Source organism: Microtus oregoni, unplaced genomic scaffold (assembly GCF_018167655.1).
Source record: "Microtus oregoni isolate MIOR12 unplaced genomic scaffold, Mior012 000001F_ref0000356, whole genome shotgun sequence".
Classification (NCBI taxonomy): domain Eukaryota; kingdom Metazoa; phylum Chordata; class Mammalia; order Rodentia; family Cricetidae; genus Microtus; species Microtus oregoni.
This window is the reverse complement of record NW_024543060.1, coordinates 31323361-31395449: the sequence shown is the minus strand read 5'-3', so window position 1 is coordinate 31395449 and position 72089 is coordinate 31323361. Positions and strand designations below refer to the sequence as shown.

General features: G+C 35.4%; 2 protein-coding genes and 1 non-coding gene across 3 annotated transcripts; 2 read left to right on the top strand and 1 right to left on the bottom strand.

Annotated features, from left to right (window-relative positions):
- Nucleotides 1-34007: 34007 nt before the first annotated feature.
- LOC121464924 lies at nucleotides 34008-34111 on the top strand. Its single transcript, XR_005976587.1, has one exon. It is a non-coding gene; the product is annotated as a U6 spliceosomal RNA (small nuclear RNA).
- A 14329-nt stretch (nucleotides 34112-48440) lies between these two features.
- Nucleotides 48441-52048, bottom strand: LOC121463365 (growth factor receptor-bound protein 2-like). The gene is made up of 2 exons (XM_041675551.1): nucleotides 51923-52048; nucleotides 48441-48920 (listed from the first exon to the last, which is right to left on the bottom strand). The coding sequence occupies exons 1-2, from the start codon at nucleotides 52046-52048 to the stop codon at nucleotides 48441-48443; spliced, it is 606 nt and encodes a 201-aa protein (XP_041531485.1).
- On the top strand, nucleotides 52020-52504 carry LOC121461790 (60S ribosomal protein L32-like). The gene has a single exon (XM_041673073.1). The coding sequence runs from the start codon at nucleotides 52064-52066 to the stop codon at nucleotides 52469-52471; it is 408 nt and encodes a 135-aa protein (XP_041529007.1). The 5' UTR covers nucleotides 52020-52063; the 3' UTR covers nucleotides 52472-52504.
- Nucleotides 52505-72089: the final 19585 nt, after the last annotated feature.

Sequence of the window (72089 nt, the reverse complement as noted above, 5' to 3'; positions counted from 1 at the left end):
TAATAAAACATGATGTACAGTCATGCCTAATTTTCACAGTATTTTTAACCTAAACATCAAAGAAAAAGAAGGCTTCAGTTGCAGAGGGAAATGCAAAAAAAGAGAGATTTATATGCTTAAGTAATGTGCATGTAAATACATAGACCTGTGCACAGGGGATCTGTAAGTAGACACATTTTCAATGATGAATAGTAACATAATCTTTTAAAGAATTTTTTACCTGTTCTTATGATGTTTGCTGCGGCACATGGTGTATCATATTTACATTTCCTTTTTTTATTAAATGACATAAAACAGAGGTCCCAGAATTATATAATCATATATATATAGAATATATATATTAAATAATAATAATATTATTTCCTGCACTGCTCTTTTTATAACTGGATGAAGGAATTGTTTTCTGACAATGGAATATGAAATTCTATAAGCAATAGAAAAAAGAGGTAAGAACAATTTTATTGAAATGATATTTAGTTGTTCAAAAATGAATTTACAATCAACATTTATAAAAGAAAAGCCATTTAAGTGTGCAGGTTGCTGTTATACATTTAGAAATATACACATTAAGTATATGTACATGTATATATGTCACAATAATTAAGGAGAAGAAGGCCAGGAATTAGAGAGTGCAAGTTGGCATTTGAAGGAGTTGGAAAGATACAAGAGTGATGAAATTATGTAATTATATAATCCTTCCAAGAGCTAAAAATATTACAATAACAATATCAATAAATGAAAAACTTTACTAAATAAAATATATCACTTCATTTTAATCAATGTACTAAACAGAATTTTCTCTGAGAAAAATTAAAGCATTATCACATTTTGAGAGCCTAGTGTATATATGTTGATTCATATTTTCTTTTCATTTTGTACCTATGGCAACTGGTCATGCATCTACTCTGAGGTTTTAATGTATATTGTTTACATTGCTATCTATTTTTGTGCAGATAAAAATCTCTCCACACTGTCACTTCCTTAATAGACACACTGACAATTCCTTAAAGTAAAACAGACACTCTTCATGAAGATAAGACTGATGATGTGGATTCCCCTCTGTATGCTGTGAATATGTTTGTTATCACTGATTGATAAAGAAGCCTATTTTGACATATGGCAGGGCAGAATATAACCAGGCAGAAAATCTGAACACAGATATATAGAGAGAGTAAGCAGAGTCAAGAAGATATCATGTAGCTACAAAAAAAGACAGACTCCAGAAAATTACTGGTAGGTAACAGCCTCATGGTGATATATAGAATAACAGAAATGTATTGATTTATGATATAAGAGTTAACTAGAAATATGCCTGAGCCATCAGCTAAACAGTGTTGTAATTAATGTAGTTTCTGAATGATTATTCAGGTCTGGGTGGCTGAGAAACAAAAAACAGCCTACATTTACAGACTGGGTGGCTGAACTTTGTGCATTGCATGGAAATAAGAAACCATAATGAGTAAGTAGCAAAGCACTGACAACTTCCCAGAAAAATTAAAGAATTTTTGGAACATACATTTGTATATTATTTAAAATCACATACATGAATACAACATATTTTGAGCATATTCACCTATAACTACCTCTGTTCAACTATTCTATTGTGCCATTAATCCATTTTTATTCCCAAATCCATGTCTTCTTTTTGGTTGTTGTTACTATTAACACCGTAAGTCCAGTTGATGCTGTCCTTATGTACCAGAATAAGGGACTGTCCACCAGGACATGGGCAACCTAACAAATGACTTATCCCCAAATGAATGTGACTATTCCTCCCTCAGAAGCCATCAGCTGATAGTAACTTCTCTGCTCAGTGTGAGGTCTATGATGTTGCTTCCCCATTTTTCTGAAATTTTTGACTAGTTTAATCTTGTACCTGTCTTCAATATGTAACCATGGGATTTGTGAGTTGATATGTACAAGAATCATGTCATATTCAGAAGTCAAGAATTCAAAAATTATTTATGTTTTTGGGATAAAATAAAACCAAGCATTTTATTGATGATAAGCCAGGTTTGAAGCATCTAGGGCTTGAAGAAAGCTATTTCTGTCTAAGGACCTAATAGGGGATACAGCAGATACACAATGTTGATGTCACCCATACAAATGAAATGGTCTTATCCTTAAGAAAGGAGATTTCCAATCCAAAAAATTGTCAATACCATCTCTCCTGATTAATAACATCCTAAAAAGAAGAACTGTGTTTGTATGATCCTGAAAATAGAAATAACTATGTGCTTTCCTGGCTTTCATATAAACACTTGATCTTAACCCTAGAGAGTCAGTGCTGTCTAACTTCAACCCAGTACTGATAGAGAACATACTGGGTATTAGGTAATAGCAGCCTAACAAGAGCCACAGTTCCATTTACTTATGCTCTCAAGAATATGATAGAGACAAAAACACTGTTTAATTCGCTCCATTTTGATATAATTATACCGTTTTCCTTCACTTCTGTCTATATGTTACTTTCATTGGTCAAATAAAGAAACTGCCTTGGCCTTTGGATAGGATAGCAGCTTAAGAAGCCAGAGTACACCTAACAGAATGTTTGGAGAAAGAAAGCAGAGTAAGGAAGACACCATTATTCTTGGGCCCAAGACAGACGTATGTTAGAATCATGCTGGTAAGCCACAGTCTCGTGGTGCTACACAGATTATTAAAAATGGGTTAATCAAGATGTGAGAGTTAGCCTATAAGAGGCTAGAACTAATGGGCCAGGCAGTGTTTAAATGAATACAGTTTCTGTGTTATTATTTCTGGGGTTAAGCTAGCTGTGCAGGAGTTGGGCAGGACGAAAAGCAGGCCTTCTCACCTCATCACTACATTTCACTTTTATATTCATTTGATGCTTTATGTTTAGACATCATGTACTAATTTTCCATTGTAAATTTTGAGACAAACACAAAACAAAAAGCAAATACAAAACTATTTTCACTCATTCTACCAAGTCATATATTATATGACCAAAATTTACCTCTTACGTTTTATCTCTGTCTTGTTTGTTCAAAAATTTTGAAAGCAAAAGATTTTTCACATGAAACAAAAATATTTTTGAGAATTTTCACAAGAATATTAATTGGTTGATTAATCAAAGCATTAGTAGTAAACCAAAATATATTTTTATTTCAGTGGTTAATAGCTCAAGAATATTTCATAAAACAATGTTTAAGTTTTACTTTCCTGCCCACTGCTGTTGTCACTAATATCAGTGAGATGTATTTTCTCTAAATCATTCTACTATCTTAGATGTATTAAAGTAGACACATTTCCTTTCACACCTATTTTTAGTGACTGTGGTTCAGTAGGAAAAAAATCAATTAAGTTATACTTAAATACTCTAATTTAGTATCAAAATTACAATGAGTAGGACTAACATTTTCTTGATTATATTTCTAAAGGAAAAGTGAAATGTGGATATATATTGGCACTTTTAACTGAATAAATCAATACCATTCCAAATCATTCTGCTTTATTTTAAAGTGCCTTTGTTTAAAAAAATCTATAGAGATTAATTTATGAACTCCTAGAGCCATTTAATACCATTGTCTAACCTTCGAAATGTTTCATAACTTTAAAAGCTTGAAGAGTGCTATAATCTCAGAATTAGTAACTTCCGTTCAAGCTGTGGAGCATGTTCAATAGATCCCAGGTTATTTTTTTTTTGTTATTTCTCCTACTATATTTCCTCATAGGTCCCTTTCTATATGTCTGTATTTCTGTGATCAGAAGGTAAAATATAAAACACTTACAGATGTGAAATAAAAGACTTGCTTTGTGAGCTGTTTGCCGAAAGTTAGAGACATATGTAGTTTCTGCAGTGAGGAAAGTTTTAAAAGTAATGCCTGGAGGAAGAACTTCATTATTTTCAACAAAAACAAAAAAAATATCTGATCTAATTGACTAGCAATTTTGTATTTACAGAATATTAAAAATAGAGTACATAACTTATTTTACAAGCACTGGCTTAGATCTGCACACTTGTATATAGTATACAGGCGCAAACAAATATGTTTAGGAAATTAAAGTATTTGTTAACTACATATAAACTTTGTTACTTCAACATAGAATGGTATGTATAAAGCTTGTTTTCTAGTAACAAGCTCATTGAGCCAAAGATGACAAATAAATAAGAGAACATAAATAATTTAAAACTTGTATACATTAATCTGTATGTGCTCCCAATTGTGTATATGCAGGTTAGAGTCCAGAGATCAACTTTGAGTGTCTTCCCCAATTGCTCCCTACATTGTATGTATATTTATTTTAGAATTTTTTAATCAGTTTTTAGGTAGTATACAAATCAAACCCTTGTACAGATTTGACTCATTGGTATTTAGGGTTCAATCTCTTTGGGATGAACTTTAATAGCATGCCACTGAAAATTTATAAAGGGATATTAATCCACTAACCGCATAGTTAAACACATTGTCTATATGTAACTTTTTGGGAGCAATCTTAAGACTTTTTGACTTTCCCCTTTTTATTTTTTCCATCATGTAACTACAGTGTCCTATTTTTCTAGTCAGGCATATTTGGAGATCATATTATTTCACTGAGGATGATCCAAGTTACAAATTCTGCCTAATAGGTCTGGAAAACAGCAATAATTTAATATAAAGGTAACTAGAAAGCCAGTTGAGAACAGCAAGGAAAGAACCTCTTTTCTCTTTGATCATCCTAAAGTAGAGTGGATATCTGATTTAATCCATTTTTTGAGCCCTGAACACAACACCTCAGAGATTATGAGTCTTCTTATTTAGATTTAATAGTTTTCACTTCTGAATATTAACACATTTACTGAATACCCTCAAACATTTTCAAGACAGTTTAAAGTATATAAGCCTGCTTAGTTACAGAAATGTTTTTGCTAATGGGATAATCTGTGGTTCTCTTTTATTTGAGTTACAGCCATATCTGCCATGCAGAGCACTGTGAAGCCTGGAAACTTCTCTCTGTATGGCGGCAGAAATCCGCCATGCTCTCCTGCTTGTGCAGGCCTAGTAAACCTGATAGAGCTGCCTGCCGAGGCAGGAAGCGCTGAGTCACAGGCATGGTCTCAGGTACTTTGTTCCTGACCCCAAGTGGACACACAAACATCCGAACCCACAAATGCCACATAGCCAGAGTTTACACCTATGGCAGGGCCCAGGAAGCCTTGTTTTAAAACGGCTGCTTTGAGTGTGTGTGTGTGTGTGTGTGTGTGTGTGTGTGTGTGTGTGTGTGCTGAGTTAGGAAAATCTCTCTGTAGCACGCCACCTGCAAATAGCAAAAAGCTGTGTTAAACTCTGTATTTGTGTCTAGAATTCCCTTTAAAGTCCTCTTAGGTTTCACGTGGAGTTAGTCAAACACATTGAGGCACCAATCTGTAGTGCGAGAGGTTCTGCTTTTGGTCCAGTCTGCCCGCCTGGCTAGCTTAGCCCCAAATTAACCAAACAAAAACTGTATTCATTTAAATCACTGTCTGGCTCTAGCCTCCTATTGGCTAACTCTCACATCTTGATCTAACCCATCTCCATTAATGTATATTGCCACATGACTGTGGCTTACTGGCAAGATGTTAACTGGCGTCCGTCCCAGGCAGGAGATCATGGCATCTGCCACACTGCCTTTTTTCTCCCCGATTTCAGTTCTCTTTTCCATGCCCACTATTCTGCTATGAAATCCAATTATACAATATCTTCTCCTCTCTCTCTCTCTCTCTCTCTCTCTCTCTCTCTTTCTTTCTCTGGTTATTGACTCTAACATACAAATTAGTGTTCTTAAAAAGAGTTCTATGATCCAAAGTTGAATTTTTCCAATGTTAATAAGTTTTTAGAAAATAATGCACTACATAGAGCCTCTGCTATAGCATTAAAAGTGTGAGTGTAAGCTGGAGTGAGGAAGAAGGAGTGGGTTGGAACGATGCTATATGAAGAAGATTTCATATAAATAAATTAACAGCCCAGAACAGAAAAGGACAGAATCAAGGAAAGTATAAAAATGTTATCAATTACTACTTAAAATACTTACATAACTTGCATTATTAAAACTATAAGTAAGATTAGCCAGGTGGTGGGCGCACATGTCTTTAATCCCAGGCCTTGGTAGGCACAGGCAGGTTGGATCTCTGTGCATTCAAGGCTAGCCTGATCTACAAGACCTAGTTCTAGGACAGGCCATAAAGCTACAGAGAAATGCTGTATCAAAAAAAAAACTGTAAGTAAAATATATATGTAATATAACACATATATTATACTAATATATAATATATAGTATGTATTAATATATAGATTATATAAGTGTACTTCTATTAGAATAGTCACCAATATTTCTGGTACAGTGACTGTTAAAGTATTTATAAAATTTAGGCAAGTGGTACTTTAAATATCAAGATATCTTGTGTTTGAAAATGTATTTCCCTTAGCTTCAGAGATATATAAATTTCCTCTGGCTTTGCTCATTGTGCATATTAAACACTGGCTGAGAAAATTCCTTAGTTGATAGTTTGTTCTTCCTGAAATGTTGCCCCTAGAGAAATTCCTAATGACAACCAATCCTCAAAGCACTTTATTACAACTGCTTATCAATTAATTAATGAACAGAGGGATATCTTTAATGAAGCTTCTCACCTTTTTGGGAAGGCCAAATTAAAATCAGAAATCCCCTCTAGTGTGAAATAACAATTTTCCACTTTAAGCTAAATGATGTTATCAAAACCAAAGTACCAACTGATGTGTTCCCATTTGACTTTCCACTTTCCCAGTGTCCATCATTTCCAGAATGACAGCACCAGATGCATATCATTGGTCTAAATCATTTCCTTGTACCTCGCTAGGCATGAAGGACAAAGTGTAGTATGCTTTGCCTTATGTCAGCCACTGCTTCGCAGAGATACATAATTAAACACTTGATAGAAAAATATAAACAATATTAAAAAGCTCATTATGAATGAAATAAAAAATTTAGGTTCACTACCCAGAATTATTGAACACTTAGAACTTTGTCAAGATGAAAATACCAAAAAAACAAACAAACAAACAAACAAAAAACCATGGAGGAATTTCTGTTCAAATGTTGACAACCTTTCGATTAAAATGTATCTTCTTGCTTTACATACCTTTGGTTTTATTGTTGATGAAATACATTTTCTCTACAGGATACCAAACAATAAAAGGATTAGTTTGTTTAAATTCAGGATAATTTAGGACTCCAACACATTCCTTAAATATGGGCAAGGAGTAGAAACAAAGTTAAGTGCCGCTCATCGTGGCCCTGGTTTGTATTCTATGCGCTAGACCCCAGTTCGCGAGCTTTGGGCAAGGGGCTGGAGGTTAAGAATACAGACACTAAGAGAATGGGGATGTTCTATCGGGAACTCACCAAGGCCAGCTGGCCCGGGTCTGAAAAAGCCTGGGATAAAACCGGACTCGCTGAACATAGCGGACAATGAGGACTACTGAGAACTCAAGATCAATGGCAATGGGTTTTTGATCCTACTGCACGTACTGGCTTTGTGGGAGCCTAGGCAGTTTGGATGCTCACCTTACTAGACCTGGAAGGAGGTGGATGGTCCTTGGACTTCCCACAGGGCAGGGAACCCTGATTGCTCTTTGGGCTGATGAGGAAGGGGGACTTGATTGGGGGAGGGGGAGGGGGAGGGAACTAGGAGGCGGTGGCGGGGAAGAGACAGAAATCTTTAATAAATAAATTAATAAATAAATAAAAAGAATACATACGCAGAGACAGACCTACACCCAGACCTTTAAACACTGATACCAAAAGCCCCAAGAATGCCCTCTTTATTGTGTTCAGGGGCAGATTATATAGAGATAGCCACGCCCCAGCCAAACCCACCAGAAACCACTCTCCTGCCATCAGGAACTCCTGAGGATCTCGTGCTCAAAGCAGCTGTAGGCACTCAGATCAGGGGAAAACAAGTTGTTTACAAGAAATTCAGGATCTGGGGTCTCACAGCTCCCAACAGTTTAAGAATAAATTTTCAAGTATCTTATTTAAATGGATAAGTCCATATTTGTCTAGTTGTTATGGTTTTGAATGACAAGCAAACATGATTTGCTTTCACATAAAATTAAACTTGTTTAAAATAATTCTTCTCCATCTTTGGTTTTCTGTGTTTTATATACTTACCGAATAGTTATTCCAGAAGGTGCTACTATGAGAATGTTGTGGTTCAGCAATCTCCAACATGCCTTGTTAGTAGAAAAGGCAGTTCAGAGCTAAGTTACAGAGATAGGATGCAACCACGCTGAAGCTACCTGTGATCTTACTGTGCTTCATACATATGTTTTTGAAGAGGTATTTAAAGATCCATTTAATTTCTGTTCATTCGCATATTTTGTTACCACCATAATTACAGCATCAATACGCTGAAAATTGTTGTTGGGTGTGGTGCCTACAAAGTTGGTGTTATGATCTTTTTTTCTTTTCTTTTTGTTTGTTTGTTTGTTTGAGACCGGGATTCTCTGTGTAACAGTCCTGGCTGTCATGGAACTCATTTTGCAAATCAGGCTGTCCTCAAACTCACTGAGATTCGTCTTTCTCTGCCTCCCAAGTACTTGGATTAAAGGCATGTAGTACCACTGCCGGTGACATGATCTTTCTGGATAATTTGGCTGTTGATTATCTAGTACAATAGATATAATGACCCTCATTATATTAATTTCAAGAAATGTATGTCTATGCAATAATCCACTGGTTTACTAGTAAGATAAAAATTATTGTCGTTACAGATATTATTAAATTTGCTTCGCATTTCTGTAAATAAAATCAACTGCCACTTTTTATACTTTCTTTTCTATATATGTGTAATCTACATGCTCTCTGTGGTTAATGAAGGATTGCGTGGTCCTAGACGTTAAGCAGGAAAGTTAAGATATTATATAGTAAAAATAAGAAATCAAATATTTTTAATCACAAGAAAGTGAAAACCATAACTAAATCTGTCCTTTGCCATTTTCCTACCCATTTCTATGCAATGCACTCTGAGTATTCATGCTCCTTCCCTTTCCTTATTTTGCTTCCACCCCATCCATGCTCTAACCTTCCTACAAGTCTCCTTTACAACTCACAAGTTTTTCCTTTGTAAAGCCCAATGAGTTTAGCCAGAATCTTATTTTACCCTTGGGTTAGAAACTCTCTGGTGGAGCATGATGGATGTGTCTGTGGTTACTCAACTAATGGCAATCTTTAATCTCCTACAATGGAAGTACTCAAGAGCCACAGATTGAGACATCGTTCTGTCAGAACTCTCTTGTTTTCCATACCGTGGAAATTTGAAATATTCAGACAAATGGCAATACACAATCACAGAAAACCCAGGGATAACTAGAAATGGGAAGGTAAAGGAACAGAAGCAGAACAAAAGATACAATAAATATTCCCATAAAGATCATTTCAGAGTAAATTTATCATCACCATCATTATCTTTATCATTACTGATGTTAATACAGAGCCTCAGTTTCCCTGCAAAGACCAGGAGACCTTTTACTTATTCTCCTCCTGACTCGGCCTCTTGAATGTGAAGATTAGGAATGACTAAACCCAGATGGAAAAAAAATACCCAAGAATTCACTTATCTCCTTTTAAAGAGTTTTTTCGTTGTTTGCTTTCTAAAGTCCATGTCAGTTACATATTTATGAATCAAGTATATTTTCATTAAAACTTAAGTTTTATTTCCTGACATACAGCAGGCACACATTAAATACTGATTTTTTGTGTGAAAACATCTATTTGAATGTTTGCTTTAAATTAGTGACATTCATATAATATTTGCATTGTTTTCATGATAATAGCTGAAACATTTCTACTAAGTTCTAAATTGCAAATAATTCTCCATTAAAATATATTGGCATTAGTAGACTGATTTCTATTGGAATAAGTAGAATGCATACATAGAATATGTACTTGGAAGTTTTTTTAATCAGTAAATCTAAGCTGCTTGCTTCATTGGAATATAGTCCTCAAATAGAGGACAAAGCATTTGATCTTAGCCAAAAGGCCACGAACAAAAGCTATTTTAATTTATTGCAATTAAAATGAATGGGATTCAATCTAACACATTTATGAGGATGTGATAACTATCAAGTCACATTCATTTCAGTGGGGTGTGTTAGTCATCCAATTCTATTCATTTCCATGGGGATCCATTATTTATTGAATCACATTTATTTAAATGGGGATTCATTAGCTAAAAAATCTAATTAGTTTCCATGTGCATACATTAGCTATCATGTCATCCTTCCTTTCAAAGACAATTCTCTAGTTATCAAATCCCATGCATTTATGTTTGGATTGGATTCTAGAGTTTGAAAAAGCTGTTATTCTTAATTAAATGGTTGCAATAAACTGTTATCGCTACTATGCTATTGCATATTTAAGGGTGTTTTCTAAATATCCAAATACTGAGTCATCTCAATTTTAATAGCTAAATTAAATATGTAAAACTTATAAAATATTTTATTTAAAAGGTGTCCAGGTAACAAGCATTATTTTAAAGCACAAACACGGGATTATACCACGATTTCACTAAAGCGTATTGTTAGGGTCTTAAAATGATAAGAAATAAATTCAGCCTGCTGAGAAAGTCTTACACAAGGCTCTTAGATTTATGAGTTATGGACACTAAACTAATGTAACATAACATTATGTATGTCATTAGAATTAAAACGACATATTCCATTATTCTATTTTGGACATTCATCCAAATTCTTGGCGATCTAAAAAGTCCCTGCTATGGAGAAACCAGAACATTTTTGTGCCATACCTCATAATACATATCAAATGGATCACCAACCGGTATACCTTTTTCTAATATCTAAAGCAAAATTCAAATTACCTGAGGCCACATACATGCATTTCTTATATAATCTTGATTCCCCTCTAATATAGGAAACAGAAAATCTTTTCTTAGTCTAAAGTCAATTATGTTTATGTACCAAGGTAATTTAATCTACATCAGTTTATGGAAAATAAACACAGTATGATATGAATATTGTTGCATGAGTAGCATCTTTAGCCTCTGCTGTAACAAATGGCCCACAGTATAACAGTGTTTCTTACACTGAAGTAGTCGTGGACCCTTGTTCTTTTCTCCAAACTTCTACTGCATTATTGGTAGTAAATGGTCAAGAACACCAGATTTGATTCATTTTATATTGTTGCAAACCTGGTTTTGACTGGAGTGATTTTTTTTTTTGAGAAAGAGGCAGAGTCTTATTAGGCAAAGACTATGGAAGATTTGGGACTTATAGATAAAACAGGCTGACCTTGAACTTGCCTGTGCTTCCCAAGTTCTGTAATTAATGGCTTATACAACAATCCTCAGAAGTAGTGTATATGAAAGAGGTAGGAAATGGGTGTGAGCAACTTTTTTACTGTAAAATAAAATTTTATTTGGAGGCTGCTAAATAATTTAGACTCATTTTTCTATTTGATTTTTCATAATCATTATCAGTATAATTATTTATAAGCAGTATGAGATTCTTATATTATGTATTCATAGCTCTATGTTAAAGAAAAAGGAATGGAAATGATAAAAGCATAAATATCTTTATATGTGAAAAATCATTATAATTTACCCACTTGCATTAATTTTAGTTCATATTCTCTCAATGAGAAGAATAAAAGTTGTATAGCAGATTGTTGGAAGAATATGATAACACTATCCTTACCACTTCCTGCTACCATACTTGTTTTAATATTCAGTGTAATATTTACTGAAATCTGTAGTAGTACAGCCCTGAATGGAGTAAAACAAATGTTTATTTATTTGGGAATAAACTTGTAGTAACAGTATCTACCCACAATCCTCCTCATGCACTGGGAACTGGAACCACATCCAGCAGAAAAAGGGACCACACATGCTTTTCATCTGCACTTATAGTACATAAGATCACACCCAACGTGGGCTAGTATATAAAACGCTATTGGCTGAAGAGTTTCCGTAACACCTTCCCCTTTTGTCTAAATAAGAGAGTTTTAAGCCTAATATAAAACTGCATACAATAAGAACAAATATTAAGTATTTTCCAGGGAAAATAAGAGGCAAAAATATACATAAAGATTAAAATTACAGCCAATATGAATAACATCAAACAAAAAATATATGTTAAATGTTTTAATAGTTATCCTATCCTATGGAGTTTAAGTCTTTTATTAAAAATGACTTTGCTAAGCCATGAAAGTAACCACATCAAAGACTGATAAGGGAAATAATATTACCTGAGTAAACAGAAAGTTCAATCAAGCAGTTTCCATAAGGTGCAAGAAATGACAAGACAACTGGTTACCTGCACAATCTCCTAAGGATCACTTGCAATATTGGGGCAACCAACTTGAGGCTAAGGCCTCATGTATCTGACAGACCATTTACAGAGGCAATAAATTTGAAAAAAATTACCCTTTATTGGCAAGTTTGGCAGTTGTTTTTGTTGTATCCTGCTTGTCTAGGTTGGACACCATGCATGTTGTCAGTAGTCGAGAAAGGGGCAGTACTTTTCCTAAAGGGCAGTTTTGCCAAGAAGAAAACAAGCTATAAGTGGAGTGTCTTCAGTGCCCAGCATTCCCTCAGAAATAGATCAGTGCTGTGAGGAACAATTGTATCTCATGTCGACAGGATCCTAAGTTATTTAAATACCATATTCAACAGTTCCTTGAAGTTTTGAATATTGCTTTTCAATAAAGAATACAATCTCTATTCATCTAAAGAAACTGACTAGTCTAATTTTAAGTATGACAAACACAGGTAACTAAATGAAATACATATAGAGAAAGAATATATATATACATATATATATAATTTTAAATATCCATATATCTTAAAGACTAAGACTTCACAAAAAAATTAAGCAATCTTTAAAGAAATGTACTGCAAGTGAGGACAATGACCTCAATATATAAACTATATATATATATGTATGTATGTATGTATATATGTATATATATGTGCGTGTGTATCTTGACTACAAATAGAAATGTATAGTACAAAATGATAACACTATACTAAAATTGCATCAGTATACAAAATATCTTAAACAGAGTCAGACACATGCATTCATACAATATGACAAAATAAATTTCCATAGATGCACAGATGTTGTAAACATAAATATGAGTATATTCCCCATATCAGAAATCTATAATGCGTGTATAAGTATATTACATATTTAATATGAATTGTTTATTAAATAATTAGGAATAAATTTAAAGCAAACTATGAGTGAAAAAAGTTATTTTCTTTTGAAAATGTATTGTGCCAAGCTAAGGTCACTTACATTTAATAGACTAAAAAGGTATGTCAGAGAAATTACTCATTTGGTTAGAGATATTATTTTTATAGGATCATTTATACTTATAATGTCTTCAAAGCAAAGGCAAATGATCTTAACATAGGTTTTTCAATAAATTCAATTCTGCAATTACTGAGAAATTCCGACCTTTTTTTTTTTTTTCTCATAGTGATCCATTTTAACACACAGCCAGAACTTTCACATCATGAAAACACAGAAGACTGGGAATATAGGTGGTATTCCCATTGTATGTTAATAAATAAAGCTTGCCTCAAGATCTGAGAGTAAAAAGCCAACTGGTGAGCCTTACAGGCCTGATAATAGTAGCACACACCTTTAATCCCTGTAGCCACACTAGTTTTTCATGAAAACTGGGAGGTGCATGCCTTTAATTTCAGAACTAAAGAGGATTATAAAATGGGAGGAAACAGTTCTCAGACATAATCTTATGTCTGAGATTACCAAAGACAGGATTGTCATTTCAGACTGAGGTTGAGTCAGTGGCTGGCTGCTTTGCTTTTCAGGTCTTCAGGTTGAACCCTAATTTCTATCTCTGAGTCTTTATTAATATATTAATATATATATATATATATATATATGTGTGTGTGTGTGTGTGTGTGTGTGTGTGTATCTATATATGTATATACACTGGATATTCAATATACAGTAAAAACAGATGGGAAATCCACATTAAACATCCTCTCTTACTGTGCTCCCTAGTACTTCACTACTAGATATAGACAGCCCTCAAATTTTTTTCACTTTTCACTTAAAATGGTTGAGTTCTGATTTTCTCTTCTATCTTTTTTAAATTTGAAAATTGATTCTCTTTTTATAAAGTACATCCCAATCATGTTTCCCTTCGCTCTACCCCTCTGATTTTCCTCCCACTTCCCTTGGCACCACTATTTCTCTTCTGGAAGGAGCAGGCCTTTAAGATACAACCAAATATAACAAAACAAGATATACTAAGACAAGACAATTTAAGCCTAGTTTCTTTCCTCTTAAAACAATCTAGAGAATTGTCTTTTCTATTCACCCTGTCTTTGGAAATATCTTAATTACAATCATAAATAGGCCTATTTCTTTTTTTGTGTGCCTGTTCTGTCTGCTTCTTGAAGTGCAAGACTTACGGACTGGTTTTCTTATGAATTTACTGAAGAAAGAATATTAGAAAACAAAAATCATGTTTTTAATTTTTGTGAGTGAGTTTTTGGAATCCACACACTAAAATTTGAAACATATAGAAGCAGTAGAAGAAAACAAGCCTTTTTGGTAAATCATGAATTAGATATTCACTAACTTTTAGCTTCCCTATTAGAAGTATTAATGCCTGATTATATCCTTTTCTTTCCCTGTATTCTATTGGCAAAAAAACAGATAAATATCTTAGGATTGATTATATCTCAGGATTTGAGACAAACCAAAGTTTACAATTCAGATACAAAAAAAAATCAGATTTGCTTACTGTATGCCTACAAATATAATACATGAATGATCATATTTATATTATGGAACAAGCAGTAGTTTTTCAGCATATGTTAGGAGGTAGAGCATTGTAGAAAAACTATGAAGTTATAAGATCTCAATTGAAAGTAATATCTTAAACATAATGTGCTGTTTTTACATTGTCACTTTTAGATCGTAAATTATTTGTATATGTAATTTTCTGTTTGCATTTATTCTCATGATTGCAGTGCCTGAAAAGTACTGAAAAGACTACTGGAACCTTGGAGATGGAAACCCAAACTCCGGTCCTCCAACAAAACAGTTCATGTTCCTTACTGCTTAGATATCCTTCTATGCCAGTGGTTCTCAAACCTCTTAATGATATAACCCTTCAATATAGTTTCTCACATTTCGGTGACTGCCAACACTAAAATTGTTGTCTTGCTCTTGCATTACTATATTTTTGCTATTGTTATGAATCATAGTGTAAATATCTGATATGCAACCCCCAAAGAGGTTGTGACCCATAGGTTGAGAAACACTGCTAGTCTAGCCCACTAAATATTAACTCTTTCAAACTCCCTATTTACTGCACATTTCTATACTTGAATTCTCCTAAGTGGTCTCTCTTTTTGTATTGAACTATTTGTTGTGTCATAAGTGTCTCACAAGCCTGTATGCTTTTCATTTCTATATGATGACAGATTTTTAACTTGAAAAACTGACAGAATTTTAACTTGGAAAAGTTGATCCACTTTCCGAAACAACTAAATGTCTATTGTTAATCAGCCTTTACACTACTGTTACAGCAAATCCCAGGGGCTGGCTCCTAGTCTATAGCAAACAAAATTTTGCAAGGGGAATTTCTTTTTACTCGCTCTCCATAGACTCCAGCAAACCAGAATGAAATCGCTCAAACTAAATGAGACACATTCAAACTGAAGTGCTAATTTAAGTAATATACCACCAAACACATTATATTTTCTTTAAACCAAGAGGTTCTATCCCAGTTGCTGTATAATAATATCCATTCTGGTCTAATTCTTACAATAATGTAACCTTAAGCTAATAGTAACTAATTACTCTTGTATTCTGTTCTCTTGTTTTTGTTCCTTTTTTACACAACCTACGGCTTAGTAGGAATCCTCACTTTATTATTGTAGAGTAGAAGCAACCTGATTCATCATTTGTAAATAAATACAACTGAATTTGTAACTAATATTGTTGCAAGTGACCTGTGGATTGCCTCCAGACTAATATAATTTGACAGACCAAGATCCCCTGAACTTGTACAGCCCTCAAAAAATTTCTTCGCCCAATAAATAGCAGCAAACAGTTTGGAGAAACTATGCCCTTATTCCCAAATATTGTCTATATATTTTACATTTAAAGAGGGATATGCTATATAGATTTGCATTGGTATAGATCTTATTTATTGGTACAAATTTAAGGTCAATTTTGTTATATGTATATTTCTGCTCTTGATTAAGGTATTGTAATTGTGTAGTTCATTTAAAAATGTAATGTATAATTAAGAAATAGCGGTTAAAAGATACTCTACTATAGTAATCAAGCTTGTACTCATATTAGATTTTCTATATGTATAGGATATATTTCAGTTAGATATGTCTTCTTCAAGTCATTCACAGACCTTCAGAATATAACATTTAAAATATTTAATTACTTAGGACTTTTCATGACAATGATACACATCTGCTTCTGGCAGCACCAAGCTATTTCAAGAGGAAGATGGGCGTCAAGACTCCTTATGGAGTTGGTAAGCCATTTGGCCAAGAAACTGCTCTTGCTTGGACTTCTTAATGGGACATGGAGGACCCACAGAAAAATGACTGCTGAACTTGTCTAAAGGTGAGATGATCCTTCAGGGTTCCTTCTTCATGAAAATGTCTGCTATATCTTCTGCACGAAACAGAAAAATGTGACTGACAAAATGCCAATATAGGTGGAACTCTCTGAAATTTTCTGCTTCATGGAAGTCTTCTGGATACTATGGGCCTGTGGGCTGAAAATGGATGCCCCAATGGTACAGATGAACTTCGGGTGATTGTCCAGGCAGTGAGATGTCTCTGTCAATTCTAGAGTTTTGGAAGGTGCTGACAATGCAGTTCCTGTTAACTTAGGTAATATCATATCCTTCTGAAGTCTTTGATGGAGTTGAAAAGTAAATACTATAGTTTTCCTTAGTTATGATTAGAGATAAAGTATATATAAATATTGTAACTGTAATTCAATAATTATAATAATTATATAATAATGCTTGATATTATTTTGTTATATGTAATTTTGCTATGTTAAAGTTAAAGCCTTCCTTTGGCCTGTTAATAGGGCAAAACTTAAGTAGGAGGGGAAAGCTGGATTAAATGCTGGGAGAAGGAAGGTGGAGAGAGAGATACCATGGAGTAGCCAGAGATAAATGTGCTGAAACTATGCTGGTAGTCCACGACCTCATGTGATATACAGATTAATATAAATGGGTTAGATTAATATGTAAGAGTTATCCAATAAAAAGCTAGAGCTAATGGGCTAAGAGGTGATTTAATTAATACAGTTTCTGTGTGATTATTTCAGTTCTAAGCTAGCCAGGCAGCCAGAAAGAACATGCAGCCCTCCTTGCAAAATGAGTGGGCATGCGGTGTGTGTGTGTGTGTGTGTGTGTGTGTGTGTGTGTGTGTGTATGTGTGCGTGTAATTGTGGTATAGGTCAATTTCTGATCTTCCTCTATTGCTCTCCATCTTATTCTTGAGACAGAGTATCACACTGAAAATGAAGCATACAAATTGTAGAGACTGGTTGGCTAGCAAGCTCCATGGATGTACCTATCTTTTCTCCCCAGCAGTGAAGAAATAGATGTGCACCATCAGGCTAATATTTATGGGAATTGTAGGAACATAAACACAGTTCAATATACCTAATAATAGGTCCTAACAAAATTTATAGTGGCTTTGTCTTGAGATTATATTTCCATTTGGTCATGTCTTTAAAATAATCTAAAATATAATTATAAAAAAGTGAGCACATTGTCAGGAAAAAAGTAACATTTCAAAAGTTTTGGAAATCTATCACCAAATTTTAGTATTGTCACTTTAGGTTTTATAGTTCTTTTCATTTAATCCCTAGGCATTAGCATTTTTACATTTTAGACAATACTTAACTTTCTTCTTTAAAATGTTTCAATGATTCAATGTTATTGTAAGTGCAGTGGTTTAAATGCACAATAAATGTCTAATCTTGTTTTTTTTTTCTTTTTGCTTATGCTTCTAATTGTGAAATTAAACTTTTCTTTCCATAGAGAGAAAGCCATTGACCTTATGGCGTGGTAAAACACCATTGTTTTATGAGTCTCTTATATTATCATCATAGCAGCCTAATTTACATTCAAACTTTATAGTGAATCTTAGCCAAAATATTTAAATTATAATGTATTTGTGAAAATTGGTGGGAGTGTAATTCTATTCACTTTTCTATATTCTAGCTCCTTTCCTATGAATTTTCATTTATGTCCTGTGATGTTCCTAAATTGAAAGTACTCACACTGCTTCATCAATAGAATTGAATCATTTGGAGATTTAGAATGCACATTTATAAAAAGGCATTGCCAATAACCAGGAGCAAACCCTAGGTGATAAGGTGTAAAGAAAAACTGACAACTAATATGCTGCAAATTATAATAAGAAATGAAGAAAAATGCTAAAACATAAGTAAATGACTGATATTTAAGCTCAAACTATTTGCACAGAAACAGGCCAAAGACACAAAACTGTTGTCATTGGCAAGATGGATATGCTCAATCTCTGTCCAATGAGGTCATGATAACAACAAAACTCCTGAGTTCTTGATGGATTTTGATGATGAACTCAGTGCCAGATTTAATTAGCTTGTAATTGAAGAAAGGGTTCTAGACACAGGAATTACAAAGAACCCATTTATGTAATATCTAATGACCACGGTGCATGTAGAAAAGTGTTTGATTTGGGGGGGGGCATAGTAATTCTATTTTTAATTAATAAATATTCACTAGTTACTACTAAATTTAATATAGCTAATAGCTATTACTTGCTTAGTGGTCATTGGAATCAATTGAAAAGCACAGTTACTCCGTGTAGATATTGTGAAGCTATGTATGGTATGATAATCCTGCAGATCAGATATTATGATTTTATTATATAGGCATTTTATGTGAGCATATTTTCAAAATGGTGCTAGAAAGCTTGTGCATATAGCAGAAACCGAGAATGCAAACATGGATCTTAATTTCAGGATCAAAATAATCCTAGCTTCTCTTGGAAAGTATTCAAAATTTTGGAAAAAAAAAAACCACAGGTTACTTCTAAGTTCTCAAAGCGACCTGACCCTAGAGGGGCTCCCAGGTGCCCAAGCCGAGGTCCCCAGTTAGTTCCTTGGGCAGCTGAGGATAGGGAACCTGAAATGACCCTATCCTAGAGCAATACTGACGAATATCTTGCATATCATCATAGAACCTTCATCTGGTGATGGATGGAGATAGAGACAGAGACCCACACTGGAGCACTGGAGTGAGCTCCCAAGGTCCCAATGAGGAGCAGAAGGAGGGAGAACATGAGCAAGGAAGTCAGGACCATGAGGAGTGCACACACCCACTGAGACAGTGGAGCTGATCTATTGGGAGCTCACCAAGGCCAGCTGGACTGTGCCTGAAAAAGCATGGGATAAAACCGGACTCTCTGACATGGCGAACAATGAGGGCTGATGAGAAGCCAAGGACAATGGCACGGGGTTTTGATCCTACTTCATGTTCTGGATTTGTGGAAGCCTAGCCAGTTTGGATGTTCACCTTCCTAGACCTGGACGGAGGGGGGAGGACCTAGGACTTACCACAGGGCAGAAAACCCTGACTGCTCTTTGAACTGGAGAGGGAGGGGGAAAGGAGTGGGGGGAGGGGAAGAAGGGTGGGAGGAGGGGGAGAAGGGTGGGAGGAGGGGGAGGGAAATGGGAGGCTGGGAGAAGGTGGAAACTTGTTAAAATAAAAAATAAAATAAAAAAAGATAGTACCATATGAGGCTTAATTTTATATGGTTCTAATTAGAAATTTTTAGTATCTCACCCTACGAGGATGACATTTTTATGGGGAATACCTTCTTCCACTTTATTCTCTTGAGAAAATGTACCACATATCATCCAACTGACTTTTGGCATTTTAATTTCAACCACCTTGACTTTTGAAAGGAACCTCGCACAACTCCCGGTTTCTGTTGGGCTATCCCTGTAAGAGCTCACTGAGATCTTTGCTGCAGTACACCCTGTGCTTGCTAGGTTCCGCAGTAAATCGTCCAGCTCATTCTTACTGGTTGTCTATCTGAGGGCACCATCACTTCTGTTAATGGGAAAAAGACCTTTAAACATTTGTGTAATCTTGTGTTTGCAGTCTGATCCACACGTGAGCTATAGTCCAAGGGCATCTGGGCTTATCCACTGTAGCACCTTAATTCAGCACACCTTACTATTCATTAAATGGGAGCTATTACCTTCTCATCTAATAAGGTGATAAAATAAAGCACTAATTTTTTGAGACTGAATTATCTGGACATAGTTGCCTTAGAAATAAGCTCCATTTGATATGTTCTCTATAGTCTGTCTAGTGATTAAGAACTGCACAGAATTTGAACTGAACTGAAAACTAGAAGATGGGGCAACTAACTTTAATGGTTGTCTCAAAAAACTTTCATGTTCTTGGGAGTTTTTCAATCTCAATCTCTTTGTTTCCAGAGTGGCAAAGGGCAACTTCAAGTTCCACTAATATTGTCATTTGAAAAATAATGTTACCATCAAATTCAAAATGACAATCTAGAAACAGCAATAAGTGTTCATAATAAAATATCCTAACTAAAAATAATTTACTATGTGGGTACATTCCAACTAAAAATATTTCAATATTGCTACAAAAGCATATTTAGTTTATATTTATGTTTTATAAATATATATATTAGAATTTGTATATTTTATTTTTTTTGAATTTGTATATTTTAATACAAATGACACAATATGCTATTTTTTATCTTTTAATTTAAGTGAACACTTGTGTGAAAGAAGTACAAGATTTGGTAAAGTTTTACTTTTCTGAAGAGTTTTTTTTTTTTCCCAAAAGCTCATTACTTCCCCAAAGGTTTCCCTTGCAAAGGCAAATGCAAATACTTGGGGTCGTGTTAATGTGCAGATTTACTGGAAAATTGTTAACTTCAAAAAACATACATTATGGCCCATATGCAACAGAAATTCTTTATCAAATGTTAAAGCATTTTAGATTCTCTATTGATATTCTTAAACCAGCTAGTTTTATTTTATTTTATTTTTGGAGAACTGTGTGATAACATGACAATGTCAATTTTGTTTATCATGAATGAATAAAATTATAAACATGTATAACAGGTAACATGAAGTAAATTTTTCAAAATCATTTTTTGCTATTACACGAGTTTTAGTATAGGATAAAATAAAAGGCAAACACTTGTAAGAAGACAGGTTCTCAATTTGTACTGTAGCTCACTAAACTTAAGTTCATTTAGAAAAACCACAGTGTAGCCGGGCGATGGTGGTGCACGCCTTTAATCCCAGCACTTGGGAGGCAGAGGCAGGTGGATCTCTGTGAGTTCGAGACCAGCCTGGTCTACAGAGCTAGTTCCAGGACAGGCTCCAAAGCCACAGAGAAACCCTGTCTAGAAAAACCAAAAAAAAAAAAAAAAAAAAAAAAAAAAAAAAGAAAAAAAAGAAAAAAAAAAGAAAAACCACAGTGTTTTGATAACTTGTGGACTACATAGAAAATAAATGTCCATATTAGAAATTATGGGAACATGGAAACTGATGCGTTTTGTTTTTTTGTATTGTTGTTGTTTTAATTTATTTCTAACAGAGCATAACTTAGTCTCAAAGATGCCAAAGAACAGTCATTAAGTAATAAGATAGTTTTTATTGACTAGAAACACAGCATATACATTATAATTAGATAGTATGCCCTGTAGGATTTACAGGACTTAGCGAAGCGCTAAGTAAGTCAGTCCTGATAGAAGTGAACCCATTTGCAGGCTGCTTTGGAAATTTCTTTGAACTTCGTGAACAATTACAATATTTCTTTTTTCATGAGCTTCCTCTGTATTCTCTCGCTCTCTTTCTCTATTGTTTTTTCTCCTTTATCTCCCTTGTATCATTGCTTCTTTCTTCTGTTTCTCTTTCAAATTACTGTTAAAAATGCATGTATGCTCCAAATCATTTTATTTTAATGTTCTCGGACTGACAGCACAACACATAATATTTCCGGATTTTGCAGGTTGTATAAGACAAGATTGTTTTCTTGTCATTTTTTTCCCTAATAATTCACAATGAAAATAAATCACTCGAGTGCCTTCTCAAGATAGGTGGAATTTTCCACAGAATTCATAATGAACCCTTAAATTAGAGAGGGAAAAATATGAACTAATATGATTCAACATGTGATAAGGAATTTCATAGACAGAAAATTCAATAGCTGCCCAAAATGTTTTGTGCTGTGCTAGTAAGTCTGAGGCATTGTTTAGATTTATTATCCTCCTTCAGTTCAATCTCCTCTTGTAGCTCTCCTTGTCTCCCATGGGCCGGTGGCTCTTGATTTGCTTTGTCTTCGGTGTCTAAATCTGGAAATCTCCTTTCTTTACTTTGCTCTATTCTTTCTGTATAAAAGGTGTCTGCGTGCAAGTGCTTTCCAGGCTTTTTCATTTTTTAAACAAATAAAAGACAACAGCATGCATGTATTAACCCATTTTTAATAGCTACTACTAAAAACGGGGCATTTTCTTGGTATTGTTTTGAATTGCTATTATCTTAAAAGAGTTTTATTTTTATCGGTATCTTTTGCAGCCTGCAGTTAAAATGACAAAGACTCTCATGCTGGGAAAACTGAAGAAAGCTTTAGGTCACTTAATAAAGGACAAGCGAACTGATAGCAGATTAGTGGTATAGCTACTCTTAGACAATTTTCATTTACTATTAAGAAAACCTGAAATTTAATATACACATAACTTTTTAGAGTCTGGGAGAAAGTTATATAAGACCTGGTACATTACTGCCATCTATAGGCAAAATGTGGATACTGATCTTAACTTCAAATAAGTTTCTAATGTTTTACCTATGTCTACACAATTTTGAACCTCTAAAGAATAACCACATTTTATGTAGAATCTATTAAAAATCGGAAATGAGAGATGAGTAGATGTCTCAGTGGGTAAATTACTTGTTGGGCAAATGTGAAGAACTCTGTTCAGATGCTCAGAGCCAAAGTGGTTGTCAAGAGCAGCAGTTCACACCTTTTACTACAAGTTTTGGCAGTAGGAACAAGATGAAAACACCAGAGCTTGTGGACAGTCCATGTATTCAAATCAGTCAGCTCATGGTTTTGGACCCCATCACAAAATATAAGATAAAGAAGCAAATAAAAGAACACTTTCTACATTCTACCTCTGACCTCCAATCATGGCCACATGAATGAGCACACACGTGCACACACACAACGAAAACACCATGTGTACACACAGGGACACACAAGCCAGAATAGAATTGACCCACGAGAAGCAGATAGATGGAGTACAAATGCCTGTGTCCTAGTTCTGCACATCACAGTTGGCAGGCTCTTATAGCTGATCAAATTTCCACCTACTGATCTGTCAAGATTATGAGTAGAGAGGACGCAAGTATTATTAGCCTCACTTAAGAAAAGAAGAAATTGAGGGTAAGAGAAGGCTGTTGGTTTGACTTCATCCCTGAGAGACCTGGGAATATCTGAGCACAGGTCTTCTGATTGCCTCCTATGAGATCTTTTCAGAGCGCTCCTCGGGTCTGGTCTCTCAGATCAGTCCTGACTCAGAAGCTTCTCAAACTGGTATTTCACACAAGGAGTTAGCAATAAGATCTCTGCTTAGGCATGCTTTCACCAAATGTCTGATGCTTCACTCTCGTAAAGAACTGGTATAGGAACGAGGCAGCTCTGCCATCAGGAAAACTAAAGTTTCTGAACTTTTAAATTATTTCCTTTATTTTTTGAGATTATAATACAATTACATCACTCTTTTGGTTTTCCTTTTCCAAACCATGTCATAAACCCCCTTTTCTCTCTGACAATTTCATGACCTTATCTTCAGTAATTGTTGTTACATAAGTACATATACTCACAATATATACATACATATATATTTATATATATATGTAAACTGAACTTTTTGATCTATCCTTGTATGCATACAAGATTAAAGTTATGTTAATAAATAAGCAGAAAACAACTGGTCAGGGAATAATAAGAACAACAAAAATTTTAATTAAGTGATGTGTTAGGAAGGTTGGGTACCGCTAATCATTAAGGAAATGCTAAGGACAGTTTAGAAAAACATAAGCTAGTCAAAGTGACTGATACACATGAAATTTTAAAGAAATATATAATGAAGTACATGTGAATGGCTAATGTGCTAATGTGAAACACTATATATATATGTGTGTGTGTATGCATGTATGTATATGTACACATATATACATAGAAATACACATATACGTGTATATGTGTGTGTGTGTGTGTGTGTATAGAGAGAGAGACTATATAATGATTGTGGTGGTTAGCTTCTGTCAACTGGATGCAAACTATGTAGGAGAAAGTAACTTCAGTTAAGGGAATTCCTCATCAGACTGACCTTAGCAAGAGCCTGTGGCGTATTCCCTCAATTATTGATTAATGTCACAGGGTTCTTCCCACTGTGGAAAATGTTACTCATAGGCAGCTGGTCCTGGGAGGTATATATAAAAAAAAGGCAGGTTAATATGAGCCATGAAAATGGGCTGGTAGGCAGCAATTCTTCAGGGTTTCTGCTTCTTTTCTTGCTGAAGTTCTTGCTCCGATTTCCTCGGGGATGAACCTACAAGTGTGTGGTGAATTAAAGGCCTCACTAAAGTTGTTTTTTCATTGTTTTTTTGCTGGGAGCAGTGAGGCCCCAGATCCCGAAGTTCCTGTAATCCCCGGATCTGAGTGCCTGCAGCTGCTCCGAGCACGAGACCTTCAGGTGTTCCTGATGGCAGGAGAGTGGTTTCTGGTGGCTTTGGCTGGGGCGTGGCTATCTCTATATAATCTGCCCCTGAACACAATAAAGGGGGCATTTTTGGGGAATTCAAGGATGACGCGTGTCGCTGTCTCTCTGTCTGTGTGTGTTTGTGTATTTTAACCTCCAGCCCCCTTGCCCGAAGCTCGGTAACTGGGTGCCAGCGCACAGAGCGCAGACACGGGGTGCGGTGCGCGGCACTCATGCAAGAAACTCACTACATCTTTCTAATTTACAAAATTGTCTATGCTTAGCCCAATGATTCTTTGTTGACGATATTAAAATAATGTAATCCTTAAAAAAAGTAAGATAATTTTAACAATATTCATCATCCAGACTTGCAAAACGCACCAATATACATAATTAAACACAAATCAAAAGGACCATGTGAGAAGCTATGAAAACAGTGGATGGAGATTGTTATTTTCGGCAAATAGCTATAGGATTACTAAATATTAGTAAAACAAAATGTGTAAGAAAATGTAGAGAAAAATAAAAAATAAACCAACACTAGCATTCATTAATGAGGAACATCTTCATTATAAGTAAACGTGAATTATAAGTATTTTCTGTAAGTATAATATTATTACAATATACTTTTCTTATGGATCAATTATTTTAAACAATTAAGACACTATTTCATGAAACATTTAAGGAAAGAAATAGTTCCATTTTATTGAAAGTTATATCAACTTTTTCTTGTTTTAAGTATGTGACTTCAGTGACAAGCAGGTATTTTTATGGAAATCTGAAACACTTCAACACCCTTGAGTTTAGTTCTACAAGGCCCACACCTAAGCTAATGTCAAGTAATGACTTCCGGATGCCTTTCCTTATTTGCATGAAGTTATTGATATGTCATGTATTTCTTGAATACTTATGTGTCAATCAAAGCCTTTATCTTGAATATAATATCTAGCTTCCACAGTCTAGAAAGCTGACCATTTATCTAAGAGAGTCTCAGGTCTGCAAGCATAGCCTGTCTTGGACTACATTCTTTCCTTAATATATAACTCATGTCTTTGGAGTTGTCAGGTAATTTGAAAGGAAACGTATCACCGTATATCTTTTTCATTCAAATTACATTGTCCATCTTCTCACTATTCCTGTCTGTACTTTCCTGTTATCTCCTGAAACTCTCTTGGCATAGAAAATTAACCAGCCCCAAACCAAGCAGTTACCTATCGTGGATATTCGAATACGAATCTAAAATATCACACCAATTTTCATAGCTTGGCATATTATGTGAGTATACTAACAATTTAACTGTCCTGTACATTAGCTCGAAGGACATCCTTATTTGGTTAAAAAAGGTTTGTATTTTTAACGAACGGAAGCAGACTATAATATGGAAGTTCTTTCTGGGTTGATAAAGAAGGAGGGTTTCATTAGACAGAGAAGCAGAGATTCCTAAACACTAAGCTGTGGTGTTGATTAGGTCAGAAGTGAATTCCTAGGGAAACAGGCTACAGTGCTTTATGTTTTTCGATAGCAAAGCCTAAGATGCGTAGGAATCCAAGTACCTGTGTGTGTTAATAAAGCCATCGCATTTTGAATTGAAAAGAGTTACTTGGTAAAGAAGAGAAAGCTAGAGACATTCAAACAGTGCACATGCTTGGTTTAGATTCAGATACGTTTTCAAGTGGTCATCACCTATGGTTTTCTTGATTGTTCAAAAGGAATTTTGCTTTAAAAGAGAAACTTTTTACGGTAGGACATTTTACAGTTAATAGCATAGGTTTGATAGCCACCTCAGTTGAGAGTTATTAGTATAAATAGAAAGTCTACTTATTTTGCCTGTACCTTTGACTCTTCTGTTATGCAACAGAATTCATGAAACACAACACATACTCACACGTACACACACTCACAGAGACATAGAGATACACATACAGTTACATAAAAACACACACACAAAGGCAAAAACACACACATAGAAATGCACAAACACACATGCAAACACACACAAACATGTGCACATACAAATCTAAACAAAACACACATGCTGACACACACAAACATAACTAACACACACACTGTGACTTTGGGAAATTGCAAAGAAGAATACTATTTTGTTGGCTGGAGTTAGGAATTTCCATAAAAACAGAGAAATTAGGAAAGCAAGGATGAAATAAAAGATGAAAAGACCAAGTTCTTTGCTCTAGAAATCTTTCTGTAATCTATATAATTATTTTCCTCTGTACTCAAACAAATTAAAAAAAAAACAAAATCTTAATTAGTGTGGTATATATGTTATGGCAGGAGTACGTCTGAAATGTTATAGAATATAAGAAATTTAAATCTCTTAAAGGCTAAGTAATCTAGAAAGTAGTTTTCAGAAGTAAAATATTCTAGAACGCTTGACTTTTTTGATGAGATTAATGCTTTTTGTTTGTTTTCTCCTATTTATTAGAGATTTGAATGGACATGGCTTCCAAGTAATGTAAGTTTACACAGCATTTTCTCTAAGTATTTTTAATTTATTGATTAAACTTAGGGGGTATTTATAAATTATCTATCCAATATGTGCATATAAATGAAAGAGAATGTTGAATAAAGAGATATTGGCTTCCTGTACTGAAATACTTACACGTTAGTTGCAGAGTTCTTTGTGTCTTTTACCAATGATTTACATATTGTGTCCATCCTATTTAAATCATACATACTTCTTAAAAGAAAGATTTTAGATATGGAACATATTTATTTTCAAATATCACCCGATTTTTCAAGTGTTATATATTTTAAAGTTGACTATTGCTGTTTGATAAATTGAATAACAAATAAAACATAAACATTAAGTAGAAAGGAGACAGACACCTAATCTATGGAAAGAGCAACACTATCCTCTAGTGGCAAAAATGCATAATTTCAGGAATGGTTGGAACTCCAAGATGATTGTACGTATTTAGTAGTTTTCTCAGTTCTCAAACAGAAAGATTAATTTGTGGGATATAATCATTCCTCTAAGTCAGAATCTCATTATCTTCTACATAATATTAAGCACCTGGTAAGCAAAATCCATAATTTATATGTTGCATATAATTTTTCTATTATAGTTTTTACAAACAACAACAAGATTATTTGTTTCACAAAGTATGTTGTGTTGGAGATGACATAGCATATTTTTTAACTTCAAGTCATGCTTAAGATAATATTGGGTTCTAAGAGACTCCTGATTTATGTGCAGGGTACTTGGTAAGGTATCTACCGTCTCTCTCTGTACTTGACTCTGCTCATTTCACACACACACACACACACACACACACACACACACACACACAAAGCTAAAAGTTTAAAACAACAAAGAGGCATATCAGGTTAAACCTCACAAAATTGTTTCTATTCACTATTCTAGGGCAATGGCTACCAGTTCATGATGTGGGAGTGTCATATTTCAATCTGTTGATTTCATTGGTTAAGCAATAAAGAAACTGCTAGGCCCATTTGATAGGCCCACCCTTAGTTGGGTGGAGTAAACAGAACAGAAGGCTGGGAGAAAGAAGCTGAGTCAGTGAGTCGCCATGATTCTCCCACTCCAGACAGACGCAGGTTAAGATCATTCCTGGTAAGCCAGCTCGTGGGCTACACAGATTAATAGAAATGGGTTAGATCAATATGTAAAAGTTAGCCAATAAGAAACTGAAACTAATGGGTCAGGCAGTGTTTAAAAGAATACAGTTTCCATGTAATTATTTCGGGTAAAGCTAACCGGGTGGCGGGACACAGCCCGCCACTCCGTATTTCAACAAGTTCACAAACATAATCCCAGATATGAGTTCAAAGAAATTATTCTCACGTGTATGACTCTAATTAATTCTTTCACAATAGCAAACAATCTAAATGAGATACCTAAAAGATACTCATAAAGTATGTATTGTGAAACATTACATACATTTTTCTTGCTGTTATTTGATTCATTTTGTTTGTTTGTGAAAGCAGACCTTGTTGTGCCGTATGAGCTGGCCATGAACTTCGCATAATCCTCAGGTTCTCCTTCTTCAGGCCCCGCATTAAGAGGAATGCAACCTGAAGTGTCGGAGATTCCCCAAAATTCTTAGAGAACATTTGAATATCGTAGAACAGATAAGTAAGTAAAGCTAGTATGGCAAAATGTACGCACACTACAAAATTTAAGTATATATGATTTTATATATAATTTAAGCTTTTTTTTTTTAACAGTCTAAAAGTCATTTAATATGAACCTGAAGTTAACTGACACAGAGAAATGTCGGGATGTGTGGGTTTGACCCCGTGGCAGAAAACAGACAGATGTGGTGATGTAAAAGTAAGAAAGGGTTAACTCTGGTACTGTGTTGTTCATATTTCTTTTTTAAACTGTAATTGTAAACCTAAATTAGTCCAAGGTTTTGATTAGACAAAAGAATTTTGCGTGTGGGCAGTTTTGTCATGTGGAATAACTAAATGGAGAAAGTGCCAACCACTTTTCACCGAACAAGAGTGTAGAGAGCTATTGAATACTTCTTAAATACATCTACAAAGCCCTTACTCCTTGTAAAAAGAATTAACGTTTAAGAATCACATTGCCCTACAGCCATTATAATGTTAAACGCAAAATCAGAGACTGTTCGATCCACTGCTATCAAGTCTTGAGAGATCACCTGTCATACTTATCTGAAAGCGATTTGTGTCACAAAGCATTTTTTTATGCCAAGTTTGTATGCAAACCTCAGGTAAGTCTTGAATTCATCACACATATATAATTTTATTTAAGTAACTCTCACATATAAGAAATACACAAGAAAAATAAAGGAATCTAGAATAAAGTTGCCATGAAAGACTTTGAAACTTCATTCTTATACTTACTCCCTTTGAATGTTGAATTGAACCTCTTATTTGGGTGGGCATGTCACTGCATTAATAAAATACAAGGACATCTTTCTATTTCTGTTGGCTTTTTAATTTTTTTCAATCATAATTTAAATAAATTCCTCCTTTCCTTTTCTCTTTTCAACAACCTTATCCACCTCCTTGTTTTCTTTCAAATTTATGAAAACTTTGCTTCATTTAAGTAAAACAATTTCATAATAATATTTTAAATCTGGGGCTGATCTATTGGGAGCTCACCAAGGCCAGCTGGACTGGGACTGAAAAAGCATGGGATAAAACCGTACTCTCTGAACATGGCGGACAATGAGGGCTGATGAGAAGCCAAGGACAATGGCACTGGGTTTTGATCCTACTGTATGTAATGGGTTTGTGGGAGCCTAGCCTGTTTGGATGCACACCTTCCTAGACCTGGATGGAGGGGGGAGGACCTTGGACTTCCCACAGGCAGGGAACCCTGACTGCTCTTTGGACTGGAGAGGGAGGGGGAAAGGAGTGGGGGGAGGGGGAGAGGAATTGAGAGAGAGGGAGGGAAATGGGAGGCAGGGAGGAGGCGGAAATTTTTCAATAATAAAAATAATATATAATATTTTAAATCAAGTACATATTGCTTGTTGCCAGTATTCCCCCAATAATTCCTCCCTCCCTATCTTTATTTCCTGCTATACACCCTTAGTTATCTATACATTGTTACATCTACTCTCATGTCATATATGTGTGTGTGCGTGTGTGTGTGTGTGTGTGTGTGTGTGTGTGTGTGTATAAATTTTGTATTCAGGTAAAATCTAGGAACTCCAAACAGGAGAAAAGATACAACATTGATCTCCTTGATACTTGCTTTAAAATTATCTCCAGCTTTAAGTATAGACATTTCCCAATATTACAACAGAGATAGTTAGGAGTATTATTTGGTAATTTGCAGAGCTTTTATTGTGTTTGTTTTAGCTCTAAAGAGTCAACTGTGTCAGTTCTATTTAATTACTCACAAGCTTTCAGGTGTTTCTGATTAGGCCACTGCTCAATTCTTTTTAAAAATTATCTCTTTTCTTTGAGATTATAGTGTAAGATATCTTCTGCCTCCCTTTCTTTCCTGCAAACTCTCCCTAACCATACTCCCTCAAACTATTTTTGAGATTCCTGGACTTTAAAAAAAATCAGTTGCTGTTACACTCACATACGTGTATGTATATACATGTATATTCTTAAATACAACCTGCTCAGTCTGTATAATGTTACTGACATGTATTTTTAAGGTTGGCCATTTGGTGTTGTACAACCACTGGTGGTTTTTTTTATTTTTTATTTATTAATTTTTTTTGAGGGGGGACACTTAGCTCTTTCACTCAAAGCATTCCCTAATTGCTTGTAGTTATAATTCACTCTGTCCCTGTCTTTCAGATCTACTTTTCCTTCACTGTTGCTAACCTGATGATCTCCACACTCATTGTCTCTTTTACTTTCTGGTAAACTAATATTTGAGACATATATACATTTCAAGACACTAGTATACTTGTGTATAGCTTACCGCTTTGTTTCTTAGATCCTAAATTGCTTACAGATTTTAGTACTATCTAAGTCACATTTTTGATCTTCAAGATTGAGAACTTTAATTACTTTTAATAGCTACTGAAATGATTGGTCTTATCTTTTTAGACTATCACCACTGAGAGAAAGTGGTTATAAACTTCTAAAACTTTTGAAAGGTATTTATTCATTTATTTTCATGCCTGCATGGCTCTCTTTATAATGAGTTTCTTTTAGAAACACATGTTTCTAGCTGGGCAGTGGTTGCACACACTTTTAATCCCAGCACTCTGGAGGCAGAGGTGGGTAGATCTCTGTGAGTTCAAGGCCTGCACAGCTAGTTCCAGGACAGCTAGGACTGTTACACAGAGAAACCATGTCTCAAATAGAAAGAAAGAGAGAAAGAAAGAAAGAAAGAAAGAAGTCTATACAAAACAAATTTACATTTATGTACCAATCAAATTGCAAGGCATATGCAACAAAAGATAATTTTCCAAGTTCTGTGGTGAAACAGGTGAGAAGATCAGATATCCAACAGGTTTGTCTTCATTGGTAAAACCTACGTGAATCAATATATTCTCACAAAATGTTTTCAATGTCAACAAATGTTAACAAACTAGACTTACTGTATGCTGATGACAATCCCCCTCTGTCCTTGACTAACAGAACACTTAGTTTCAAATGTGGTAAATCTAATCACCCTGAAAATCATTTTCGTGTGGGCCTACATGAATGTGTCATACCTGTTCTTTTGGTTGAAATAAATAAATTTGTTTTATGAGGGGAATTCTGGAAAATGCTGTAAACTTCACCCAGAAGATGGAAAAGTTTTAAAGGGAGTGCTTCTGGAATTTTTTGAATTATTCAGTTTATAAAAGTTCTTTTCCACTCGGCCATACAAGTTCTTCTAGTCCAATGTGCCATATCTTTACTATCTAACAAAGAGAAAACCTATTTACCACCTCCTAATTTGCACTTAAAATGAGATACATCTGAATCTATTCTGAATTTAATAATAAACAGTATTATGGCATATTTAAAAAAGCTTTATAACATTTAAAATCTCGGAGTGTACACAATTAATATTTCTATATCCCTGACTATGAAAACAGTGGTATATTGAACAAGAACAATCTGGCAACTCATATTAATTGATAGGTTCTAACAGTCTTCTCCAGGGCTTCATTGGTAGGTTCTACCACCTTTCAGGGCATTGTGATTGAATACATGCTGTCCTTTTATCTTAATGATAAAAGGTTAAGGAAGGATAGAGACTACCAATGCAATTGTTGCTTCCAACATGTATAAAAATTTATATCTCTTTCTATAGTTGGATTTTCATTTACTTTTTTATATTCCTATTTCTTTTTTTATTGATTTCTATTGAGCTCTACACTTTTTCTCTGCTCCCCTCCCTGCCTCTCTCCTCCCCTTCAACACTCCCCCAAGGTCTCCATGCTCCCAATTTACTCAAGAGATCTTGTCTACTTCTACTTCCCATGTAGATTAGATCTATTTATGACTCTCTTAGGGTCCTCATTGTTGTCTAAGTTCTCTGGAACTGTGATTCATTTACTTCTTTAAGAATATTATTTGTTTATTATTTGGTCATGTAAGAATTGGAATTTTAGATTAAATTAGACAAATTTTAAGAAGTTTATTTTAAAAGATTTTTAAAAATCCTCATATTTAAAATTTTACATAGTCTTCATTAATTATAATACTAAATAAGGTGCCTCCTGTTAGATTCCTTTGAAATGCTTGCTCATTTTTAAGACCATTGATGTTTACACAAACTGTGAAGAGTCACAGCCTTTCCTGAGTAGCTAAATTCAATAGTTCTTAATCATGGTTCACTGAGTTCATCAAGAAAACTCATCATGTTGCACCTGAAACAACAATGTATTTTCATCACTGAGGCACAAACTCTGTCCCGAAGAACACTTACTCTCTAAGACCGAGAAGCTCAATTCGAGACCCCAGCACTCAAATGTTTGACCTCAGCTCCATGATCCTGGAATCTCAATACTCAGAGCAGAGAGAGGTAGATTTTGAGAGGGGCTTTCTCCTCCGCTAGCCTGTCTAAAATGATGACAGCTTTACTTCCAGTGGGAAATTCTGTCTCAAGACAATAAGGGAGAGAATATGTAGAATGATACTAGATGTTTTACTCTGGCTTCTACCTGCCACACTTGGCAGAAATTCACCAAACTTTTATACATATATGTGCAACACATATATACATTTCACAGCTGATTTTCTCTTTTTGCGTGTGTGTGTGTGTTCATTTTTGGTTTTTTGAAATAGGGTTTCTTTGTATAGCTTTGGAACCTCTCCTGGCACTCTCTCTGTAGACCAGGCTGGCCTTGCACTCCCAGTGCTAGTATTAAAGGTGTGTGCCACCAACACCTGGCTGATTTTCTCATGTTAAAATAGGGCCGGTACAGAGATGGCTCAATGGCTGAATATCCATTGTTTTAGCAGAGGTTCCAAACTAATTTCTTAGGACCCACTTGGTGAGTCACACTGCTTTCTACTTCCAGTGGCAGGGTATTGACCAGCTTCTTGGCTTCCAAGTGAATCAAGTATACAGATTGAACACATGAATATATTTACGCCAAACAAACAGCAAAAAAAAAAAACAAAAAAAACAAAAAAAACAAAAAAAACCATTTTGTACACAAATAAAAAAGACAGATTGCTTTAAATTCTTAAAATTGCATATATCCCCTCAAGTACTACTCATTATGATATTTTCTTTTTAAAGAATTGGTCTGCTTTAAAGTTGTATGCATTCGTGCTTGCTTCGGCAGCACATATGCTAAAATTGGAATGATACAGAGATTAGCATGGCCCCTGCGCAAGGATGACACACAAATTCGTGAAGCATTGCATATTTTTAATTAAAAAAAATTGTATGCATTCACCAATGTGAATCTGCTTGGCTTGAAAGGATGTGTCAGAGGACATGCTCCTGGAAGTCCTCAGGTGACTTAAGCCTGTCAGAATGTCAAAGGCTGGTGGCTTATGGAGTCAGCCTGGCATTGTCCTCCTTCAGTCTGTGAAACAAGGAGGTGGTGACGAGTCCGTCATAGAAAAAAATACCTCACATTATAGTCCCACAACCATTGTGGTGATTTACATCTAGAAAGAGAATTTTCAAATAGAATTTTGATCAGTTACTTTAGAGATAAACATAAATATGCTTTGCTGTTTAAGGAAACAAAAAAGAGCTTGCAAAATGTTGTCACTCTTGATGATGTCAATATTTTCAAACCCGAAGAACAAATGGCTCTACTCAATGGTGACTTTAGTCCTTAGTAGAATGTGCAACTTTATGATGCCATGGTGGCTCTGAAGAATGACAGGTCAAGTGATAAATATCAAGAAAATCCTTCACTTATGTATCCAATTGCAGTTTCATTCAACCACTCCCCAGAGATTGTACACACCTGTGTGTGCATGTGTGCATGCATTCCTGTCTCCCTTCACTGAGTCTTCTCAGTACTTCCTGTATGTTCGTGGGTATATGGCTATCTACTGAGGCATTGGTAGCCTCACAAGGTCTACCTCCTTGAATAGAAATGCATATTTGTCTCCTAGCTATTGCCAATTACTCCTCAACTATAATTGTAATATCCTGACCATTTCGCATTCCACTGATGGGACTTTGCTTGGCCTGATCTTGAACAGGTCCTTTGTATGCTCAAAGAACTGCTGAGAGAGCATCTATGTAACTGTATGTAGGAGTATGAGGCTGATGTCCCACTTAGGGCTAAACCCTCTTCAGTATCCTATACGTCAAGGAACATGGAGATATCAGGTTGGCCCCCAACTTGATAGCATTCATAGTAATGGATGGGGGAGTGCTATGAATATTACTGAAGGAGAAAAGCAACCATCAGTAGTAGTTACACTTTTTTTCTCAGAATAGCCAGCCTTTCTCTGCAAGGTGGAAAGGAGCCTAAGCAAATGAGCAGGCTGGGACATTTTGTCAGTTGCAGACACAGCTCTCCCAGGTGACAGTTAAGTGTTACAACTCATCTTTATTCCAGAAAGAGAAGGAAATATAAAAATTGGGACAGAAGATAGAACATCACCTAACTTTCATTAAGAGGCATGCTTCTCTTAAAGACTTCATATGTTACAATAGGATCCTATACCAAAGATCTCAGTATTAAGTCTTATGTAGTCCTATGCTGCATATGTAGCAGGGGAAGCTTCTAGCAATGATCTATGCTAAGAGTCAAGCTAAAGATAAACCAGTCATCTGGCTTAGAAACAGTTTTCAGATAAGGTTAGTCTTCTGGTCCCAGGGACAGTCTCCAGATAAGAACAGGTCAAGAACAGAAAGTTGCACTGTAGAGGAGAATCTACTTGTTTCAGAACTTTGAAAAAAAGCTACCAGGCCATGATAGACTGAGATCTCTGACGAGCAAGACCTTCCAACAGTTAATCTCACCTGAATGGGAAATTTTTCTTAAATTTTTATTATGTGTTATTCCATTTATTGTGTGACTATCATCCAATTCTATTAAGTTTCTATAGATTCCTCTAATAATTATCATTATATAAAGACAGGTAATTTTAACCATATACTTTTTTTCTCATCTTTTTCTATGCATCCTATTTCTCATTCACAAATTTAAGAGCATAAAATCACAGAGACAACTTTATTTTAGTCTCTGGAGTGATTTTCTGATCCTAGTAGATAATAAGCACACAGTGTTGAATCTGGCTTTTATAGATTAATTCAGGGTACCAAAAACCAGAGTTCATGATTCTTTTATATTTATATCCCTTCTAAACCAATATGCTTGAAATATCTAACTAGGATATATATTTAATTTCTGTAACCCCAGGTCAGATTTTGCCTTAATGTAGATGGAAAATTGCATAACCTTTTAAGATAGAGAGCAAACTAATTAATTTGAAAATCCACAGCCAATATAAATATAGACGTTTTAAGTATTGAGTTTGATTTTGCGACTAGATAAGAGGTCATAAGGCATACCACTGGCTAAATATAATTACAGTAGCATTATTTTTGGAAAACACCTTACTGAAAGCATCATATATTTTGATAATTAAAGGGGCACAGGAGGAGCAAACTCTTACTAAACAGCCATTGTTGAGTAAAACACACAGTCCAAGCTATTGAACAAAGATATGGTACTTGCATGCATGCAGCATAGATACATATTAACTTCAAGTAATTTTTTTCACAAAGGAAACTTTTAACTAAGTTCAAATAAAGGCATTCTTTGTTGAATGATTCAAATCACTAGAGCTCTTTAGGGTGGAAATTTGATGCACACTTTATCATGCACCAATATGTGATCCAGGAACTTGAACACTCCTAGACCTCCTATTGAATCGGTTTTCTCTTCTTTGATTTCAGAATGATACACACACACACACACACACACACACACTACCACACACATTCCTATATGCATATATACACATGTATATCTACATATAGTAGTTCATTAAATATGCAAATGTGTATGTACATATACTCATACTTATGTGCATATATCCAAATATACAGTTATAGACACATGTATACATATATGAATGTGCATGCACAAATACATACATATATAAATGGACAAACAAAAATACATACTATAGATGGATGATAAATAAATAGATAGATGATAGATATAGATAGATAGATATAGTTACATACAGACATATATATATATATACATATATATATATCACAAATAACATCCCCCAGGTCCTATATATATATATATATATATATATATACGTACAGAGTTCAAAAAGGGTATTTTGAGGTTAATTTTATTTAAGAGATAATATATGAAAAGAAATGGATGCTGAAAGATTGCTCAATCAGTAATCATGCGCACAAGCATGAAGCCTGGAGGTTTATCCTCCAGAGCTTCTGTAAAACGGCCACATAGTATGTGCCTGTTATCCTCGTGCTTGGTAGGCAGAGCAGAAGAGTCTCTGGGGCTCGCTGAACAGCCGTTCTTGATGAATAAGTAAGCTTTAGTTCAGTGAGAGACTGTCTCAAAAACTAAACAAGAAGGTAGAAAAGAAGAACATCAATGTCAGTTCTCTGAACATATGTGCACCTACATGCCTATGAACACACACATGAACATATACATACACACACACACAAATTTACAAAACCATTCTTAACAGTAAGTAAGAATATTAAAACTGAAAGATACTTTTTTTTTTAAATTTGGGGTAAAATGTAAGTTGTAGTTTTCTTTATCTCTCTTTTTTTATTTCCCCCTTTTTTATGAAACATATTCTTTCTTATGCACTATAGTCCCCCTCCCTCTACTTCTCTCAGTTGCTTCTTACCTCCTCTTCCATTTGTCCCTCATTAGAAAAGTACAGATTTTTAGGAAATAACAACAAAACCATTTAATATGTAATAACGTGAAATAAACACTGTATTGATGTTGAACAAGAAAATCCAACAAAAAAGGAAGCCTAACAATATACAACAAATCAATAGTCAACATCAAACTAAATGGAGAGATACTCAAAGCAAAATCAGGAACACTGAAATCAGGAACAAGACAGGGTTGTCTATTCTCTTCATATCTATTCAATGAAGAACCTAAATTCTAGCAAAAGTAATGAGACAACAAAAAGGAGATCAAGAGGAAACAAATTGGAAAAGAAGTCAAACTCTCACTATTTGCAGATGATATGATATAACATGCCAGTGACCCATGCAGTGGCATTTCATTTGTATTTTAATGAATGAAGCTTACCTTCAGATCAAAGAGTAAAACAGCCCCACCGAACAATCTTACAGACCAGGGCAGTAGTAACACACACCTTTAATCCCAGTAGCCTAACTAGTTGCTAAATAAACCAGGCAGTGTATACCTTTAATCCCCATCATGCACACCTTTAATTCCTTACCTAGAGAAGATTATAAAATGGGAGGAAACAGTTCTTAGTATCATTCTCATTCTGAGATTCCTGGAGGCAGGACTGCCATTTTCAGACTGAGGTTGAGGTAGAGGCAGTGACGGACTGCTTTGCTTTTCTGCTCTTCGGGTAGAAACCCAATGTATTAGGAGGCCGCTTATTTGTTCCCAGCTGCTCAGCTTTGAAATAATCACACTGAAGCCATATTATTTGCAATACTATTTGGCCAGAAGTTTAAGCATATTTCTGGCTAACCCATGTCTTAAATTAATCCATCTCCATTAATCTTTGTATTGCCATGGCAGCAACTACATGGCTTTTCCCTGACTCTATCTCCTTTTCCCCACCAGTTTACTTTTCCCTACCTTACTCTACTCTGCCCTATCAATAGGGCAGGGAAGTTTATTTATTCACCAATGGTTTTCACAGCATACAGAGGAGGATACCACATCAACCTAATTTCTCTCTTTGAGTTTTTTTTTTATTAATTATGCTCATTCAGTCAGTAGAGCATTAGACTATCAATTTCAGTGTTATAGGTTCATTCCCAATTTTGGGTGCTAACTGATCCATAATTAATATAAACTCAGAGACAAGATATTGGGGTTCAACCTGAAGAACAAAATAACCAAAGCAGTCAGAAACTGAATGTTACCTCCACCTCAGTCTGAAAATGGTGATACTGCCTCCGGTAAACCTCAGAATGGGACTGAGACTGAGAGCTGTCTCCTCCTGTTTTATAATCCTTCTTAGTTCTGGGATTAAGGGCATGCACCACTGCCACCTGGATTCTATGGCAAGCTAGTGTGACTACTGGGATTGAAGGTGTGTATTACTACTGCCTGGTATGTAAGACTGACCAGTGGAGCTTTTTTTTTTTTTTTACTCTCTGATCTCCAAACAAGTTTTATTGATAGAAATACAAATAAAATACCACTACAACCTGAAAATATCTGCCAGGGAACTCCTACAACTCATAAACAATTACAGTAATATAGCAGGGTATAAGATTAACTCAAAAAATCACTAACCGTTCTTTCTACAGATGATAAATGGGCCAATAAAGAAATCAGAGAAACATCACACTTCACAATAGCCACAAATAACATATACCTTGTGGAAATGCTAACCAAATAAATGAAAGACCTGTATGACAAGAACTTTAAAACTTTGAAGAAAGAAATTGAAGAAGAAGATACCAGAAAATGGAAAGATCTCCCATGCTTTTGGGTGATAGAATTAACATAGTAAAAATGACAATCTTACCAAAAGCAATCTGCAGATTCAATGCAATCCTCATTAAAATCCTAGCAAAATTCTTCATAGACCTCAAAAGAATAATACTCATGTTCATATGGAAAAACAAAACACCCAGGATACCCTAAACAATGATATATAACAAAACAACTTCTGGAGGCTTCACAATCTCTGACTTCAAATTCTACTAGAGCTACACTGATGAAAACAGCCTGGTATTGACAAAAACACACAGGAGGACCAACAAAATCCAGTCAAAGACCTGGATATCAATCTACACACCTACAAATACCTGATCTTTGACAAAGAATCTAAAAATATAAGAAGGAAAAGAGAAAACATATTGACCAATTGGTGCTGGCTTAACAGGCTATCAACATGTAGAATAATGAAAATAAGTCCAGATCTATCACCATGCACAAAACTCAACTCCAAATGGATCAAAGACCTCAATTTAAAACCATCTACACTGAACCTCACAGAAGACAAAGTGGGAAGTACACTTGAACGCATTGACACAAGAGATCATATTCTAAATATAACAGCAGTAGCATGAACACTGAAAACCACAATTAATCAATGGATCCTCCTGAAACTGAGAAACTTTTGTAAGACAAAGAACACAGTGATTAAGACAAAAAGGCATCCTATTGAATGAGAAAAGATCTTTACCAACCCCACATTGAACAGAGAACTAATCTAACCAGTTTATCATGTGTTTAAAAATATACTTAAGCTTGAGAGAGAAAAGAAAAAGAATATAGTCCTTTAAAAAAAAGAAAGAGGTAGGTTGACTCCCAGTTTCCTAAGAAACTGCCACACCGATTTCCAAAGTGGTTGCACAAGTTTGCATTCCCACCAACAATGGATGAGTGTTCCCCTTACTCCACATCCTCTCCAGCATAGGTTATCATTCGTGTTTTTGATTTTAGCCATTCTGACACGTGAAAGATGGTATCTCAAAGTTGTTTTGATTTGCATTTCCCTGATTGCTAAGAAGTTGTACATGACCTTAAGTATCTTTTCAGTCAACAATTCAATTGGATGAAACTCAATCCTGGAACTGGTAGGTCTTTGGGTGAAAAAAAAATGACCAGTAGGGATTCTGTCTTCCTCATTATTGGGAGATTTCATATTCCCCTCAATTCCAGCTGTCTCTCCCCTTCTTTCATCTCCCCATCATGTTTCCTTTTCTGTTCCTCATTTGGTCACTCCCATTTTTGTACACTTGCCACCTGGCTCCATTCAGTCCATAAAATTTATTCTATATTTCCCTCCCAGGGAGATTTATTTGTTGTTTTTTTTTTCATCCTGTCCTCTAGGTCTAACCTCTCTGGGTCTATGAATTGTATCATGATTACCATGTAGAAAATGGTTAATATTCAGTTACAAGTGAATATGTAGCACACATTTGTCTTTCTGTCTCTGTCTCACTCAGGATGATTTTTTTTCCTAGTTCCATCTATTTGCCTGAAAATTTCATGATGTTTTTTTAGAGATTAATAATACTTCATTGTGTAAATGTACCAAGTTTTCTTTAATCTTTTGAGGGACGACTAAGCTGTTTCCAATATACTGTTCTTAGGTATAGAAAAGCAAAGAACACAGTTGAGCAAATATCTCTGTGGTAGGATGAAGTGTCTTTGAGTATATGCCCAAGACTTGTATATCTTGAGGTACATTTCTATCTTTGAGGAATCATCATGCTGATTTCAATAGCAGTTGTACACTCCTACCAATGGAGTATTAATGGAAAAACAGTGGAGGAGTGTTCCTTTTGCTCCACGTCTTCACCAACATGAAATATAATTTTTAGTATTGATCATAGCCATTCTGACAGGAATAAGATGAAATCTAAAAGGTAAAACTAAAAGATATTTTTAACAATAAAATTTATGAGCATGAAATAATATTTCTCTTTCTGAATACAAATGTGAGGTCATCTTAGACTTTTTCATGCCTTCTGTGATCATTTCATGCATATGGTGCAGTTATATTTGCAGACAAAACACCCAGACATATAAAACAATAAATGAAGAAAAAATTAAAATTAATACAGAGCTGAGGACCTAAATTAGTATCTCTTTAAGCTATAATACTTAGAAATAATCCAAACTAATAAATGTTCTGTTATAGATATATGAGCATGAAAGTTAGAGAGACTTTATAACAGACAAGATAAACTTCTAAATTTGCCTTTAAATAAAACATTTTCAGATTCCTTTCACTAAATATCAGTGTAATTTTTTTAATTTCATTAATAATTGATTTAATGACACATTACTGACATATTCAGCCAATACAAATTTTCAAAGAAGAGTCTCACAAACTAAAAACACAATTAAACAATTAAGAAATTATATAGTTTATATACAAAAATGTTTTAATTTACTCCATTTTCTCTCTTGTCACAGAAAATAGAAATACAGTTTCCATGATCTATTTTTAGAGCCTATGCATTTTATTGTCAGATTTTGCATAATAAAACACATCTTTAGCATAAAATTATACAACATAAATAAATGTAAACATAAATTTACACTAACAGTGTGATACCTCCATCACTGCATGTTCTATTCATGATTGTTTTGTACATTCATGATTCTTTATTTTTCCACATAATATTTAGGATTATTATTTTATCTCTGTGAAGAATAAAATTGTAATTTTCTTGGGTGTTGTATTGGATCTATAGAAATCCAAAAGTTAGAACACAAGAGGTCATAACCATACACTAAACTTCAATATCCTTACTGTTCAGGAAAATATAAATCAAAACTACGTTGAAATTCTATCCCAAGTCAGCTAAAATGGTTAGTAGTAGGACAACAAATAACAACAAATTATTGTTAGGATTTGTATATGTGGAATGGCATTCTATAGCCTGATGTCGGGAATGGAAAGTAAGAAAACCCCTGTGATACTCAGTATGGTGGTTCCATAAGAAACTAAAAGTAGAACAGTTGTTTGATTTAGATAGTCTACTCCTAACAATATACCTAAAAGGAATGCATCCAAGTATAATATAACCTGAATATTAATGTGCATTGAAGCACAATTCACAATATTCACATAATGGAATCAGCCTGTGTGTCCATCAAGAGATGAACTGAATTAAATAGTTGGCTTATATATACATTAGAGCTTTCTTCAGACAAAAAGAGATATAAATCCTTGTCTCTACATGAAAATGGAATTAAATGGATTATCATATTAAGATATAAGAGCCAAACTAAATCCAAAAAATAAACATGATTTTCCAAGTGTTCTCTAATTTGTGAAATATATATAGTCATTTTAAAATATGGCATAATAGTAGAAATTAGACTGAAAATTTGAAGTGGCTTTGTGGAAGGTATATGGTAGGATAAAGTATGGAGATGTGGATATGTCAGTATCTTCAAAGCACATGATGCATATATATTAAGTACATATGTATATACAATGTAGAAAAGACAATAAAGCAATACATATAAATATTAAGTGCCTCAATATTTTCTAAATATTTCTTTAAACTTTTTCTCTTTCTCTATTTATATGACATTGAATAATATATACAGTGGAGATTAATGTTATAATTCAACAAAAGCAAAATTTTTCTCTTGAGTTGTTTATTTCATAAAAAATTAAATAATATGCATAGTCACATCAAAAGTTTGTGGTTCTACTGTTGGAATATGTAAGACTGTCTAAAATTTAACCTCTAACATTTACCACTATTTCATAGATAAGCAGAGTTGTGTGTCAAAAGTTCAGAGTAGACTTTCTTGCAAGCATGCACACTTACGAGTCCCTTGAAATATCCTGCCTGCTTTCAATTGTGATGTTTACTATTAACGACATTGGCAAAGTTGCTGAAAGTGAGCAATAACACTATAGAATGATGCTGTATAAATATAAGTGATGATTGGACATTAGCTGATTCATGCATCCTCTATACTCCTGTAGACCATGGCTATTCTCAGCTTTGCTTTGTTCATTAATTTTAAAAGAAGTGAGTCTTCAGGGCTTTCATCTCTATACAACCAGAATAAGCACTAAGCAATCTACACACTGTTGACTCCATCAAGACTGAGTATGACATGATCTAGTTTCAGGAACTACTTTTAAACTCAGGCTACAAACCATTTGTCATTTTTATACTGATCATCTTAGCAGAAAAATAAAATATAGCTCTCCAGACAGAAATCCTCTTACAAAGTGCATAGACCTTGTGTACCCAGTGACAACAGAAATGATAAATATGGAATGGGCCTAGGAGAAAAATCTTCTAGCTTCTCTGCACCAGAGTATCCATTATGTTGGCATATTAAAAAAGGCCATGTGCTCTGGAAAATGAAATCTAAATGACCCATTCTTCATCTTTCTATCCTTCATAGGTCATATGAATATTATTCTACCAAGAAATAAGGAGTTCTAAATGTACATTTAGAATTCAATTTGACTGACATTTCTTAAGCATACAGTCTGTTAAAGGACTGTAGCTAGACATGGAGGGCTATGGAGAAAAAAAAAAAGCAGAGAGTGCCAAAATATACATCCAAAAAATCAGTGTAGAAGTAAATTATGTCATTTTAGTCAATCATGAAAGATGTAAACTTTTTTTATAATCACAGTAAAGTTGTTTAAAGATGGAAAAATATTAGTGTTAGGATCATATAGGCCATTTCACCAAAAGTGACACATATTTTGATAAGTGCACACACTCATCAGCAAATTAAAAATTATACAATTTTTGCAATTATCTTATTGTTAATGTTACATTTCCACATCTATTGTTAGATTTTACAGGAAACAAAGTATGATTCTTTTAAGTTTTTATTTACCAAGCAAAAGGCAGTCTTGTGTTTTCATAGATGTCTGTAAATGATTAATAATATACAACATATTGATAAAGAATTTGAATCAATTTACTCTTCTATTGGGTCAAAAAACACAAAATGAAGTTTTTATGGTATAATATTTTGTTTATAAGTAATTATTATGTAATTTTGCCTTATTTCTTCACAGAGCCTTAAAATTATTCTGATATGCTAATTCATAAGTCTTCTAGAATGCAGTGCATATATATGTATATATATATATATGACACATTTCTATCAAGAATTTGCTCAAAGTTGAAAATAATTTGAAAGTATCAGTGTTGTAACCAATATATTAAGGATTAAAATGAGAGGAATTCATAAGAAAGGAGACACTAGATTTATTCAAAAGGCAGAAAACTCTACTCATTTCAAGGTCATTTCATAAACATTGAAACAATCAGCATATTTGCTGACTTTATTTAAGTTTGAATACTCACTATCAGCTTTTCTAAATGGTCAAAAAGAATAATAAAGCTTAGCACTAAAAATGATTAGACATATATGACAGAGGAGGATTCCGACCTCTATTCCCCCAAACCAAAGAATAATGTGAAAGATTTTCAGTTCTAGGCCTGCCTGGAATATATTGTGAGTGTATAGGTGTCTGAAAAACCACAACAAAAGAGAGGAAATATTAGGGCAAGTATAGACATCCATGCAAAAGAGTCATTACTTCAAATGGAGTCAGAATTTTACTCATTTTCTGGATATTAGTGACCATGTCCTGGAACCACAACCATCAGGCTCTAAATAATGCACTACTCCATGAAAATGATTTCAAGATGTTATCATAATTACAGAACAAGTCACTCCTATAAAAATAACCTGAACAAAAATATTAAAGATATACTACTTCTACATAACAATATTTTTCTTTTGTTTGCCTTCTTTCAATGTGACTGTCATCTGCTATTAATACTGAGTAATATTGGTAGCAATAACACTAAAATATCTACATTGTTAGTAAAGGAGATAGAATAGGGTGTAGGGAAGTGGTGGCAAAAGAAACCATACTCAACGAAACCTCTGATTTCATGATAGACCATCTTTTGTTCTTAAGTCACATAATCTCAGTATTAAAATACATTATACATGCATGAAAATAGCACGATGAAACTCTTGGTATTATAGAATTAGCATAATCTTTCTCATCTGAAAAATATATAGATACATAGATCTATTGATTACATTTCCACCAATTTTGCCGATTTTACAAAAATGAAATTAAAACTGAGAAACAAATACATAATGGAATCTTGATTTTCTTCTAATTTATTTGAATTCATTTATTTATTCCACCCTGAAATAAAATAGTCAGTTTTTTCTAGGTTGATCTATTTTATGTGCTTTGTAGTATCTTAGTTAAAATAGCCTGCTCAATAATTTGGCAGAGTTTCAATTGAATAAACATTATTAGTAATCTCATACTGTTTTTCTTTTCTTTATAGAAAATATATTTTTTCTACAATATATTTGACTATGAATTCATCTCTCTGATTCATTCAAGAATTCCCTTATCTTACCTCCCATCTAAATCCACAACCTTTCTGTCTCTCAGTGGAAAACAAACATCAATAAAATAACAGTAAAATGAACTAAGATAAAACCAAAACATAAAAGCATGGATAGAGTAAGTAAATAAATAGAAGAAAACATGTGATACATGTAGAGATAGAGAGACACAAATGGTCATAAATGTAGGATGCCACCCTAAAAGCAACAACTAGAAGACATCACATAAATGCAAAGGATCGGTAATGTTTGTATGCAAAATTCAAGAAGTCCTTGTTTTTTACTGCTGAGTAATACTCTAATATGTATATATTCCATACTTTCTTCATCCATTCTTCCGTTGAAGGGCATCTAGGTTGTTTCCAGGTTCTGGCTATTACAAACAATGCTGCCATGAACATAGTTGAGCATATACTTTTGTTGTATGATAGGGCCTCTCTTGGGTATATTCCCAAGAGTGGTATTGCTGGATCCAGGGGTAGGTTGATCCCGAATTTCCTGAGAAACCGAAACACTGCTTTCCAGAGTGGTTGCACAAGTTTGCATTCCCACCAGCAATGGGTGAGTGTACCCCTTTCTCCACAACCTCTCCAGCAAAGGCTATCATTGGTGTTTTTTATTTTCGCCATTCTGACAGGTGTAAGGTGGTATCTTAAAGTTGTCTTGATTTGCATTTCCCTGATCGCTAAGGAAGTTGAGCATGACCTTAAGTGTCTTTTGGCCATTTGAAGTTCTTCTGTTGAGAATTCTCTGTTCAGATCAGTGCCCCATTTTATAATTGGGTTGATTAGCCTTTTACGGTCTAGTTTCTTGAGTTCTTTATATATTTTGGAGATGGAAATAGAAAACACTATCCTGAGTGAGGTAAGCCAGACCCAAAAAGAGGAACATGGGATGTACTCACTCATATTTGGTTTCTAGCCATAAATAAAGGACATTGAGCTTATAATTCATGTTCCTAGAGAAGCTAAATAAGGTGAATCCAAAGACAAACACATAGGCATCCTCAGGAATATTAACCTTCATCAGGCGATGAAAGGAGACAGAGACAGAGACCCACACGGGAGCACCGGACAGAAATCTCAAGGTCCAAATCAGGAGCAGAAGGAGACGGAGCACGAGCAAGGAACTCAGGACCACGAGGGGTGCACCCACACACTAAGACAATGGGGATGTTCTATTGGGATCTCACCAAGGCCAGCTGGCCTAGGTCTGAAAAAGCATGGGATAAATCCGGACTAGCTGAACATAGCGGACAATGAGGAATACTGAGAATTCAAGAACAATTGCAGTGGGTTTTTGATCCTACTGCACGTACTGGCTTTGTGGGAGCCTAGGCAGTTTGAATGCTCACCTTACGAGACCTGGATAGAGGTGGGCAGTCCTTGGGCTTCCCACAGGTCAGGGAACCCTGATTGCTCTTCGAGCAGATGAGGGAGGGGGACTTGATCGGGGGAGGGGGAGGGAAATGGGAAGCGGTTGTGGGGACGAGGCAGAAATCCTTAATAAATAAATAAATTTAAAAAATAAAAAAAATGAATAAAAAAGGATCGGTAATGTTAAAAAAATACACTGTCAAAACTTTATGACCATGGAATTCATTTTGTGTTGGCCATCCACTTATTGGCATGGAGCCTACCTTTAAGAGTGATATATTTGCCCACTGGGACCCCTATTAGAGATTAGTTTTCATGTGTATATGGCTATCAGTTTGAATAGCTTCTGTTTTATAGAAAGGGGCTTGCGTCCATTTATCCTCTTAGCACTGTGATCCTGTCTGCTACAGACTCACAAAAGCCCTGTGCATGCTGTCAAAATCTCTGTGTGTTTATACGTGTGTCAGTCCTCCATCCCCTTTGGCTCTTTCTATCTCCTCTTCAGAGTTCCCTGAACTCTGAGGGAATGGGTTTAATGGAGACATCCTATTTAGGACTGAATATTCCAAGGACTCTCACTTTGCACATTTTCTAGTTGTGTGACTCTATTTGTTCTCATCTATTGTAGGAGGAAGCTTCTCTGCTGTAGGATAATCCTTTGATAAGCAAGCTACAATCCATACAAGAGCAGAAGTTAGGTATAAAGTAGGGGAATGGGGAGGAGGGATAGCTTTTCCTAGTAGGGGGAAATAGAATAGATAGTTATGGATGAATTAATTTGGGTCTGTATTGGGATTATCAAATTGAGAAGAAGGGTTGAGGAGAAAATACAGGAAGGGACAGCTAATACTAATGGTTATTTGAGAGCCTGTATGAAATTACTGTATGTATCTAATACAGTAATTACTAAAATATATACATATATAAAGGCAATCCAAAGAAAATACCTAAATAATGGATTAGACAGGGACCCATCTGAACTTTTTGCATCACCAAATGAAGCTTCCAGCATGGAGAATAGGCTAGCTATAATTAAGTGTCAAGTTGTTGGCCAAAGGGGACCCACAGAAAACTCCACAATTATCAAGGCTATTTCCATGGCTTTTGGTTCTTCTCCATAAACTGGCAGTAAGTCCCTATTGCTAAAGACAATATCTACAGAACTCATTGAACTCAGAAAATGTTACGGGAGGTCCTCCCACTCCTCCAGCCTATCGCTGCTGAGATACCAGCCCATTGGGGCGTGGTCTCAACTTTTCACTTCCTTTAAATAATCTCTTTTGCTTCTTAGATGTTCCGGTTCACTGGGGTGACGTAATTGCGACGAAACATGACGGTCTGCCAGTGGCACCAATTGGGATCTGAGTTATCCATGACATGGATGAAGTCTCCTCTGCGAAAGCCCAGCTCACCATCCTCCTGGGGGTCAAAGTCAAACAGTGCCTGGACATACATTGGCTGCTGTGGCACCTGCTCTATATCCCGCAGGAATATCTGCTGGTTCCTGGACACGGATGTCGATCTGTGGTAATCTACCAGCTCATTCAGAGAATTGAACTTCACCACCCACAGGAAATACTTCCCAGCCCCATCGCGGAGCACCTTGAAGTGCTGGACATCATTCCCAAACTTGACAGACAGGGAGAAGTCCCCAGGGGCACTCTCGCTCTCTCGGATTAGGAAGGCCCCATCATGCCTCTGATTGCAAAGCATTTCTTCTGCCTTGGCTCTGGGGATTTTGCCAAAAAACCACCTGAAAACTGGTTTCTGAAGCCAAAGCCCCGGCCCCTCACTGACTTTTCAGAAAGGCACCCAAGAAAGCCCTGCCACATGGGACAAAGGACAGGGAGACACAGGCATGACGTTTAAGGCCACATATAGTCCCAGCTGATGCCAATAATAAAAGAAAAGAAACTAGTGGGCTGGTATCTCAGCAGCGATAGGCTGGAGGAGTGGGAGGACCTCCGGTAACAAGAAAAGTCCAGCCGGTGCTTACATAGAGCTTTCACCCCTACTGACTAGTGTTCGTGGTATAAAAAGTTACTCTGCAGGCTACCAAAGGAAGAAGGTAAATGCCAACTAAGCAGAGGCTAGATTAGTGATCACCCCAATTGTTATCAGAAAGTCTTCAACCAGTAACTGATGGAAAGGGACACAGTGACTCATATCTAAGCAGTGGACTGAGTTGGGGCAGTCCTGCTGAAGAGAGGGAAGAAGGATTTTATGAGTCACAGTGGTCAAGGAGATCACAAGAGAACCACCCCCAACACACACACACACACACACACACACACACACACGCTAACTAACCTGGGCTCATAGGAGCTTACAGAGTTTCAGCAGACAGCCAGTGAGCCTACATGGGATGATGTAGGCCCTATATATATGTGTGACAGCTGTGTAGCTTGTTTTGTTTGTTAGACTCCTAGTAAGCGGAAGAGAATGTTGTTTCGAATGCTTAGACTGGTTTTGGGGAACATAGTACTCATACTGTGTTGCCTTGCCCAGCCTTAACAAAAGAAGAGCTTAGACCTTTCTTAACTTCAGAAACATAGGAGGATATGGGAGTGGAGGAGAGTCAGGGGAGAGGAGGAAAGAAGAGGATGGTGGGTAAACTGGCATTGGGATGTTAAAAGAAGAATAAATTTAGAGATACATTACTGGAAGTTGGCCTTGAAGTTTCAAAAGTCCACACAATTTTCCAAGTTCTATTGTTGCCTAGTGGTTTTTATTTCAACATGTAATCCAGGAGAACTTCTCCAGCTCCTGTCTGCCTCTTTCTAAAGTCTCAGCCACAATGGTCATGGGCTATAACTGTAAGTAAGACCCCGACACCCATTTAAATATTTTTTTTCTTTAGGTTGCCTTACACATTGTGTCTCTTCATAAGAAAAAACAATTAGCTCAGGTCTAAAGCAGTCAGCATCAACATTCAATAAAGGGTACAACACTAGTGTGATTTATTTCACTCTTAGACAAATTGGAGACTGTACTGACTTTGTTTTGTTTTTCACTTCAAATCATGCTAATGCTTGGCATTTATTTTTCTATTCATTTAATTTTTAAATGTTTTGCTTTAGCATGGGCTTGCATAAAACACTCTGATTAGCAACATTAATTAATTCTTTCAACATCTTGATCACTTTTTCTAACAGTTTTCCATTCTTTATTTGCTGCCTAGATTTTTCTATAAGGAGCGTTTTAATTTCTGTGAAGATAATGAAAACAAGTAATTTTATATGATTTTTCCCTTATCTTCACATTTTATATATATATCACATGCCACCGAAAACACATGTAATCTTTTCAAAAGAGGTGCCCACCTTCATTTGCTCCTCTAAAATATTCCATTCAGACCATCAGATGCACTTAGTTATCCCATACTCATGACCATCCTCTCACAAGCATTATGCCAACAGCTGAATAAAAAGAAAGAATAAACAAAATATTTATTCTTATGTTATGGCTTCAATAAGAAATATTTCTTATAGGCTAGGGCGTTCAAACACTTGATCCCAGCTACTGCTTTACAGGTAGGTCATTAGTGTAGGCTTTTATTTCTGGTTCTCAAGTTCCCAAGATCTTAACCTTTTTAGCTGTTACAAGGCAAACATATGGTTAATGTCCATTGAGTACTTGACTTAGATTTTTCTAGGAGACATACCAGGAGAATGTTTCCAAAGCGGCTTGCATAGGGAAACTCACCCAGTTTGTGAGTTCCAACTTCTCATGTGCTAGAACCATGACTGAATATACGGCCCGAAAAGGGGAGGAAGCTAAAGAACACCAGACTTCATCTTTCTCTGTTTCCTCTCTAAGGAGGCATGAGATCTGATAACTCATTTCTTCCTCTCTGCCACCCTACAATGAATGACTGACCCTTGACTTATAAAACTATGAGGCAAAACAAAGCTCTTTACTTGGATGATGTTTCTATCAGGTACTTGGGAAATATAATGAGAAAATAATTAGTATTCTGTGTCACAAGCTCAAATTGCCAGAGGTTTACCCCTTAAGTCAGTTTGTCTTTCTTACCATGATATTGTTAACTAAAACAGTCATCTCTTTCCTTAAGGTACTTCCAAGGTCTTGGAAGGCTCATTAATATGCCTTAGAAGCTCCAAAGCTTGTGAGTAGTTGAGAAGTCAACCAACATTAAGATGTGACCAATGGTTTGAAGAAGTTGTAATGTCAGAATTTGAAGAATTAAGAAATCTGTGAGTCACATTTTAATCTGTATTTCTATTTAATTAAGAACTATGGGATATTTATGGACTCAAGGACAGATGTAGACATTGACTTCAGTTCAGTAGGCTTTATGTACTGATGAGCCTACCCTGTTCTATGGACATTTCCAAACAGATAGTCCAGCAGAGGACCCTGGTTAAGCTTATGACATCACAAAACAGTACTGTCAGAAATATAGGAAAAGAAATTGTATTTAGAAATGTGGACTTAATGGTGCTGAGAGGGAGATAAGCGTGTAGGGGTGGCTGTATTTTATCTTTCTGTACACACACACACACACACACACACACGTGTGTGTGTGCATGCATGCATACATAAATACAGAGAGAAAGACTGAAAGAAAGAGATAGAGAAATAGGAACTAGAATAAAATTAATATCTTTTTAAAAGATATGTTTAGTCTTATTTATTCAGGTTAACTCCAGTAACAGAAACATGGAAATCTTACATAAAAGTGATGAGAAGTTAGGAGTTGTGTTAACTTACAATGAATTAGACACAGTGAGAATAGCATAACATACAAGTTCAAGATTGTGTACTGATTTGTTCAGGGTGAGAATTTCAGCAAAGCCAAAATTTGCAGCAAATGGAGAAAATCCAATATCTCTCCTATTCTTCCTCGGCGCTACCTGCGAGGTGGCTGCCATCTCCTTTGCGGCATCATGGCTGCCCTCCGGCCTCTGGTGAAGCCCAAGATCGTCAAAAAGAGGACCAAGAAGTTCATCCGGCACCAGTCAGACCGATATGTCAAGATTAAGCGAAACTGGCGGAAACCCAGGGGTATTGATAACAGGGTGCGGAGAAGATTCAAGGGCCAGATCCTGATGCCCAACATTGGTTATGGGAGCAACAAGAAAACCAAGCACATGCTGCCTAGTGGCTTCCGGAAGTTTCTGGTCCACAACGTCAAGGAGCTGGAGGTGCTGCTGATGTGCAACAAGTCTTACTGTGCTGAGATTGCTCACAACGTTTCCTCCAAGAACCGAAAAGCCATCGTGGAAAGAGCAGCGCAGCTGGCCATCAGAGTCACCAATCCCAACGCCAGGCTGCACAGCGAAGAGAATGAGTAGATGGCTTGCGTGCACGTTTTATTTGTGTTTAAATAAAACCACAAAAATTGCCAAAAAAAAGTGACATAATAAGAAAACCTGTATCTTTATTTTTTTTCCAGTGAGCTTTTTAAAAACGTTTACTCTATATCTATATTAACACATGTTGAAGTTACTTTGCACACAAGGAACAGAGTTGTTATTATGAATGGTAAGTAAATCGTGACATAGATATTAACACCAGTTTATTCCTACTTATAATTTAGCTGGTATGCTTTTAATTCAGGAAGGCACACTGGGCAAACTTTTTGGAAGAACATTTTGCAATAAAAGAAATTTTTTGTAGCGTGCAATTAAGTAAGTGATAATTTTTTTTTTATGGTAGATGCATGAAAAATACCTTCAGAGCAGATTACAGTATTTCAGAATCACAAGATGTTTATAGTTCACAAATTCACATGTCTAAATGGTGAGGTGAGGGAAACTAAAACGACCAAAGAAACAAATGACCTACTGCAAAATCCCAGTGGTAAATACAAAATTTCACAATTACACATAGTTTATAGGTACTTATTCAACATTGACCGTTATTCCCTTTTCATATTTTTAATTTGGTTATGAATTTACAGATGTTAAACTTTTACTGAAGAACTACTTGATGTTTTGTCTAAGGTCTGTTCATAGGTTTTGAAAACCCATAACTTACAACTTATAAAATAGTCATAAAATATTAAGACTGCAGATTCAATGTATAAAATTATACTATACTCAAGGGTCATATAACACAGGCTTATTGGTTTTAAACTACACTACATGGTGACCACTATTAACTCCAATTTATAAAAAGGATTTGATTCTTCCCAAGGCAGTGAGAGCAAATTCCCACACAATATCTCAGTCTAATATGTTCCAAGCAATTTAAATTTATAGGTTAGTCAATGGGGAATCTTGTTTCTTTGTAGTTTTGTGTGATGTGAGGTAAAACACATTGAAACAGGAAGATTTAACTTGTCATGGAGTATGTGCTATCAATGAATACCTGAGAGATTGTGCTTTGCCACACAAAATGTAGACAGGAAGAATAAAAGGTTCTTATTGTAAATAAGGTAAATATTTTGATGTGTTTTTGTCTTGCTGAGTTCATGTTGCTTTGAGAGATTTAAGTGGATTAATGAAATATACACATGTATACTTACTAAAATGTCATCTTTGTGTAACCATTATAGCAACCCTGTCAATCACTGCAAGAGAAGAAATTAAATGTTGATATATTGTTTTAGTATATCAATGCTATTATTTAAATAGATACACTTTAATCTCCAAACAGAAATGGTATACGTAATGAATCCCTAAGATTTTCAAATGTAACTAAATTATTTTAATATCTGTTCTAGTTAGAATATTTTTGTCATTCAATAAATTTTAAATGTAATCTCCTCTGTTTATTTTTTTCTGATTAGTACTAATATCAATATATAATCATTTCCTCTAATTGATAACAAACATCCATAACCCATCAAATGAGTAAAAATCACCCATCCCACCTCTTTGAAACTGAGCATCATGTTCTCCAGCCTGTTTGCTGTTGTCTGGGGACAATAGAACATTTAGAGGACCCTGAAGAAATCTGGGATAATGGTCAGTCTTGCAGGAGTTAGCTGTATTATTTGTTTTCCAGTCTCTGTAATGGGAAAACACAGGACTTATCTCAGGTCTTGGTTGGAATAGTCTGTGAGACTGGACAATCTCAGCTAGCAAAATTGGAGTTTGTTGGATGCAGAATTTTGAGGAAACTACAACAGAGGCATTCTGATAGGCAGAATCATCTGGGTTATTTCTCTTCATTGGTGTCTGATTCTTTTTTTCCTGAAAACCTATAAAGTTTTAAATATTATATATATATATATATATATATATATATATATATATCTTCATTAACACAAGTATGTAATCGGTTGTATGCAAAAGTCACTTAAAGGTGATTTTTTTTGTTCTATTCTTAAGCAGCTTAAAGGCATATATTAACTTTATAAGTTCATTTGTACTCTACAACTAAACCTCTACCCACGCTGTATGAAATGATGACATGTAATAAGTCATGAGAAATAGTAGTCAACAAGATTTATCTTGTTTCATCCAGTCTCAGAATTGCTCCCCTGTAGAGGAACCAACATTATGTCACCTGTCCTGTAGTATTTCTTCGCTTCTTTTCTATGCCTGTAGCCAAGATTTTCAGGAGGTCTCCCCAAATCAAATCTGATCTTCATTAATTGTTGATAGAACCATAATTTTTGTTCCCCGTAGAAACAAAGGCTTGTCCTCTCCCAAGTGCATCATATATTCTGACTTACATTTACAAGTTGACATTTTAACATATATAGATAGGTTGGTTTAATTTATCAGTTCCCAAAATCCAATGTCTCTCAGCAGCTGTTGTTTTTTGTACATTAGCATTTAAAAAATTCTACCAACAAAGAACCATAAAGTGTCTAGTCTCTCTGTGTGTTTCCCATCCTTATGTGCTTTTTAAAAACATTTCTTTATTATCTCTTTAAAGACTTTACATTATCATTTTTATGCTATTTTTTCTAGCATCTATGCACAACCTTTACTGTATCTATTTAAGGATTTTCTCAGTCTGGACCACTTCACTGCATACTTGCACCATTCTCTGACCATGAGACAAACTTACTCAGCCACATCAGCTGTCAGGTGGCTCGGGCAGCTGACTGCACACCCTGGCTTCCCTGAGAGCCCTGCCTCGTGTCTGAGCATTTGCCTCCGCTCTTCTGGAAAGCTGCTTTTGTACATGATGCAGAAGGCATTTTTACCTAGCACTACAGCTGCTGAGTTCTCCGCTGTACAGCAGGACCTCTAAAAATAGCTTCACTAATGGACACTGATCCTATCCCATGACCATTTTCCTAGGCCCTATGTGGATATTTGAGCATCTCTGTTGGACAGCATATGTAATTAAACATTCCTTGAGACTGCCAGCTCACAAATAATGACACAGAGAATTATTAGTGATTGTGAGAGTTCAGTTTATAGCTTAGAGTTGTTTGTAATTAGCTTTTATAATTTAAATGAACTCATTTAGTTAATTTATATTATATCACATGGTATTACCTTTCTTTCATCTTGCATCTCCTGTTTCTTCTCTGTGTCTCCTGTCATCTCCTGTTTGCCAAGATTCCTCCTCTTCTTCCTTTCTCTCTCTGAATATTCTGCTGATATCTCCTGAATAGCTATTGGATATTCAGCTTTTTCTTACATCAATCAGAGCAGCACACCTTCGCTCATCATGCAAACACACTACAAGTAGGTGGCATTTTATTATCTTATTTCATTACCCACATAAGAAAATAACTGAAATAAAAATGCGTAAGTGAATTTTCTATTATCTAAATTCTTAATTGTTAATAGAGTTTGAAGGACAAGGGCAGAACAGGATAGCATGAAGAAAAGAAAAGGGAGGGACAAGTAGGAAAAAGATTGAACTCAATTAAAATTTTAACTAGATTCTGTAATTTCATGAAAAATAATTAAAATTTAATGATCATCGAGCTTATTTAAGAGTTCTTCAAACGTTTCAACAAATATATTTATATTTTAATATATATTTTAATATATATTCAAAAATATATATTCAAAAAATAAGAAAAAATAGATTATACATAATTTTTTCCATTTCAAATATATTTTATATATCTTAACATTACTTAAAAACATATCACAATTAGAACAGCAGAAGATCATCCTGAGTGATATATACATGGTATATACTCACTTGCAAGTGAAGTTTAGTCATAAAGTAAAGGATAACCATTCTACAATTCAGAGACCCATAGAGGCTAAGTTAACAAATGGAGCTCAAGGGGGAACACACAAATCTCACTGTGAAGAGGAAATAGAATAGACATCACTGGTGGGTGGGAGAGACGATTCTGCATGGGAGAGGGTGGGCATGGGAACTGGAGGATACAGATGGGGGAGGATGGAGGGAAAAAATACTGAAATCAGTATACATTCCCATGATGACCTGGAAAACTACTACAATGGAAATCCCCAGGAATCTATGAGAGTGACCCCAGTTTAGAATCCTAGCAATGGAGGACTCCTAACAGTGGGAACATGGGCTGTCTCTGACTCTGTTTGGGGCTTTTGGAACCTTTTCCTCTTACTGGGTTTCCTTGCCCAGTCTTTATAGGAGGGGAGGTGCCTAGTCTTACTTTAACTTGATATACCCTGGATGCTGAATGGGAGGCCTGTCTTTTTCAAAAGAGAAAACAGAAGTAGATGGGGAGAAGGGAATATTAGTGGAGGGGTTGGGCCTAGGAAGAGAAGATGCAGGGAAGGAAACATTAATCAGGCAAGAAAATACTAAATATATATACTGTTGTTGACTGGGTTTCTGTCCTATGTGGTCCTTCAGTCATTCAGTCCCAAAGGAAAAAAGAATCATGCAGAGGTCTACATTCATTATAAACTGATTGGCCTACTACCTCAGGTTTCTTATGAATTAATTCTTACATCTTAAATTGGCTCATTATTCTTGTCTACATTAGCCACATGGTTTGGTACCTTTTTTGGAGAGGCAGTCACAGTTTGCTTTCTCTGTGGCCGGGTCACAACTACAGACTATGCTTCCCTCTTCCCAGCATCCTCATTGCCCCACCTCTACTTCCTGCCTGACTACTGGCCAATCAGCATTTTATTAAAAATAATACGAGTGACAGGATAAAAGACCATTGTCCCACAGCACTCCTCCCCCCGCTTTAAAAAAAAAAACTCTTAGTCTAATATCTTTTGTTTAGTTTTTCTCCTGACCATTATCCATAACAACTTGTAACCAACATTCTAAACAAAGGAAAATATAGTTCATTTTTTGGGGAATGTGGGCATAGTTTTCCAGGCTACTTCATGCTGATTCGGGTCACTGATAAACTTACAGGGATCTAAAGAAAATTTAGAATTATGGTCAAGTCCTGACTGGAAAATTCCGGGAGGCTTGATCATCTCAGGTGGCAGTAATGAATCTGTTCTGGATGTGCCCAATGTGTGGACAACTGCATTCACATAAAACCTGAAAGAACTTGGAAAGTAATTCTAGAAACAAAATAACAATGTTAAGCATAGCTTCTTGATAGCAACACTTTCTCAGGTGGGCTCTGTTTGCTAGAGGCAAGGACTCTCATTTAAGAGAGGCTTCCTGACTAAGCTTTAGCTACAAAACCTCTTTTTAAGAGGTCCTGCCATGAAACACTTAAATGTTTATGAAAAGCTGACTATTTGGCTAGACTCTCAGAAAAAAAAAAAAAAAAAAAAAGCTAAGCAATGGGCTAGATCCAGCTGTCAAAGCCACAAATTTAATCCTAGGCATATAATTTAGTAAATTAAAGACTCATGTGGTCAGAAAAAGAGAGATATACAGTAAAGAGAGATTAAAAAATGAAGAAAATCTCTAAATGGTTTACAGTGTGTTAAATAAATATATACATGCTTAGGAGAGAAAAAAAGGTTCAAGTTCTTAAAATAAAAAGAAAGAAAGAGTACTTAAGTGTGGTGATACACACCTTTAATATCAGCACTTGGGAGGCAGAGGGAGACAGATCTCTGTGAGTTCAAGGTGTGGTGGCACACAGCATTAATCCCAGCATTTGGGAGACAAAGGCAGGCAGATCTCTGAGGTCAAGGACATCCTGGTCTACAGAGTGAATTCCAGGACAAAGATGTACAGAGAAACCCTGTCTCAAAAAGCCTAAAATTAAAAATAAAAGAAATGAGGTCTAAAAAAAGAGGTAATAAGTTTAAGCAACACCCCCACCCATGAATCATTTAGGACATACCCAGATACCAATTTTTTTTTTTTTTTTTAGTGGGAAGAATGTTTTATTTCACTGATGGGCAAAAGGGGTGGGGATAATGGCTGTAAAGACAACAATAGCAACAGCAGAAAGCAAGAGAAGAGAAGCAAGAGCAAGAAGCCATGTTTTTGCAGGAGAGGGGTTTTAAGGTGAAGCAGGGGAATCTGTGCTAGGATGTGTTGTTAAATCTTGATTGGACATATTAGCCATATAATGATTTTTGATTGTTGAAACTTGGTGTTTTGTCTCAAGAATTAGTCAGTTGCAAAATAAGGAAATATACCTTGTATACCTTGGAGGACAGTTTTAGGAAAAACAAACAAACAAACAAACAAACCAAAGAGGTTTTTAACAAGGGAGAGGAAAAGGGGAAAACCTGTCTGCAATTTTGCCGTGGTCGGGCCTGTTAAAGACCCTTCAAAATACAGGCACAACCGCAACTCTGAGCCTTTCTATGAATGCCCTTCAACAAGTGCTTCACCCACTATGACACTTATTCTTTATTCAAAAGGAACTAGAATAAAGTTGCTACCCTCAAAAGGCCCATATGAAATGATAAGTTTTAGTTATACTATTATTTCATATGGGATTGTCTAGTCATCTAATCCTTAAATGTCTGCAATTCCACAGGTAGCAGATGCACATCATAAAAATGTAAGAAAGTAACAAAAGCAGAAAAAAATAGAAATTTAATCAGCTTTTTCTGCAGAATTCTAAATAATCCACACTTAATAGTTTCTATATTTTTATCACTATTTCTAAAGGTTTATGTTACCTAATGTCAACAATATATCTACAACAAAATAATTTCACATTGCCATAATTGTTAAGACTTTTTAGAAATAATTATTTCTGTTAAGTTTACACAAAAAAAGGTTATATTAAGAATGTGTTTTTTTTTAACATAGATCTTTAGCAAGCCTTAATTTTAGACACACAAACTTCTTTACAAGATTGTATTTAAAGGCTTTCTTTTACATCAGAAAATTTTCCTTGTACTAACAATCTTTATAGTTTCAATAAAACTGTAGAAATGTAGAGATGACAGATACAATCCAAGAACTTATGCACAGTTGTTGTGCGATAAATATTGTTTGCCAAGTTGGAGTTTTGGAAAAAATATAATTCAAAAGGTGCCTATTTTTTCATGTTTGCATATGTAAAAAGAGTGTGAATTGTGTCAGACATCTTGAAACATGAATTTACAAAGACGCTCTGAAGTACTTGGGAAGTCAAGCAAGAAAAAAACAGTACTAAAAACATCCCTAAAGATTCTGAAGCAGGAAGAGTAAGCATCGGGCAATGGTTTCATTGTTTTCTGACCGTCTTATTGCCAGCAGCTTTTACAGAAAGCAGTGTTTCTCCTTATCTTTAGGATTCATATATCAACTCAATTTATCTTTGAATATAAAGTTGAAAATAACTAAGAAGGAGTATTGAACTCATCACATTCAGGCCTAGATGTATTGTGATTAGCAATTCAATTTCTTTATCAGAGTGAATCTAGTTCAATTCTCTGGTCGATGTTAATTAACAGACCCAAACATTTCTTGATTGTTTTGCAAGCTGAGCTGCTTAAAGGATAGGCTATGAAACACTGCCAAAATAAGAGCTGCAAAATATGCTCTCAGGCATCCCCAAAGCTGTAGGCAAACTATTTACCAGGGTAGCTAAGAAAGGGAGTGTCTAGATTTTGCACATGCTATTCATTGAATACATTACTCAGTTTGCCAATGAGATCCTACTGGAGTGAGTCGTAGATTATAAGGGTTAAATGAGTTTATCTACTTAACTAATATTTGGTGAATTTCTTGGCTTTAGAAAACATAATTGCAGCGAATTTGTTTGCTCTTTATTGCCACTAGATTCATAAAATAAAAGTAATTATCACAGCAATTGTGCTTCAGATATTTAAAAGGAAAATTTTATTTTATAAGAGTAAATGGAATTAAACATAGAAAACAGTAGCCCCTTATTCAATGAACAATAACATGAAGTCCTACATATCTTGCTATAGAGATTTGCATTGGTGTGGATCTTGGTTTATTGATACAAATTTAAGGTTAATCTTGTTATATGTATATGCATTTCTTATCTTAATTAAAATATTGTGTTTGTGCAGATCATTTAAAAATAAACCGTATAATTAATAAATATAAGTTAATAGATACTCATCTATAATAGTCAAGTTTGTAGTCATGTTAGTTAGATTTTCTAGATGTATAGAGATATATTTCAGTTACATAGATACTTTTCAAATATTTCAGAGACCTTCAAAATATGGCATTTAAAATGTTTTAATAACTTAGGAGTTTTCATTACAATGATACACATCTGCTCCTGGCTCCCCACCGGGAAATTGAACCTGGGTCTCCCATGTGACAGGCAGGGATACTTACCACTATACACCAACAATATCTGTAGTGTTTAAAATGATGAATTTATCTCAGTCTCAGGCATTTGAATATTTGTCCCCATTGGCAGAAATTTGACCTGTGGAACCTTGTTGAAGGAATCATCATCAACCAATCCTAGCAAGAATGTTACATCAGCTAATGATAATTGGGATGCTTTGTTCTACTCCTCTGACCTTAAGTAGTTCTGCATTCAACTATGTGACTTTCTAAAACCTTAGATTATCTTTATGTGTTTTTTTAAATCAAACTATTTGACAAAAACATCCTAGACTAAATTTAAGTTCTTTTCAAAGCTTTGTTTCAGCTGTTATGTAATCTAAAACGTGTGAAAACATTTCCCAACATTAAAGTTAAAAGAATTTAAGCTTGCTCGGCTACTGGGATGCAATTGCTTTTCTTAATCATTAACCTAAGCCACATTCTACATGATTTCTCAAAAGAAACTCATGGTTTTTAGTGGTGAAACACTTCCTTGTTTTATTTTTTATCATCAAAACTGTATTTAAATTAACTTTAGTATTATCAGTTAGACAGTACTGCTTATGAAGGAATCATCTTCATAAAAATCCACATGTAAAAAGCCTAGTAGAATGTGATGTTTCCATGAGATAAACACACTACATTACAGGTAGTAGGGATCTCCCCATACCCATTCATACTATGCCCGATACCAGAGAAAGATAGCAGCAGCAAACATGTAAAAGTACAGCAGAAGAAAAAGACATTCCGGGGTCTATAGCCTCAAAGCTTTACTTGGCAGAGATTCACCCATGATGGATTTGCCTCCTGGTGGGCTGACATTCAATTGCTATCTGCTGTTCCTCTGACATGGCCACAGGCAGATTGTCAGTTTTCAGAGGAACCACAATATTGATTTGTACAGTGGCTTTACAAGTTTGCAAGTCACCAGCAATGGAGGAGTGTTCCCCATACTCCACATACTTGCCTGAAGAGCTGATTTGTAGTTTGGATCTCAGCCATCCTAAAAGGTATAAGAAGGAATCTCAAAGTAGTCTTGATTTGTATTGCCCTCCTAGCTAAGTATGTTGAACATTAAAACTTTAGATCAAAAAGAAACAAACTCGCCCAGAAGAATTAGACAGCAGGAAATAATCAAATTAAGATCCAAGTAAACAAAATAGAAACAAAGAAAACAATACAAAAATCAATGAGAAAAAGAGTTGAATCTTCAAGAAAATCAACAAAATTGACAAACTTTTATCCAAACAAACCAAAATGCAGTGAGAGAATATACAAATTAACAAATTCAGAAAAGAAAAGGGAGACATAACAACAGACATAGAGAAAATCCAGAGAATCATTAGGTCATATTTTGAAAACCTGTACTTTACATTGAAAAACTTTTTTTTTGTTTTTTTTTTTTTGTTTTTTTTTTTTGTTTTTTCGAGACAGGGTTTCTCTGTGGCTTTGGAGCCTGTCCTGGAACTAGCTCTGTAGACCAGGCTGGTCTCGAACTCACAGAGATCCACCTGTATCTGCCTCCCAAGTGCTGGGATTAAAGGCATGCGCCACCATCACCCGGCGAAAAACTTTAAGGGAATGGACAGTTTTCTGCATAAATATCAATTACCAAAATTAAATCAAGACTTGATAAGCAAATTAAATAGACCTATAACTGCTAACAAAATAAAAACAGTCATCAAAAGCCTTCCAACCAAATAGAGCCCAGGACCAGATGGTTTCACCTCAGAATTTTACAAGATTTTCAAAGAAAAACTAATACCAATACTCCTCAAAGTGTTTCAAGCAATAGAAACAGAAGGAACATTGCCAAATTCTTTTTATAAGACTACAATTACCCTGATACCCAAACCACCTAAAGACATTACTAAGAACCAGCTTTTTGTTTCATTGATTCTTTGGATTGTTTTCTGTGTTTCTATTTTGTTGATTTCAGCTCTCAGTTTGATTATTTCCAGTCTTCTACTCCTCCTGGGTGAGTCTGCTTTTTTTTTTCTCTAGAGCATTCAGGTGTGCTGTTAAGTCTCCAATGTGTGCTTTCTCTGTTTTCTTTAAGTGGGCACTTAGTGCTATGAAATTTCCTCTTAGCACTGCTTTCATAGTGTCCCATAGGTTTGAGTATGTCGTGTCTTATTTTCATTAAATACAAGGAAGTCTTTAATTTCTTTCTTTATTTCTTCCTTGACCCAGATGTAATTATGATAGGTCTGCCTTTCTCCTTTGCAGCTCTTAATGGTCTTTCTTAAGTCTCTATGTTTAGTGCTTTGATTATTATGTGGCAAGGGTACTTTATTTTTGATCCAGTATATTTGGTATACTGTAAACTTCTTGTATCTTCATATGCATATCTTTATTTAGGTTGGGAAAGTTTTCTTTTATGATTTTGATAAATATATTTTCTGTGCTTTTGAGTTGGGCTTCTCCTTTCTCCATACTTTTTATTCTTAGGTTTGGTCTTTTCATGGTGTACCATATCTCTTGGATATTTTTTGTTAAGCTTTTGTTAGATTTAATGTTTTCTTTGACTGATTAGTCTATTTCCTTAATTGTATTTTCAACCCTTGAGATTCTCTCTTCCATCTCTTTTATTCAGTTTCATGATTATATTTGTAGTTTCTGACTGTTTTCTCATAATTTCTATTTCTTAAATCCCTCGGCATATGCTTTCTTTATCGTCTCTATTTCAGTTTTCAAGTCTTGAATTGTTTCTTTCATATATTTGATTTTTTTCATGGTTTTCTTTTAGGGATTTGCTGGTGTCTTCCATTTTTTGGTTTGTCTTTTCCTCTATTTCATTGAGGGAATTTTTCATTTCCTCTTTAAGGGCCTCAAACATTCTCCTGAAGCTATTTTTAGGGTCATTTTTTTCTGCTTCATCTATATTTGGTTGTTCAAGGCTTGCTGTTGTTGGTCACTAGATTTCACTGGTGTCATTTTGCTCTTTGTGGTGTTGCATATGTTCTTTCTTTGTCTACCCATTCTGTCCTCTGATTGGTCTAGTGGTGACTGTCTGTGACTGTTATGATCAATCTTCCAGGTCTAGTAGATCCAAGGCTCAGGTGGTTGGTCATTATGGTGCAATCAGTGGCATGTTTCCAGTCACCCAGTCACCCTGTGGTTCAATCAGTGTTCCTGGAGGTTGTTTGGCACTTCTGGAATTTGCTCTGCTTCTATGGAGTTTGCTGTCTCAGGTATGAATCAGCCTAGGTCACTGACTCAGTCCTGTTTCCAGAAATGTCCCAGGTCTGGGTCTGCTCCTGCAGAGGTCTCTGGCTGTGGTTGGTTCCACAAAGGTCTCTGGCTCTAGTCTACCCCCTCAGAGGTCCCAGACTTGGGTCCAGAGTAGTAACTCTTGCAGAGATCTCTGGCTGGGGTTGGTTCCACAAAGGTTTCTGGCTCTCGTCCACTCCCTCAGAGGTCCCACACTAGGGTCCAGAGTAGTAACTCTTTATCCCCAACAGTTTAAACCATGACTTTTCTGTGACTCTGACATCTTATTGAAGGGAGATTTTAATTTGGAGGATCTTTCAGTAATAGATTGGACTTCAGGCTTTGAACATATATTTTTGAACGGTTCATGAGAAAATAAGGCAAGGGTTATTATTTTTAGTGTTACTGACCTTCAAAATGTCCTCATGAAGCGTGTATCTGTAGTATGGGTTCAGAACACTTGCTGATCCATAGGCAAAAGGTTTACTTTTAGAGGTAAATAAAAATTTAGAGCACAGCCAAACAGAAAATGATGATCTAATTCACCCTGAACATCCTCTTGTGACTCACTAATCACTTTTCCATGAATCAATATGTATCATGAGAGGTTGAGGAGTAATGTTAAAGACAGAAAGAAAATCAAAATTAAGAAAAGAAAGATACTTCCTATTGATAGTTTAATAATCCTTGTTTGAACTTACTAGCTTAGTATTACAAAGCATGATATTGTAAAATACTGGTATCATGGTCTCAAACTAATGTAAATCATCTAGTTGCCATGAACTATACCACACCATAGAAAGCTAAATAAAGAATAAAATACAAGGTTTCTTACAATTAAATTTATTGTGTCATACCAGAAATGAACACCAGATGGTGGTAGAAGATTAACTAATTCTAAGAGTTTCTCACAGTCCCAGGCAAGGGCATGGTAATGTTTTTCTTCTTTTGATTTTTCTTTCAAGTTCAAACACTACTTAATAAGCTTAGTCATGGCAATTTGGGTGGGAGTGTAGGTCTGAGGGTCTGGGGTGTGTGTGGAAATGGAGATTCTGGGGTGTGTGTAAAGTTCGAGTCATGGGAAGAGATGGAGAAAGGAGAAAACACTATCAAAAGAATTGTATGAAAAACTCTAAAAACAATGAAACGGTTCTAAAAATCAGAATTATTCTTAGCAATGTATATCTATTATTTTTAAATGTAGAACTGAAGTTATTGAGCTATAAAAGCTATAAAGAACATACAATACGCCCCCCCCCCCCCACTGTCTGAATTTCATGTTTTCTCTCTCACCCAAACTTATGCAGAATAAAGTCAAAGTTTCTTCCCTGGGATTCTTTTTCTTTTTCTATCTGGCTATAAACGTTCATTTATGCACACAGTGATTAGAGATATACATGTGTATGTGTTTGTATGTGTGAATGTACCAATTTATATTTTAGTTGAAATTTACAAGTGAAAAACCCAATAAATACCAATTATCGTGTTTCTAATAAAAATGCTGAGACAATGTATATTAAAATATAATAGTGCTTTTAAATATTTATGATTAATAAGCTAGCTCAATGAGGACATGGAAAATTCCATTAATATGATAATTTAATAAATAATGAAGTGTCTTGATGAAGTTAATTTCAGTCCTATATGTAGAATAAAGAATCTGAAATATGTTAGTCTTGGCATTGTTCATCCTCATGCCTAACCTTCCAAGACAGCACAATATTGAATCTCATTATTTCGTTGCTGAACTAATATCCCCTGATCATTTCAAGATTTAAATCAGTTAACTAAAATATAAACTATTGACCTTTGAATCTTTATTCATTGGCTAAATTATTGTATGTTAAAAGCATATTAGTGTAGACGCATTGTCCTCATTGTTCAGGTAAAGTCAACAAACTGTTGTGTCTGCTTATTTAGCTTATGTTTGCTGAATGCTGAGTGGTATATGTTCTGTTTCAGTGGAGAAAATGTGTCCATTTCTTACTACTGAATTTTGATTTTCTAAAAAAATTCCCATTATCACAAACCATCAGTTATTATCAAAGCAGTGAAATTTAATATCCTTGCTTTAAGAAAGCAAGAAAAATTGTGCCCCTCTGTTTTTTACACCTAATGATAGAATACTATTAATTGCCTCAAAATTATGTTTTAGATATTGAAGTGCAGCTTCCTGTTATGATGAGTGGAATGTTCCTACTTCCTCATATAGTCCTTCGATTACAAGAAAATGGAAAAAAAATTCTTTTGATTTTAGGAGAAGGATACTTTTTCTAACAAGAGTTAAGAAGATAGAGGAAATCTATCACCCCAACTCCATCCACTTCTCAGAGAGGGTAAGGTACATTGCTTTGGGGAAGGTCCAAGGCCCTGCCTACTATATTTAGGCTGAGCAAGATATCCATTCAAAGAGAATAGGTTCCTAAAAAGCCAGTACAAGCAGAAGGAATAAATTATGATGCCACTACCAGTGGTCCCTTGTAGTGATGAGGCAAGCAGGCCTGCTTTTTGTCCTGCCCGGCTCCCTCATGGCTAACTTTACATCCAAAATAACAACACACAAATTGTATTCATTTAAAACACTGCCTGGCCCATTATCTCTAGCCTCTTCTTGGCTAACTCTCACATCTTAATTAACCCATTTCTAATAAATCTGTGTATCACCACATGACTATGGCTTACTGGCAAGATTCTTGCCTATGTCCATCTCGTGCTGGAGATTCATGGCTTCTTCCCATCTCTGCTTTCTTCCTCCCACAATTCTGTTCTGTCTTCCCTGTCTACCTATGTTCTGAGCTATCAGTCCAAGCAGTTTTCTTTATTAATTAACCAATGAAAGCAACAGATAATAGAAGACCCTCCTACATCAATCCCTCAGTCTGCTCCTGCCATGCAACTGTCAATCACATTCAGAGGGACTAATTTGGTACTATGCTTGTTCCTGCCCTGTCTGGTTGGTGTTGGTGAGCTCCCAATAGCTCTGGCTGACTGTCTCAGTCAGTGAAACCATCATGGTTTTGACCTCTTTGCTCATATTCTCACCCCTTCCACTCTTCAACTGGACTTTGGGAGCTCATTCCAGTGCTCTGATGCTGATCTCTGCATCTGTTTCTATAAGTTACTGGATGAAGGTTCTATGGTGATATTTAAGATATTTATCAGTCTGACTACAGGGTAAGACCAGATCGGGCACCCTCTCCTTTATTGCTTAGTGTTTTAGCTGGAGTCATCCTTGTGGAGTCCTAAGTATTCTAACCTAATACTTTAATATCAGTTATATATGAGACAAAGAATGACAAAAAATGGCAAAATCAACTCTGTTAATTTTTATACTCTTATATAACTTATAGCAGTTTGGTTATATTTATAAACACATATAATCTATACCTGGGAACGAGACATTCGCTCTCCTCTGCCATGTTCAGCATCTGTAATTTGTTATAGTGCAGCTTCCAAAAGCTTTGCCCGTTACACACTTCTTAGTGCTCTGTCTTTTAACTGAATTTATACTTGGACGTTTGACCATTTGACCCTTTGCATCTAATTGACTTAAGTACCATTCTAGAGAGGCCTCAATAAAAGTGGTTTAAGGGTTTAAGATCTGGAGGGTTATAAATAAGATGAGTGCTGCCCTCTGAGGGGCAGTAAGAAAAATCTTTTTAATTCTGTGCATTTGGTGATCTTTGATCCTGCACTTTCTAAGGAAGTAATAGTGAACAGAGGTCTGGCTTCCAAGTTGCCATCAAAATGATCTCACTGTGCACATTAATATTTCATTAGCATTGTGTTGCTCCCTATTTTAAGCATATACCTTTCAATGTGATGAAAATGCTTTTACAAGTGATTTTTAGAGAGGGGAATATAAGATTCTTATTTTCTCACTCCTTTTTTCAAAAATGTTTCTATTTCTTCTAGGGTTTGATTAAACCCCACCTTTAAAACAGAAGACATTTGATACTGGCAGGAGAACAATATTGCTGAGATCAAAATACAAGTTCTAGAAAGATATTGCCTTCTTGATTCAAAATATTAAGGGCTTTATTTTCAAGTATTAAAAATTGAAATAGGTTTCCAGTATCACAAGTAAGGCCATTCTACATTGCTGAGTTTCAAAGGGAAACACACTAGAAATTAATCCTAAGACTGTCAGTCTGAATTATCAAGTTTTAGTCATTAAAACCAACGTTCAGGATCTGCTTAAATTTTTTCATGATAATGAATTTATTCTTGAAAGAAAATGAAAAAAAGATAACTGTTTCCCTAGATAGGTACAGTTTTTAATAAAATGCAACTTTCCTAATAACTTATAGAAGGGGTTTAACATTGAAATTCCAAACAACTGGCTAGGAAGCTGGCTCAACATGTAGTGGCCCTGGCCACCAAACCTAAAAACTGAATTTGATCCCTGGGATTTTTGGAGTAGAAGAAGATAGCATATTCCTGAAAATAGTTTTCTGAAACTCACACTCAAATCTCTGCCCATTGAGCCTTATATGTACACATATCCGCACAGTAAATTAGGTTTAAAAATTGACTTCTAAGGTGCATGTAATCAAATCAAACTTCTTTAAATTGAAGTTTGAAATGGTCAAATGATTATAGCTCAATCCAGGATTGAGCCATATAAAGATGCATGGCAGTTATTTATTTATTAACCTTTTTTCATTTATTTTACATACCAACTAGAGCTTCCCTTAAACCCTCTCCTCTCATTCTCTTCTGCCCCACCTCTCATCTACCCACCAATCTACTCTTCTATTTCCTTTCAGAAAGGGGCAGGCCTCCCATGGGAATAAACAAAGAATGCCACATCAGGTTGCGACAGGGCCAAGCTCTTTTCCCATTCATCAATGTTGGAGAATGCAATCCAGCAAGGGAAACGAATTCCCAAAAGGTAGCTCAAGTGCATGGGACACACCCTGATCCCACTGCGAGGAGCCCTACAAACATACCAAGCTACACATCTGTTACGCACATGCAGAGTGTCTAGGTCAGTCCCATTGAGGTTCCCTATCTGTGGATATAGAGTAAATAAGCTCCCTCCAGCTCAGGTCAGCTGTCTCTGTGGGGTCCATTGCCATGACTTTGACTTCACCCCCTATCTCCAATGCCTGGCTCTTACTATCCTGCCTCTCTCACTTCAACAGGGTTTCCGGAGTTTGTCCCAATGGATCTCTGCATCTCCTTCCATCATTTACTGGATTAATGCTCTCTGAGGACAATTAGGATAGTCACCAATCTGATTAGAGGAGAAACACAGTTCAGGGACCCTCTTCTTATTACTAGGAACCATAGCTGTGGTTATCCTTTAGGAGTCCTGGGAGTTTCCAAGGCACCAGGTTTCTCCCTAATTCCAAATGCCCCCCACCCCCATCAAGGTATCTCATTATTCTTTCCATCCTTCCCATACAACAAATGCCCAAACCAATCTTTCATGTTCACACTCCCCCCACTCCCCACCAGCCACCCTACCCAATTTTACCAAGATCTCTTCTAAGTCCCCTTCCCAGGCAAATCTTTGTATCTGTTGAGTCCTCCTCGTTACCTAGCTTCTCTGACTGAGGATGGTAGCCTGGTTATCCTTTACTTACAGCTAATCTCCTTTTGTTGTCTTATGATGCTAGTTGGAACTTCAAGAACAATGATGAATAGATATGGAGAGAGTGGACAGCCTGGTCTTGTTCCTGATTTTTATGGAATTGTTTTTAGTTTCTTTTCATTTAATTTGATGTTGGCTCTCATTCTGCTGTATATTGCTTTCATTATGTTTAGATGCATTCCTTGTATCCCTGATCTCTCCAAGAACTTTATCAAGGCCAAATTATTATCAGTTTTGTATGTATTTATGTAAATGTATATAGAGTGAGCTATTTTAGTTGTGATATAGGAAAGAAAATATTAAATTTCTGTATGTGTATTGGCTTAGGTACCAGTTTATCTTCTGAAGTGTATCACTGTTGGTGTATCTAATATTATTTATATCACTGTGTGCACACTCAGGAGGCCTATTTGTGAAGTTTTCAGAGTTTTGTTGTTTTATAACTTGCTGCATCTTGCCAGAGCTACTGTGAGAATGCTTTGTTTGACCTGAGGATGGTTCCAAACTCGACTTTCAAAAACCAATAAAATTAGACAATTAAGAACATTATTATACTTGATAATCATGTCTGTGGGAATGGTAATAGGTTTCAGGTGATTAATAGCATGAGGGAAAATTTATAATGGGCATCTGCAGAATTACCATTAAGGATATTAGTCATGATAATTTTATTTGTACTTCCTATAACAGAATCTTCAATATTCAGAAAATAATTTTCACTGACCAATATCTACTTGAAAATTATTTCTTCTGTGACAATGTGCTATAGAACAAGGACATTGATATTTAGAATATGAATAATTTAAACATATTAGAATTGACCATTTTAGTAATATTACAATTTCAATTCAACTGAATTAAACATAATTTCAAATGAATCCAAAAATGTTAATTAACTAATGACTATTGTACATCAAAATAAAATTATATAAATGTAGGCATCCTTATAAATACTTCTAAATGCATCAGAATTTTTTTAAAGTTTTAAGTTGATTTTGATAAATTATATTTTCAAGTTCATTTATATATTTTTGGATTTATGTATGTAGGGAATAACCCCATTGATTTTATTTAGTTAGTTCTAATGTGTTGGGAATTACACAGGAACTACACATTCTGAGCAAATGTGTTACTATTATGCTGCATCTCCACCATATAAAAATTAATTTTAAAGATATGGATTTCATATGATATTTTCAAGTCCAGCAGTATCTGCTAGCAGGCATCATATGGTAGAAAAGCTTCAATTTCCATCTATACTAAGGAATAGCTCATAAATCAGTTACATATATTGATACACTCAAAAGGTTGACCTGCAGTTTCATTCCTTACTTCCCGTTTCTTATCACTGGGAATCTCATTTTAAGATGGAAAAACGACGATGATGTACACAATCTTTCCTTAGCTTTGTTCTTTTCTTCAGTCACAGTCATTCGTTGTATTATTATTATTTAATTGTTTTTATTGACCTATATATTTTTATTTCCTTCCCTCTCTTCCTACGCATCCCTTTCTACCCACTTTCCTGATCACCACACTCCCAATTTACTTAGTAGGTCTTGGCTTTTTCTACTTCCCATGTAGATTAGATCAATGTATCTCTCTTAGGGTCCTGTTTGTTATCTAGGTTCTCTAGGATTGTCAATTCTAGAATGAATTTTTTTTTTGCTTTATATCTAAAAGCCACTTATGAGTGAGTTCATGGGATATTTGTCATTCTGGATCTGGGTTACCTCACTCAGTATGATGTTTTCTAGATCCATCCTTTTGCCCACAAATTTGAAAATGTCTTTATTTTTTTCCACTGTGTAATAAGCCAATGTGTAAACAAACCACATCTGTTTTATCCATTCTTCAGTCTTTAGGTATATACCTAAAAGTGGTATTGCTGGGTCTTGAAGTTTTGATTTCTATTTCTATGATGGCTATGAATGTTGAGCATTTCGTTAAGTATTTTTCAGCCATTTTAGTTTTATATTTTGAGTTCTCTGCTTGGGTCTGTACACCATTTTAAAAATGGATTATTTGTTCTTTTGATGACCAGTTGCTTGAGTTCTTTGTATACATTGTATAGTTCAGTCCTCTGTCCGATGAGATACATGAACTAATGAAAATCCGGCAATGGTGGGTATAAGTATTTGGATATTCTGTTTCCATGATTGAAGTGGTGTGCTGTTCATATTTAGGAATGTGTGTGTGTGTGTGTGTGTGTGTGTGTGTGTGTGTGTGTGTCTGTGTATGAGTATGCATGTATTGAGTGGTATTGTGTGTCAACTTAACATATGCTGGAGTTAGCAGGAGAAGGAGCCTCAGCTGGAGAAATGCCTCCTTGAGTGGGCAATGTGGGATGGCTCAGCAATGATGCATGGTATCATCCTAAGGCTACTGGTCCTGGGTTCTATAGCTCAGGGTGAGCAAGCCATTGGATTCAAGCGAGTTAGCAGTTCCCCTCCAAGTCCTCTGCATCAAACTCCTGCCTCCAGAATTCTTCCCTCTTTGATTTCTTTTCCTGATTTATTTCATTGATGAACACAGTACTGAACTGTAATCCTAATAAACCTTTT

Bases quoted from the DNA above. Each gene is read 5' to 3' on its own strand.
- LOC121463365 (XM_041675551.1), bottom strand. From the start codon at position 52,048: ATGGCAGCCACCTCGCAGGTAGCGCCGAGGAAGAATAGGAGAGATATT. The intron at 48,921-51,922 runs GTATGTTATGCT...CTTTGGCTTCAG, and splicing joins CAGTACACAATCTTGAACTT to AAACCAGTTTTCAGGTGGTT.
- LOC121461790 (XM_041673073.1), top strand. From the start codon at position 52,064: ATGGCTGCCCTCCGGCCTCTGGTGAAGCCCAAGATCGTCAAAAAGAGG.